General features: G+C 37.5%; 2 protein-coding genes and 1 long non-coding RNA gene across 3 annotated transcripts; 1 reads left to right on the forward strand and 2 right to left on the reverse strand.

Moving 5' to 3' along the window:
• Positions 1 to 12,979: 12,979 nt before the first annotated feature.
• Positions 12,980 to 15,709, forward strand: LOC114312544 (universal stress protein A-like protein). Its single transcript, XM_028258781.2, has 4 exons — positions 12,980 to 13,596; positions 14,128 to 14,240; positions 14,351 to 14,469; positions 15,296 to 15,709. The coding sequence occupies exons 1-4, from the start codon at positions 13,413 to 13,415 to the stop codon at positions 15,393 to 15,395; spliced, it is 516 nt and encodes a 171-aa protein (XP_028114582.1). The 5' UTR covers positions 12,980 to 13,412; the 3' UTR covers positions 15,396 to 15,709.
• A 4,321-nt stretch (positions 15,710 to 20,030) lies between these two features.
• LOC114312539 (uncharacterized) lies at positions 20,031 to 21,428 on the reverse strand. The gene is made up of 2 exons (XR_003646868.2): positions 20,522 to 21,428; positions 20,031 to 20,399 (listed from the first exon to the last, which is right to left on the reverse strand). It is a non-coding gene; the product is annotated as an uncharacterized LOC114312539 (long non-coding RNA).
• A 13,949-nt stretch (positions 21,429 to 35,377) lies between these two features.
• On the reverse strand, positions 35,378 to 36,927 carry LOC145791273 (uncharacterized). The gene is made up of 3 exons (XM_082871617.1): positions 36,199 to 36,927; positions 35,926 to 36,106; positions 35,378 to 35,748 (listed from the first exon to the last, which is right to left on the reverse strand). Exons 1-3 carry the CDS (start codon positions 36,925 to 36,927, stop codon positions 35,378 to 35,380), a joined length of 1,281 nt encoding a protein of 426 aa, XP_082727743.1.
• Between the last annotated feature and the right edge of the window lie 35,162 nt (positions 36,928 to 72,089).

Raw genomic sequence — 72,089 nt, forward strand, 5'->3', positions numbered from 1 at the left:
ACCAGATTGCCATGTACCCTCCAGACGAGGAGAAGACCGCGTTCATCACCCCTAAAGGCTTGTATTGTTACAAGGTAATGCCTTTTGGGTTGAAAAACGCAAGAGCAACTTACCAAAGGTTAGTAACAAAGATATTCAAGCACCTAATTGGCAAAACAGTAGAAGTCTACATCGATGACATGGTCGTGAAGACCAAGGAATCTAAGGGTCATCTTGCCGACCTAAAAGAAGTCTTTGATATACTTAAAACATACCGGCTCCGACTCAACGCATCAAAGTGCGTGTTTGGAGTTGGATCAGGTAAGTTTTTAGGGTATCTGGTAACAAGAAAGGGCATTGAGGCCAGCCCAGACCAAATCAAGGCCATCTTAGAGCTGAAGAGCCCAACATCGGCAAAACAGGTTCAGATACTTACTAGAAGGGCCGCAGCCCTAAACAGATTCATCAGCAGAAGCTCAGATAAATGCAGACCCTTCTTCAACTTGGTGAAAAAAACCACAGACTTTCTATGGACAGAAGAATGCGAAGCCGCTTTAGCCGACCTAAAGAAGTACTTGACCACCACTCCGGTTCTTTCCAACCCAGAACCAGGGGAAGAACTGTTTTTGTACTTGGCAGTTTCAGAACATGCAGTCAGTGCAGTACTAATCCGAGAAGAAAAAGGGGAGCAAAAGGCTGTTTATTATATAAGTAAAACCTTGGCCGATGCAGAAACAAGGTATCTACCACTGGAGAAATTAATGCTAGCCTTAGTAATGGCTTCAAAGAAGTTGAACCATTACTTTCAGGCACACAAGATTGTGGTCCTAACAGAGCACCCACTGAAGTCCTTATTGCAACAAGGAGACTTAACAGGAAGGATAGCAAGGTGAGTAGTAGCCCTGGGCCAGTATGACTTGGAGTTCAGGCCGAGAACAGCAATTAAAGGCCAAGTTTTGGCCGACTTCGTGGCAGAATTCACCCCCGAAACCATTGAACATTGGGCTCCGTTGAGCCAGGATGAGCATTGTCCCAGCAAGCAAGGAGAATCCCAGCCAAAGGCAAAAGAGCAAAGGAAGGAAAAACTCAGACCTTGCAGTATCTACATCGGCGATTCATTCAGACTATTCGTCGATGGAAGTTCGAACCGACAAGGAGCGGGGGCAGGAGTACTGCTGATATCTCCAGATGGAGAAATAATAGAACAGTCCATCCGTTTGGGGTTCAAGGCCTCAAACAATGAAGCGGAATACGAAGCATTAATTGCAGGGCTAAAACTGGCAGCAGCAGCAGAAACATATGAGGTAATAGTTTTTTGTGATTCACAACTTATTGTTAACTAGTCAACAGGTGAATTTGCAGCCAGGGATGAAAGGATGTTGGCATATGCAAAAGAGGTCATCAGATTGGCAGCCCTATTTCAGAACTGCCGACTACTCCAAGTCAGCCGAGATGACAACACCCACGCCGATGCGTTGGCTAACCTGGCAAGTTCAATGCAGACTGGAAAACAAGAACAATTATGATCGACTATATGTCGGGCCCGAGCATAGAACCAGAGAGCACAGAGCAGCAACCAATGTGTGTGGACATGGGGCCAAGCTGGATGGATGCAATTGTTGCATTCCTGAAAGAAGGAAAGCTGCCAGAAGATCGTAAGGAGGCACACAAAGTCAGATTGAAATCTGCAAGATTCAGTCTGACAGAAGATGGACGTCTTTACAGAAGGTCCTTCACTGGACCCCTTTTAAGGTGCGTACACCCTTTGCAGGTTGAAGATTTCCTATATGAAATTCATGAAGGAATTTGTGGAAGCCATGCTGGGGGCAGATCATTAGCCCACAGGGCCATTACCCAGGGGTATTGGTGGCCCTACATGCAAAATGATGCTGAAGCCTACGTAAAGAAGTGTGAACAATGCCAAAGGTTTGCACCTTTGATACATCAGCCAGCTGCTGACCTGAACCTAGTATCCAGCCCTTGGCCGTTTGCCCAATGGGGCATGAATCTTGTTGGGCAACTTCCCCAGGCAACTGGGCAGAGAAAATACTTGCTGGTAGCAACAGATTACTTTACAAAGTGGATAGAGGCAGAACCTCTTGCCAAAATCCGATATGTAGATGTCAAGAACTTTATATGGAGAAACATCATCACCAGATTTGGGATTCCAAGAGCAATAGTTGTCGACAACGGAACATAGTTTGACAGCAAACTCATCAAGAACTTTTGTGCAAAATTCAAGATCAAAAATTACTTTTCAACAACAAGTTTTCCCCAAAGTAATGGGCAAGCAGAAGCATTCAACAAAGTAATTTTGGATGGAATAAAGAAGAGGCTGCAGGCAGCAAAAGGAAAGTGGGTAGACGAGTTGCCCAACGTGCTTTGGGCATATCGGACTACGCCGAGAAGATCAACAGGGGAATCCCTCTTTGCCATGGCTTATGGCACAGAAGCTGTCATCCCATTGGAGATCGGCATCCCAGGGATCAGGACCCAGGGAGTAGAGAATGGCACCAATGACATACTCTTAGCCCGAGATCTGGATCTTTTGGAAAAACGAAGAGAAAAAACTGCAATTCAGCTAGCAGTATACCAGCAACAGCTTGCTAGAGCTTACAATAAGAAGGTCAATCCAAGAGATTTTCAAGTCGGCGACCTAGTCCTGAGAAAAGTCGTCGGCAACAAGAAGGATCCCAAAGAGGGCAAGCTTAGCCCAAACTGGGAAGGACCCTACAGAATTACTTCAGTATTAGGCAATGGAGCTTATCGGCTTGAAGATAACGAGGGCAAAGCACTGCCAAGACCTTGGAATACTTGTAATTTGAAATTCTTCTATCATTAGATGTGCAGTATTTTTGGCCGATGTCATCAATAAAATCCTTTTCCTTTTCTTAAAACACATATATTTGATAAAGTTACATATTGGTGTTTTTGAGACATGAATAATGAGAACCCGAGTAGAACTCAGGTTCACATTGGGGGCAGAGAGAAGACAGAGATACTTAATTCACTTGTTGAAATTTGTAGCAATTTACAAGTTGGAATTAAGCCGATTCCTTATCTTCACTTGTTGAAATTTGTAGCAATTTACAAGTCAAAGTTAAGCCGAGATTATTCCTTAATTCACTTGTTGAAATTTGTAGCAATTTACAAGTTGGAATTAAGCTGATTCCTTATCTTCACTTGTTGAAATTTGTAGCAATTTACAAGTCGGAGTTAAGCTGATTCCTTATCTTCACTTGTTGAAATTTGTAGCAATTTACAAGTCGAAGTTAAGACGAGATTATTCCTTAATTCACTTGTTGAAATTTGTAACAATTTACAAGTTGGAATTAAGCTGATTCCTTAATTCACTTGTTGGAATTTGTAGCAATTTACAAGTTAGAATTAAGCTGATTCCTTGATTCACTTGTTGAAATTTGTAGCAATTTACAAGTTGGAATTAAGCTGATTCCTTATCTTCACTTGTTGAAATTTGTAGCAATTTACAAGTTGGAATTAAGCTGATTCCTTATCTTCACTTGTTGAAATTTGTAGCAATTTACAAGTTGAAGTTAAGCTGAGATTACTGTTTATCTTCACTTGTTGAAATTTGTAGCAATTTACAAGTTAAAGTTAAGCCGAGATTACTGTTTCTCTTCACTTGTTGAAATTTGTAGCAATTTACAAGTCGAAGTGAAGCCGAGGTTATAGTTTCCACACTTATAGCAATCTACAGGTTGATCCAACCAAAGAAGATGCTTAACACTTGTTGAAATTTATAGCAATTTACAAGATAATGTTAAGCCGACATATGATCATCTGTTGCAATTTACAGCAATTTACATGTTGAGGTAAAAGCTAAGTATATTGTTTAAACACTTGTTGAAATTTGTAACAATTTACAAGTTGATCATTGTTATAACTTGAGAAAAATTTACAGTATATGTTAACACTTGTTGAAATTTGCAGCAATTTACAAGTAGGTTAGACCGAGATCACTGTTTAAATACTTGTTGAAACTTGGAAAAAAGTTTGCAAAATTGACATTGAATAGTATATGTTTTACACTTGTTGAAACTTATGAAAAGTTTGCAGGTCAGTATCTTGCCGAAGTAAAACTTGTAGTTATTAAACCCGAGATATGTAACCCCGAGAAGATTACACAAAAGTGGCAAGATATGAAGGGCATGCAAAGTATTCTAAGTATAGAACTATGCAGAAGCAATCAAGAGAAAATAGAGATTCAAGCATTCAGAAAAGGAAAGCTGAGTTAACATTTACAAAACTGGGAAGCACGTCGGCCATACGAAAGTTTATATTCTTCAGAAAAGATAAAGAAAAAACAAAATACAAGTAAGCAAAAGAAAAAAACCTAAAACTAAGGGTCTTCTCCTCCAGATTGTTGAATTTGGAGATCGGGCAAAACCTCGGCCTCCTTCTCTGCCGCTATTTCGGCATCGATTTCCTGAAGAGTTTGTTCAATAGTCTTAACCTCGGAAGGGATGTCAACTGGAACGGTGTCCGGAGCAGCTTCAGGGATAACCTTGTCACCTTCTTCATCTTGAGTCAAGTCAAGGACTTGCTCATTCTGAGGAGGGGACTTAGCCCCATCAGCATCCTTTGCTTTTCTGACCAAGGCCTCATCCTCTTCCTCAGCGGCATCTTCAGATTCAGATTCAGATCCTCCTTCAGGTTGACTTGATGGAGGAGGAGGGGGGAACGGCAGAGGAATAGCGTCGGCTTTGCGCAGTGGCGAGTCATCTGGGATGTTGAGCTTTTTGGCAAGGGCTATCCAATCGAGGGAGAAGCCCCTGTTGCATGCCTGCTTGACTTGCAGTTTGTATTCCTCAGAAACGTCAGCCATGCCCTGGGCGTAAGCCTTCTCATCAGCTTCTTTAATCTCAGCTTCTTTAGTGGCCAGAGCCTTCTGAAGCTCTTTCTCAGCTTGGACCTTTTTGACCTCGGCCTCTCTCTTCTCGGCCTCGACAACTTTTTTGATGGCCTCAGCAGACTCGGCCTTTTCTTCGGCTAGGGTTTGGGCCTTGGTGGCAGCCTCAGCCTGGTCTTCCAGTTTTTTCATTTTTAACTGAAGAGTTTTGCTCTCCTTTTTAAGATCAAAAACCTCCATCTTCATGTCGGCCAACCTCTCTCTTGTTTCGAAAGCTTGCATGGAGAGGGAGTGGGCATGTTGGATGGCCTGAAAGAACACAAGGCACAAATTGTTACAAAATTTTACAAATTAAGAGAAAAAATAAATTTCAACACAAAGGCACTTACTTGGACAGAGTGTTGCAGCATAAAGGCGTAATTCTCATACTCACTCATCTTGGCGTTTCGCTCAAGATCGCCTGGGAGGAGTAGAGCAGTACTTAGGGCCACGCCGACGTTTATGTCATCGGCACTGTCGCTGGCTAGGACTGGCTTATCTTCCAGAATAATTTCTGGTCTCCAAGGGACTTTTGGTATTTTGGAACCCGAGGTCGTCGCAGACGATGACCTCGGCTTCTTTGATTGGGTGGATTCCGAGGGCTGGGCCTCAGCAGACCTTTTTGCAGAAGTAGAAGCAGTTTTTTACTCTCAGCCAAGTGTGAGATGGGCAGAGCGTCCTCAGCCTCAACCTCTGTAGCTTTGGCCTTAGGCTGAGTCTTTTTAATTCTCTTCGGCTTTGGTGGGGGCATGGTTTGCGTCGGTTGAGCGTCAACATCCGTGGGAAGGTCGGCTAGGAGATCTTGGGCAACGGGCTTCGGGCGACCCATCTCAGCAGTTTTGACGAGTCTTCGCCGACGTTTTCTTTCTGGTATTGGGATTAGGTATGGGGCAGAAATTGATGGTTGGTCGGCTGGATCAGAGGTTGACCCTTGGTCAGCCCGAGATGTTGATGCTGTTTGTAGATTGGTAGCAGAGGGAGGAGATAGGCTCTTCTTCTTTCTTTTTGGGACGTCGGGCAGTGTGGACTTGTACGTCGGAATAAAATTCAATACCAGTGGGGCCTTGCGCTTTTGGATTGGCAGATCTAGGAGCTTCTTTAAGCCTCTGCTGGGAACGTAGGATTGGCGAAAGTCTTTTGGTAACTTACGAACGTCTGCAAGAAGAAACAAACATTAGAAACAGATAAAATATTGAAGACTTAAATAGAAACAACTAAAATATTGACATTGGGCTCGTACCCTTGCCCTCTTTAATAGATCGGGGAAGAGGGTAGAGATGGGCGTCCTCGTCTGGGCCAAATTCCCAATTTCCCGAAGCAATAACATAGTCATCTCCAGCCCCCTTGTTGGAGTCTGGGAGGTCAGCTACGATTTTGTATTCTGTCGACCTCGGCTTAAGATAATAAATGAAGCCTTTTTCCTTCAGGCTAAGGGGGCACATGGTATAACAGTACTGAATGTCGGCCAGGGTAATCCTAGTGTTCTCCTGCCTAGCTAAGGCTATGATGCCATTGATCACTCGATAAGAGTTTATGGCAAGTTGCATAGGGTTCAACTTGTAAAAGTAAAGAATTTCGCGAAAGAAAATGTTAAGGGGGAGTCGGAGTCCGCACTCAGTAAAAGTTACTATAGGAAAGGGCATTGAATCATCTGTGGGCATGATAGAGTCATTATCTTCAGCTAGCCTCAGATGGACATCGGCAGGAATAGAGAACTCCCGCCTAAAGTACTCAAGTTTGGTTGGGGAATCTACCCTATGCCTCCACATACCCATAACGTCGGCCTAAAGACAGAGGGCTAGGTTTCAGAAAGAAGGTGTTCTTAAGGGGTTATCGGGACCTCGGCGAAACCCTAGGTATATGCTGGTAAGGATTGTTTCAGTTTTCTCTAAAAATTGAAGGTTCTACAGACAAAACCCAAAACTAAATCTATGAAGGCAGAAATTGAAAGCAAGAATTAAAGGCAGAGATCTGGAAAACAACACAGGAAACAAGAAACAAAGAATGACATTTCAGAATCAAGAACAGAGGTATGGTTCTCAAAAGCATAAAAAACAAGAAATACAGGCTCAAGAACAAAGGCAAAAAAGTATTGAAACAGTACAAGTGTTCAAGACATGAGTGAAATCATGGAATAAACGCGTCCAGATGAACAGTTTAGCAAAATCAAAGGTTTGAAACAAAGCAATAATGGCAGCAAGTAAACGAAAGCACATAGAAGAAATTTGGAATAAGAGGAATAGAGGCTTACCAGAACAAATGAGGCCGGAATAAAAGGTCGCCGAAGTAAGGCAATGGTTGCAGACACGACGGAACGGTGAAAGCTTCAAAGGAAGAATGAAGACGGTTGCAGAGCTTAGAGCTAGAGCAATGGCGGATTTGAGAAGGTTTAAGAGAGAGAGAAAGCCAGAAAATCGAAAACAAAAGTAAAGAGACGAAAAGAAAGGGGGAAAAGTTTTGTAAAAAACTTGAAACGGCGGCAAAAGCAGGGCATTTATTACGCCTGGAGCAACGCATACGTCAGACGACGCAGATGGGTGAAATACAACTTTCAGGCGCGTCACAGACACGAGCCAATGAGGATAAAGCACGTAAGGGGAACGGTTGAGAAGTGATGCATGACAGCTCATGCGCGTGGGGGAGTTCGTTTGAATTCTTGTTCTCTGAAGAGAACACGTCGGCCATAAATAAATAATCTCGGCTAAACAGTTTTTGAGCCAATATGCGGAAAGAAATATCGATATAGGTTCCATCACCTCAGGATACCGAGGTAATAGAACCTAGGGGGCAGTTGTGGGGATATATTTTCTGAATACCAACACGTGGCATGGTGACGCCGACGTGTCAGCCGAGGTGCCACGTGTCGTGGTAGATATGCCGAGGTTATCTTGGAGAGGCCGAGGTTATCTCCGAAGATATCGGAATCCGAGATAAGTGGATAAGGGACAAGAGTCCTAGAGTAAAGAGGGAACTTTGCTAAAGATAAGGATAAAGCTCTTAGGGAGTTTATCTTTATCTCTTGAAGAGTCCAAAGTAAGTATTGAATTGGAATCCATAGAAGTCAAGCTTCTAGTGGGACTAGGATTGAGTAAACTATAAAAGAGAGGCACCCCCGTAGGTCTAAGGTACGCAGTTTTATACTTAAGCTTGTGAGTTTAGCACTTGATTATCTTTGAGAGATATACTGACTTGATCGTCGGAGTGCCCCCGGGTGGAAGAGCCACCGCCGGAGCCTTTTCTTTCTGTCACAGGTTTGCTGAAGCCATCTATTCTGCCGGTGCTCTCCAGCTGATTACTAGGCGGGCAGTGTGGACGGAAAATCACCCACACATGCACCTATGCACATATTAGAATTGTGTGTTTTTTTTTTAAAAGGCAAAGATTGGATTTGTGTGTTTTTTATTTCCTTTAAAAAAATTATTTTCATATGATTTTTTTTTGGAATGAAGATTGTTTTTGAGAATTTCAAAAATATGTGATTTTTGTGTGTTTATTTCATCAAATTAATTTTTATATTTAAAAAATAATAATTTCAAAACATAACTAAACATAGTAATTATTTTTTATTTATTTTAATTATTTATTAAATATATTTAATATTAGTCTCATTTTAAAGATATATTTTAATGATATATTTTAAAAAATATTATGAAAATAAAATTAAAAAGATTAAAATAATTTTTATTTTTTTATTAGAAGAGAGAGAGAGAGAGTGTGTGTGTGTGTGTGTATGTGTGTGAGAGAGTGAAAGTGAGAGTGAGTGTGTGTGTGAGTTGACGTGGGACAGAACCATTCAACGTTTTTATTTTTATTTTTTTTAAGTTAATCTGAGCCGTAGGTTTTGGCATAGATGACGTGCCAGAATCCTGTCCGTCGGCCGGAGGAAGAGCAGGAGAGAAGTGCTGGAGAGGATCCGAACTCAAATAAAATTGCACACTAGCTATAGCTTTTGAAAGCATTTGATCCTCCCATTGGTATTTGAGTAAAATCTCGTTTGGCAAGTGATTTTTTTAACTAAAAAATTAAAAAGTTACTAAAAAAATTAAAAAATTAATAACTTGTACCAAAAAGTCAAAGATTTTCTTTTCTCTCTACTTTTTACACATCTTTTCATAAAAAATAAAAAAATCATCACAAACATACTAACTTTTTTTGCATCATATTTTAACCAAAAAACTAAAAAGTTATTAAAAAAGTCGGTTCCCAAACGAGGCCTTGTCACAGGTTTTGCTACCTTGAAAGGCATTGTTTGTGTGGCATTGGTGCTGTGATAAGTTAGGGTGCTCAGTGGGTATTTTAATTTGTCTAAATCGATTAAATCAAGCTGTCTATCCCATTTTTGATGGATACGTGATGTTGAAAAGATGGTTATGGATTAATTTTTTTCAATCTATTTAGTTTTGGATAAATGGCGGATTTGAGGCCTTTGCCCACAATCGAACCTTCAAATCATGAGCACTCTTAGTAATTTGTAAGAATTTATATTTTCAATTTATTTAGCTATTTTGTTTATAGTTTAAATTAAAAAATAGTTTAAATGTTCTGTTGTGTTTTCAATTTAAAAATTCTTTTATCAAATGGCAAGTGTTGATATTTAATATTTTTGTGTGGAAAATATAAGGCTTAATTTTGTCATTTAAAAAAAAATCAAATTATATAATTTTTGAATAATAAAAAAAGTAATTAAATAGTTTTGATAATACATTATTTTCTTATGTGTATTTATTATTGGTATTTGTTAATTTACTTGATTATCTTTTGGTTATATTGAGTTTGATTGTTATAAAAAAAACTGTTGACAAGTTATTGTATTATGTTTAAAATTTGTAAAAGTTTAAACCGCCAAACCGATTCGCATCCATTCGTCAATTCGTCAATCTGCTCAATTCACATCTGCCAATTTGGCAGACAAATGCAGATTGATTTTTTTTAATCCGCCAATTCAACAGACGGATAGCGGATTGGAGGTTCCCTGGCCACAACCAAACCGCTATCAGCCCTAGTTTGAACTCACAAAATTGTTTTCTTTATTAAAATTTTACTCATTTATTTAAAAAAATAAACTTTTTTAATAATGACTTTTAAAAAAAAATTACAGGTAAGTGGTAAATTTCAAGCACATTAATAATTAAAGTTATAAATTTTTTTCATGATTTTGTAATAATTTTTTGTTAGTACAACTGTTAGGTAATTTTTCCTTTTTTTTATTATTATACTTTTGAGATTCACTTAAATACATTAAAAAGTGATTTTTTTTAAAAATTCCCTAAATATGAAAAAATGGTATTTTTTTTTTGGTATCTAGTCAATTCTTTTTGACTTCTTCACAAATATTTTTATTTTTAAAGTGCATGTAAATTAGGCGCATTTAAAAAGTAAAATTTTTTGTTAAATTTTGTTCTTTTACTAAGACAAACAAAATATAAAAAGCAAAAAGTTCAAAAATAATTTTAAAAAATTAAGCCAAAAATGCGGACTTTTAAATCTCGAAAAAAAAAAAAAAATCACCAGGATGGGCCTAAAACCAGGTAATCCTTAATATGAAGAAATTAAAATAAAACCAGGTATGGTGAAGGATTCTTTCCGGTTGGAAATTGCAGGGTGTTGCCTCTTCTGGAAACATTATGGGATCTATTTTAATAAATCAGATCAATTATTTTGTAGGATTATTTTTGAACATATCGTTTATTCTAAAAATCTAATTGATCTCATAATTGTAACCATAATTGTAACCATATAATTCGAACGCATTTATGTTAAAAAAAAATAAACAATAAATATTATTTTAAAAATAAATTATCTATTTTCTTTCGTAAAGAAAAACATGTTCTAATAAATGGCTTCTAATGAATTTAATTTTTTTTTATTGTTTGGAGTGTCCTAAATAAGTGTATTTTTTATTTTTTTGGACTAAAAAATTGAGAAAAAAAATATGGATGTTTGGGTTAATTTTTTGACTTTTTATGAAAAAACGTGTATTAAAAAATTGTATAAATTAGTGTGTAGGGAAAAATTAAGATCGGGAGTTGTGCAGCCGTAATTTTTGACTTTTGATGAATAGTGATAACTTTTTAACTTTTTGAATAATTTTTTGACTTTTTGACTTTTTTCCAACTTGCCAAACTTAGCCTTTATCTATTATTTGAATAGTTATGAGTTCCCCTCCATATCTCTCTATATCTCTCTTGTGGGTCCTAATTCGAGCATATATAAATGATCGGAACAGTCTATTTCATACATCTCGCAATAAAAGTTTCTACACAACCAAAAAAAAAAAAAAAATCAATTTCATTAGGTAACTATAAACAAAAAAATAAATCTCATTTTATTTTATAAAATAAATAGTTTAAAAAGTTTACAATTCATAGATTGCTCATTTTATAAAATAAATATGATTTGTTCATGTTTTTATACCATAAAACTTATTTTTTTTTGTTTGGATAACTTTTACTACAAGCCTTTTGAGATAGACGACTCAATTCATTGGTGTTTGCCAAAATTAAAACCCATAAAAGAAGTAAAAAAAAAAAAAAATTGAGGGAAGTTCATACCATTGGGGGAATCACCGTATAAAAATCTCAGTTTAAATTATCACCGTATAAAAATCTCAGTTTAAATTATCACCGTATAAATCACAGTAAATACCCCTTAATTATAACTCATTTACATAATTTTCTTTTCTGAATTTCAAAACTCAATAGTTAGCCTCTCAAATTATTATCTTATTATAGTTAATTATTTTTTTCAAAATTTTGTTAAGAATTTATAGAGAATTAGATCATGTGTAAAACACATGACAAATTTATTAAATTTTTAGGACAATAATATCCTTATTCGTGATCTCGTTTGCACTTTATCACTAAGATGAAAGAAACAAAGTGCAAATAAACTTACCAGATAAGAGTATTATTATCCAAAAATAATTAATAATGGCTATTATTATCCAAGCAACTAGGCATAGCCTAATTAGTTACCATGACTTTCTTAAGGGCTTAGAACATTACAGTTAAAAAAATGTGCTAAAATGTGTTATATGATAAAAAATAATAAAAGTAAAATTTAAAAATGTATGTTAAGATGTGTTAAGAGTTTATTACTATTAGAGAGTGAGTGGTTGGGAATGATTATGCAATGGATATGTAAGGTATATATTCAGATATTTATTATATATATATATATATATAATAGATAAAATATAAGATAATTAAAAAGTACCCAGCCCACTGCACTCATCAACGCCTCTCTTTCTCTCTTATCTCTTCTTTCTTCACAAAAATAATTAATTATAGGATTATAGTGTAAATTACATTGACACCCCCATGATATTTATATTTATTATAATTTTTTCCTCATAATTCAAAAATTATACTGATCCCTTATTAATTTAATTTTATGTATGATGATCATTACAGTAAGAGAGGAACTATTATGAAACTTTAAATCTCAGAAAGCAATCTGTAATGAAACTTTAAACTATAGGGAGGGGAATGTAATTTTTAAAATATAAAAAGAAAATAATAAACATAAACCTCTGAAGGTGTCAATATAATTTACCCTTAATTATAATAAAATAATACTTCAAAAAAGCTAACAGTTAAGTTTTGAAATTTAAAAAGATAAAATACAAATAAATTATAATTTAAACGAGTTACTATAATTAACATAGATTTTAGGGCAAATTACAAACACCCCTCAAAGTTTGGTAAAAATACAAATTCTCCCCTGAGGTTTGAGAAATTACAAATTGTCCCCTGAGAGTCAAATTTTCATAACAAATTAGGAAAAATTAGGGGGGAATCTGTATGAAAATAAAAACTTCAGGGGGCAATTTATTATGAAAATATAAACCTCAAGGGGTGAGATGTAATTTTTTAAACCTCAAGAGAAAATCTGTATTTTCGCCGAACCTCGAGAGGTATTTGTAATTTACCCTAGATTTTATAATAAAACTAGAAAGGGGATAACGTCCAACTAGACAAAATCTTAATCTGGATAACCATTGACTTTTCTGAGAAGGCCCACTGTTTCCAAAACCACCAAAGACACACACACACGTCAAGCTATAAAAACCTCCAACTATACCAACAAAGCAGAAACCAGAAACTGCCAACAGATTTTAATTCAAGTTTTTTTTGTTCTCCCCATTCGGCAAAAGCTAAATGTGATTTTCTTTTAGTTAAAAAAATAAAATAAATTATTTTAATCGTAACAAATAAAATATCACATTTAATATATAATTATTATATTTTTCTCTTAAAAAAAACTAAAAAATCTAAAAAAAAAATTTCAAATCAATTTTTTTAACCAAATTAAAATAACAAAAAAATTAAAAAATCAAACCCACTTTCCAAACGGAGGCGGAGATTTTAATGAAGTTAATCCTCAAAAATGTAGTGTTCCACTACAGTATATAAACCCACCTTCTTCAATCCAACTAAACACAATTGCTCTCTAAACAAAAACAAAACAACAGCAGAAGAATATACGTAAGCATTTCCAACCGTCCGATCAATTCTCACAAAACATGGGTGGGTGTGAAGCAAACGAAAGGAAAATATTGGTGGGCGTGGATGAAGGAGATGAGAGCATGTATGCTCTGTCATGGTGCCTGAAAAATGTAGTTGTCCCTCAAAATTCCAAAGATACCCTTGTCCTCCTCTATGCCAAAAAACCTCGCCCCATCTACCCTATCATCGACGGAGCAACAGGTAGGAGAGATAATTTTTTTAATTTCATTGCTTAATTTTTTAGTTCAATCAATATAGTCTTTATAATGGTATACTTGAAAATGAATAGACCATTTTGGTGAAAACGAGTGTGTTTGATATTAATTTTTTAATGATTTTTTTTTTTTTAAGTTTTAATTTTTTTTTTATAATTTTAGTTTCTGACGAAACAAAAATAAGTAAGAAAAAAAATTTAAAATTGTAAAATTTTTTTAAAAATTGAAAAAGAAATAACTTTTATTTTTGGGATTTTTTTACTTATTATGAAACTTTGCATATTAGATGCATCCGAATTTTTTTATATATATATAAATTAGAAAAAAAAAAAACCATTAAAGATTTTTTATTTATTTATATATATATGATTTTTTTAATGGTATCCCAAACTCACCCTAAATTAACACAATAGTCAAATAACAAACCTCATGTGTGTAATTTGTCTTTTTATTTTAATCTCTCTTCTTGAGGGGCAACTATTTGAGTGGTGTTTTGATAAATTATGATTATTTTCAGGGTACATATTGATGCCTGATGTAATGGAGACCATGGATAGGTACAACAACGAGCTTGCTGAGTCTAGGATGGAGAAAGCGAAGAGGCTTTGTAAGGAAGTTCATAATCTTGATGTGTGTACTCTTTTTTTCTGATTTATTTTTGTATTTTTGGTGTGTTGTGAAGGGTAAAATAGTCATGTTAAATAAGTATTTTTTGGATTGCGTGTGTGTTTGCATTATAGGTTAAGGTGGAGACGAGGATAGAGAGTGGTGATCCAAGAGATGTGATTTGTCAAGCTGCGGAGAAGTTGAGCGCCGATGTAGTGGTGTTGGGAAGCCATGGCTATGGTCTTATCAAGAGGTGAGTCTACTCTTATTTTTTAACCTCTGATTTATTTATTTTTTTGTTGAACCAATCACATTTTATGAAATTGGATTATTTTCAATTTGAAATAATGTTCATTCTGATTAATTTTGACATTTAAAATTTTGTTTTTGGGTTTTTATTTTTTAACTTTTAGTGATTTTTTAAAATATTTTGATCATTTTTTAAAACTTTTTAGATCTACTTGACCTGAATGCACTTCAAAAGTAACATTTGTGGAGAAAAAAAAATCACCTAATCTACATATTAATACTTTGTATTTTTCATTATTTTTTTTATATTTAGTAAAAACAATAACAATTTTCTTACCAATTTTAAATTATTTATTGATAAAATTATGTGATTATTATAATAGTTAAATTAATCTTTTTTTTTAGTAAATTACAAATACAAGATTTGCATAAAATAGAGATTTATAAATATTTTTTTCTATGAGTTAAAAAGAAAAAGGTAAAATTCCTTAACAAAGAGTTATTCGTATTTTAAGCATATTTTAAGAGATGTATTTGTAATTTACTCTCTTTTTATATTTTATTTAATGATTTACACATGAGTTTACAAAATAAACAAAATAAATGCATTGACTTAATGAAATTCATAATCTAAAAGCAAGATCATTTGGTATGGTGTTTTGACAATTGACTATTTTAGTAAAAACTTGAAAAATAAGCATGTCTTTTTTTAAAAAATTAAAAAAAAAATAAACTAAAATAATTACTTCTCAAAACAACCAACTAGCATACTATTTTGAAAAAATAATTGATTAACTTTTTATTTGTTTTGTGGTTATTTTAAATGACAGGGCTTTTCTAGGAAGTGTGAGCAATTATTGTGCACAGAATGCAAAATGCCCTGTTCTAATTGCGAAAAGGCCCGAATCAACCCCACCCAGCAAATATTAACGACTTCAATTTTCCCTTTTGTCAATTTTTTTTTTCTTTCTTGGTTGATGTTGTATAAATATTAAGGGTAAGTCCGGGAAGCGTAGTAACCCAGACTTACCCGCCTAAAATTTTCGAGGTGGTTGTGTAATAGAAATTAATTTGTATAGTGTGGGTTCATATAAGGGGGTGATTGTGTAATAGAAATTAATTTGTATAGTGTGGGTTCATATAAGGTGTGGTACAAGTTAATTTTTAAGTAATTTATGAATTAATAAGGATGAATTTGTAATATTACTTAAATTTTAATGAATGTCTCATATTTCTTTTCTTTCGCTTTTTTTTTTCTTCCCGGTAACTCTCTTCACATGATTTTTACAACTTTTTCACAATTGGTATATATTTTCGTGAATGTCTTATATTTTTTTCCCAATAACTCTTTGACATAATTTTTTGACAAAGTAAAATTTCATAATTTGTACCACTGGACATCGGACAGTGAGTGAAATTTCAAGAATTGCACTTTTAATTTGGGAAGAACTTTTTCAGCTTAAATTTTTGTTATTTTTCGGTTAATTTAGCTTGATTAAAATAGCTTTGTTCAGGAATAATTTTTTATTTTTTTAAATTTTTTTGTGAGAAAAAAAATAAAATAATTATGATTTGTGTATAATATTTTATCTTATTAATTTTTTTAATATATTTTATTTTTTTGTACTTTTTTTAGTCCTAACTCGCTTGCCAAATGACATCAAAAGCAACAAATTTCAACAAATTCAAATGTAAAGACAAAATCTAAATCAACAATAAAAACAACAAAATATTTTAGTTGAGTTTTAAATAAAACTCATTGAAACATTTCTATTACTTCAACACAGAGCAATTTCTCTAAAATATAGTATGCAAACAGAGTGCAATTTAACACTAACTCAATGAAATTTCTGTGTTTTGAGTCACTTAATTAATTCAATATAAATTCATTAAGTTTATTTATGTATTCATAACTCAGTAAAATTTCATTATCATGATGAATATTAATTTTGTGACAATGAAATCACAGTATTTTGGTTGGAAAAAAAAACATATGGCTCCGTTTGGGAAGAGTTAAATTGGGTTTTTTTAGCTATTTTAGTCACAAAAGACAAAATAGGCTATTTTAGCCAAAAAAAAAAAAACAAAATATCACATCCAATCCATAATCATTACACTCTTCTCTCACAAAAAAAGTCAAAAAACCAAAAATTTCTTCCCAAATTAAGCTTTTTAACCCAGGCTAAAATAGCCAAAAAAATCAAAAAACCAACCCACTTCCCAAACCAACCCAGAAAGAAAAAGAAAAGAGATGGAGAGAAATGGTGGTTGTTGAGGCCAAACAATGGTTTCAAGCAGTGAATAGAGAATAGCGATCCAGATCTGGACCGCACGAATTGCAAATAGTAGAACTACACCAGTGGACAATGGTAGAGCAACGTTAGTTGATGGCGATTAAGGTACTGCTAGTAAAACACACTAGCGAATGAATAGAGCAAAGAGGGAAATAGTAGAAAAATAGGGCTTTACATGTTTGTAAGGCCATATCGACCATTTACGTCCCAAAAAAAATTATTTTCTTAAAATTTAATTTCTTAAGAAACTTTTTTTTTTTTTTTTTTTGAAGTCAATTGATATGAAAGGAGTAATAATTATGAAAAATATCTACATAATGCTAACCCCCGATAGTTAGAAATCAACAGCGCCTAACGCAACCAAGCCTAAACCCAAGTTTAACAATCACTACTAACTACAAACAATCCCATTATAGAAGAGACATAAACTACCACCACAAAAGGTATCAAAGTACTCTCTAAGGAGTTGAACTCGAGGTCTCACACTACAAAGGATATTATACAACTAGTAAACAAACTTAGTTTTACAAAAATAAATAAATAAAATAAAAAATCTAAAGAGATGTATCCCTATTTTTCTCATAAGAAAATCAAAATAAAATTACACTATTAGTCTCTACATTTTGCCCTTTATATTTTTAGCTGGCTCAATTTTGACACTTAATTTAAATTTTACGTCAATTTTGTTAAATCGATAAAGTCATTAGGGTTTTTGACAAAAAAAGATCACTGAGTTGGTTGAGATTAACTCATTAAATTGAGCAAATTTATAATTTTGCTCCTAAAAACATAACACATGCCCCACTCATATGTATATTTTTTTATTTAAAAAAAACTAATATTTGTAATTAATTAAACCAAACTGAGTTAAAATTATAAATTCATATTCAAAATTGAGCCAATTAAAATTACAAAAAATCAAAATGATACAACATTTAAAATATAAAAATTACCAATATAATTTATCCAAAAATCAATATCCCATCATATTTATTCTAAATATAAATTAAACGATAGTTTAACGTCATCGATAAACCTGCTTTTTTCTAGTCCCCACATTGTTGAGGTGATGTTCCAAACCAATAACGTATCTTTTGCACTTGTTCAAAAAAAGGCAAAAAAAAAAAACAGAAGAAAAAAAAAAATTGTTATTTTCTGCTTACTGGATTTAAATGTCAATGAGTATTTTGCCTTAAATGATTTTCTTTTGAGTCCACAATAGTATTAAAAAATAATTGAGCAAATTAGGTTAAATTCTTTTGAGATTTAAAAATATATATATTAAAATCTATAAATTTAATATGATTATATTAGATTTTTTTTAAAAAAAATTTAATTCAGGTAACAATTAGTCTTTTTTCACCAATTAGTACATTTTAATTTTTTTTGTATTTAGTAAATTCTTTTTTGAATTTTTTCACAAATATTTTTATTTTTTAAATGCATGTATTAAGTACATCAAAAAAGTAATTTTTTTATTAAAATATGATTTTTTTTTTTAACTAAAGACAAAAAATATATATAAAAGCAAAAAATTAAAAAATAATTTCAAAAATTAAATTAAATATACCCACTTTCAAATCTCAAAGGATGATAAGTATAAGAAAAATATTTGATGGTCCGAATTTATATAACTTGAATAGTTCAAATGTATCAAAACGATATCGTTTTATTCTTAAAATGATATCATTTTAAACCATCCTAATCGTGAATTTTCGGATCACCGGACATTACTGTAAACGTAATTTATCAATAAAAAAAGAAACATGAAAACCCAAGATGGGTCTAAAAGTAGGTAATCTATTAGCCTCTTTCGTGGGGAGTTATTCCATAGGTCTGGCATATCATATCAGCAGTATGCTCTACCAATGACAACAATATGGAACCTCATTTGTTATGGTTGTTGATATCTTTGTTGGATCCTAAAAAATAAAAAACTTCTTGTCAATTTACAGAGGAATTCTGTATATTTCACAAGAAATAAAAAAGCACAAAGGAACTATTAAACAAACTGCTTGAATTCTGTATATTAAATAAACTGTTTAAACAAGAAGTAAAATGATTTTGTATATTAAACAATGTTTGTTTAATATATCAACATAAATTGTAACAACTGTTTATCTGTTTACTATACAGAATCATTATCAGTAAATTTAGACTCATATATACTGAGGAATTGCCAGTTCATTCTATATCAACATAAACGGCAAAAACTCCCTACTATAAAACCAATCAAACATGAATTTTATCAATATAGGCTCCAATCATACCCACATTGAAAACCAATTTCTATAATAATCTCTAGAGATTTAGAGCCACAAAGAGGAAAGAGGAAAGAGGAAAGAGGAAATAGGAAACGGGAAATGGGAAGTGAGAATACATAGAGAGAGATGTGTTACGGAAAATAGATGATTTCATATAAGTAAATAAATCAATAGAAATAAAAATTAATGTGAAAAAATTAAATCAATAACGACACATGAATTTTTACTTTGATTTCACTATCAACTAAAAAGTTTTCAAACGATTACAAACGAGACACGAATGGTCTCACAAAAAATAGATGAATTCTAAATAATCACAAATAATTAAGAGAAAAAACCTTACCAAATAAATGAATAAAATTTTTCAAAAACAAATCAAAAACTGAACTAAACGAAGCAGAGCAGCACTACTGCTCGTTCATCAGCACATGACACTACAAAAAAATTAATTTTTTGCGACGGTAAAATGCCGTCGCAAATACCTAAAACGCCGTCTCAAAAGGTTTTTTGCGACGGTAAGTGGCCTTTTGCGACGGCAAGTGGGGGGTCGCAACAGAGGGGGTTGCAAAAGGGCTTTAGCGACGGTATGACGCTGTCGCCTTTGGTTTGCGACGGCAAAGAAGCCTTTTGCGACGGAAAAATGCCGTCGCCATTAACGTGTGAAAATCTGAAATTTTTTTGAGACAGCACTGTTTTGCCGTCGCTAAAAGGGGTATTTGCGACGGCACAAGTACCGTCGCTAAAGGGTTATTTGAGACAGCACTTGGTGCCGTCGCTAAAGCACTATTGGCGACAGCAAATTACACCGTCGCTAAAAGTCCTCATTTTCAACCAAATGCCCTATCTTTTGCGACGCATTACTGCCGTCGCAAAAAACCCCTATTTGAGAAGGTGAGTGGACTGCCCTCTCAAAAAATAAATAAATAAATATATGAAAATAACCTGTATTAAATGAAAAATAACTAAAAAAAAACCAATAATTACATAATAATATAAAAAGTCCAGTATAAAAATAATAATTCATCCATAATTAAAATATTCTTCCATTCATAACAATACATCAACAAAATTATCCAATACATAATGTTGTTCACAAATCTAAATAACGTAAATCAAAAACAAAAATTTTCGTCATGCTTCTGCACTTCCCATTTGAAAAATAAATTCACAAAAGAGATCAAATACAAGTAAAGACGCTGACAGAATATAAATATTCAACAGCTCTCTCTGGGTTGTAAGCAGCACGAAGAGCTCGAACAACAGTATCCCTATCCCAAGTCCCTCCACCCATATCATGAATTTGCCGGACCGCTCCATCAAGGTTACTTCCAGTAACCAAATTCGATGCTGCTTGACCATAGACATTAGACTCTGGTCTGGTTGAACACACATTATTGGATTAACAAAGGTAACCAGTATTGTCCAAATTAAATAAACAGACAAAAAAAAATCATGCTCTTCAGTCTTCACAAGTTAACCAAAGAAGAAAAATACTCACATGGCAGTAACTGTAGAGGTAGGAGCAGCAGCAGGTGCAGGTGCAAACGCAGGCGCAGATACAGGTACAATATATATATATATATCATATTTTTTCAGCCATACTAAAACAAAAGATGCTAAGATAAAACAAATCCATAAAAGATAAGATATAACTAAGCACAGGCATACATGAACCTAATCATGTATAAAAAAAATAATAAGTAATAGACATGCATGTGTAAACAAAACAGAGAACTTAGTGTTTCATGATTGGAGAATAACAAATGACACGCAAAAATATGCAATAGGTTTTGAATTTTTGTCAACATGACAATACTTGAATTTTTAAATCTGAAAAATAAACAATGTATCATTTTCTATGTTTTAATTTATCCATATCATAGCTTTTGTCAAGTAATCTGTAACATTCTTTTTTTGTTTTTTTGGTAAGTAAGCTTTTATTACCACCAAAAGAGAAAAGACATATAACAAAGCTTAGACTTAACCAAGAGGAAACATTCAATCACTTGCCCAAGTTTTTCAATCTCTAAACAAGAGGATACAATGCAAGGTGTTTCTAATGTAAACAAATTAGTTCTCATGACATTATATATTAAACTTGAAGCCATCAACCAGAATTAACCAGAAAGCTTTGGCTCTGTGCAATCAAGACTGACAACCATGAGTTTAAAAAACGGCCACTACATTATGTAATAGCTGTTACATAAAGGGATTTTGGAGCTCCATAACAAAAAAAGTCAAAGCTGCACGCAACTGCAGATTACAAGCCATTACATCACTGTTATGGTACGATATTCAATTTTACCTCTGTTAAGACATTAAAAATGTTTAAAAGTAAAACTCTAAACTGAAAATCTCTTATTCTTCCTTAAACATTAACACTCAAATTATTCTTTTATTTTAAATTATTTTTCTCTTTTTAAATTCTTCATTTTCATATTCTTTAATTGAAAATCCTAATTTCATTAATCTATATTACTAACTTATTGATTTAAAATCAAAACTATGAATTTTAAATGGTAATCTACTAATTCAAAAAATTAAGAGTCATATACGTCATTTGTTTTACGTGTAAACTCATGAATCAATGAGGTAATACATATAGCATACCTTATATTAGCCACTAGTGTTGTCATATTACTTGTATTACCATTGTAACAACAAATATTGACTTACAATTACTATATTTTTATGAATTATCTAATCTATTCTACTAGCATTTCTAAATACTCTAGATAGTGCAATTCCCTACTACACGAAATTCTCCACTTTTTAAGCCTTAAAACCAACCTAAAATTCAATAACATCTAGAAAACATGTTCTTAGGTGCACAACATTGATTAAAACCATTACAAACATTCAAATTTTGATAAATTGGATCATAACATACTTATCAATAAGTTTTTTGGTGTTAAAAATGCGCTTAAAAAAATCTCATGCATTTAGTTTCTGATTCCCCTCACACATTGACTGATGCTCCCAATATCATTGCACAATGACCACAACCATTAAGCAAAGCCAATTCCATAACTTGAAGCCTTGCTGACAACTGCTCCAAAGAAGGCAGCTAATGGTAGGGAAGAAGAACAAAATTAACAATAATTGAAATAGATAGAAAATTTTACTAGGTGCAGTTTGACTGAAGTTATCGTCCTGGGTAGAGCTGGATGGGGAACCAATATATTTATGACTGACCCCAAATAGTTTAAATAACGAATTATTTTAATCCAACTTGGTGCACAATTGTATAAATATTTGTTATGTAAGCATGACTTGTAGCATAATACATAGTATTCCACTATATGCAGTGAATTTCTATTTACTGATTTGTACATCTCAAACAAATTCAAAGATCATTACCTGGTGTGGCAACATAGTATCATCAATTGGAATACCACAAATTCCTATCAGAAATTAAACTGACAAAAATAACTACTTACCAGATAATCAGGTTCCTTGATGTGAGGGAATACACCACCACCTATACGAACCATCCATAGGAACTTATTGATATCGTCACTCGGATAGCCAATAAGACCTGTAAAGTCAAACTTCAGAATATTGTTTTGTTTCCCCAAAGTAAGATAATCTTAGCAACATTAGAAAACCAACCTCCAAATACAACCAGAACATATTTCACATCCAAGGAGTTGAAAATCTCCCAAGCCGCCTTTTCAGGAGATGACATCGCAGTACCAACAATAGCAATATGCGTGTTATTCCAAGTATTATTGTCAACAATGACAGTACGGTAAGCCATAGCAGTTGTTTGATAACCATAGTCCCACCAAGATGCAACCTGAAGGTGTATAATGGGTAAGAATTGGTTCACTAAAAAATGGTAAGGTTAACACAAAAAATTGTGTTTGCACAGCAATATGTTCCATTAGAGGGAAATAACAGAGAGAGAATAGTATCATGGGCACTTCCCAATTTTGCTATTGATAAGGCAAAAAATAATATCACAATCCCAATTTTCACCCCCAAAGAGCAGTAAAATAAAACATAAATAAAAAAGAGAGTCAAAAATTTATTTATCATATTCTCAGATTAAGAAACCTTAGTCTATTAACTGATTTTGTTAAAAAAAAAAAAATCACCTAGTTCGAATTACCTTAGATCATATGAGATGTTATTCAAGGAGATCAACGCCGAAGAGGAGATCGACACTGAAGAGCTGAGACGCCAGAGAGTGATTCACGCCATTGTCTTCTTTATGCCGGAGGCTGATTCATGCCGAAAGTGAGAGATTGAGGATCAATCAATTAAGAGAACACAAGGTCTTGAAATCGATCGTGATTGCGTGACAGATTGAGATTGAAATCAAGAGACAAAAGATGAAAGAAGATTGACATAGAGAGAGAGAGAGAGAGAGAGAGAGAGAGAGAGAGAGAGAGGGATCGAACTTCGTTTGCTGGTAATGGCTATCGATAGAGAAGCTAAGGACTCCGACTATGGTCGTCGATGTCTGGATTCCTTCATTCATAGTCGCGAGAGAGAGAAATATTTGGTAGAAATTAGGGATTTTGGTTCTAAGAGATTAGGGATTTGGGGGGTCCTTCATTCACAGTCGCGAGAGAGAGAAATATTTGGTAGAAATTAGGGATTTTGGTTCTAAGAGATTGGGGATTTGGGAGGGGGCGCGGGAATGGAAAAAAAGGGGGGAACGAGCGGGCGGGATTGGGAAAAATAATAATAATAATAATAATAATTTTCATCATAAATTAATATTTAAATAATAAAAAAATAAATAATAATTTTTATTTTCATCATAAATGAATATTTAATGAATGAAAAATTATTATTATTATTTTTTATTTGGTAGAAGTAAGGATAATATTTTAATGAAAAATATTTTTTATTAAGAGTGATGAGTGAGAGAGAGAGACAGAGAGAGAGAGAGAAAGAGAAACAAACAGACAAAGAGAGAAAGAGATAGAGAGAGAGAGAGAGACAGAAAAAGAGAGAGAAACAAGAGATGAGCGATACAAAAAAAGAGAGAAAGAGAGTGAAAAAAGATGAACGAGAGAGAGAATAGAAAACTAGAGAGATAGAGAGAAGAAAGATGAGCGAGAGAGACAGAGAGAGCAAAGAGATGAGAGAAGAGAGATGAGCGAGAAAGACAGAGAGAGAAGACAATTGAGAGAGATAGAGAGAAGAAAGATGAACGAAAGACACACAGACAGATAGACAAACAGACAGAGAAAGAAGAGTGATGAGTGAAAGAGAGAAAGAAAAGAATTGGGGTAGTTGAATGGCATTTACAGTAGTGGTAAATGTGGTAGAGAATATGGGTGGTGAGAGAGAGAGATGAGTGAGAGACGAATAGAGAAAAGAGATAGAGAGACAGAGAAAGAGATACAGAGATAGAGAAAGAGACAGAGTGGTCGCTAAAAGTGCATTTTCTTGTAGTGGATCAATAAATCGAAAGGGAGCTCAATAAATAAAGAAGATATGAGGGAGAGAACGAGCAAGGCGAACATAGTGGGGGAGAGAGACAGACAGACAGTCAGACAGAGAAAGAGAAGAGTGATGAGTGAGAGTGAGAGTGAGAGAGAGAGAGACGAAAAGAGAAAGAGATAGACAGAGAGAGATAGACAGAAAAAGAGAGAGAAACAAGATATGAGCAAGCGATAAACTAAAAGATAGAGAAAGAAAGTAAAAAGAGATTAACGAGAAAGAGATAGAAAAAAAAAAAAGAGACAGAGGGAGTGGTAGTGGTAGTGGTCATAGTTCCACCCATTGATTTAAGTATGGTGTTTGTTTTGAGCTTTTAAATCATAATTCTACATCCATTTTTCAAAACTCAATTCAAAATATAATCATTACTTTTCGAAACTCATAACCAAACACATAATTCAAAACTCTTTTCAAAACTTAATTCAAATCAATTTTTTAAATATTTTAAATATTTTAATATTTAAAAAATATTTTAATTTTGTGAGAGACAGATGAAGAAGAGAGATAGAAAGAGAGACAGAGATAGAGCGATGAGCAAGAGAGAGAGAGAGAGAGACAAAGCGGTTGCTAAAAGTGTATTTTCTTGTAGTGGATCGATAAATCGAGAAAGAGCTCGATAAATAGAGAAGATGGGCATAAGAGAGTGAGCAAAGCGAACACAGTGAGGGATAAATAGACAAATAGACAAGTAGACACAGAGAGAGAGAGAGAAGAGTGATGAGTGAGAGAGAGACAATAAGAGAGAGAGATAGACAAAAAAAGAGATAGAGAGAGAGAGAGATAGAAAATTGAGAGAAACAAGAGATAAGCGAGAGATAAAAAAAAAAGAGAGAAATAGAGCGAAAAGAGATGAGCGAGAGAGAGACACAGAAAAAGAAAGAGACAGAGAGAAAAGAGAAATGGGCGAGAGAGATAGAGAGAGGTAGAAAGATAAGAGAGAGAGAGAAAAGAAATGAGAGAGATAGAGAGAAGAGAGATGAGCGAGAAAGACAGAGAGAGAAAACAGATAAGAGAGATAGAGAGAAGAGAGGTAGGCGAGAGACACAGAGAGAAAATGAGAGAGAGAAATAGATAGACAGAGAAAGAAAAGTGATGAGTGAAAGAGATAAAGAGAAGAGAGAGATATAGAGACAGAGAGACAGGAAAATGAAAAAATGAATGAAAAGAGAAATGTTATATCAAAAGAGTAAGACGACATTATTTTTTTTAATTTTTTTTTGCGACAGAAAATACCGTTGAATTTATTCAAACCATTTTGTAACTGTATATATATGAAGCTATCTCAAAACCACAATCACTATGCTAGATTAGAGTTTTCAAAAAACTCTTTTGAAAAAATGATACTTTCTTGTTTTCCGTGTTATATTATTTTTACTGAATTTTTTTAATATTTTAAGTATTTTTTTTAATTTTTAGACACATCTAACATAAATACACCTAAAAATTAAAAAAGTTATAAAAAAAAATCTTTTAAAAATTCACTAAACACCAAAAATACAAAAAAAAATACAATAATTCAATACATTTTTTTTTTGTATTTTTATGTATTTATTAATTTTAAAAAATATTTTTTCATAATTTTTTATTTTTTAGATACATCTAAGTAAGGTGCGTCTTAAAAAAATATTTAAAATTTTAAAAATATTCACTAAAAAAAAACACGAAAGTCACTTTTTGCGACGGCAAAAAATGCCATCTCAAAAAAGCAGAGTATTTGCGACGGCACCATTTACCGTCTCAAAAAAGCAGAACATTTGCGACAGCACTATTTGCCGTCTCAAAAAATGAGAGTATTTGCGACGGTATTTTCTGCCGTCGCAAATACTCTCATTTTTTGAGACGGCAAATGGTGCCGTCGCAAATAATCTGCTTTTTTGAGACGGCATTTTCTGCCGTCGCAAAAAGTGACTTTTTGAGACGGCAAGTGTGCCGTCGCAAATAGTTCCGTCTCATATACCCACTTTTCTTGTAGTGTGAACACCACCGAATTTGATCAAAAGTTGCTCTTGCTCCACCAAGCAAACGGCTACACCTTTTTCAAGATAAAATAATACTAATAAACTATTGCTTTTTTTTGGGACTTTTTTATCAAAATCTTAGTTGTTACCAAATAAATTTTTAAATACTTATTTGGCCTCCAAAAGTCAGATATAATATATTAACCAACACCAAATCAACTTAAATATTTTTAATAAACCAACTGGGTCTCATACTCCAATAAAGAGGTATACCTAACAATTCTCTCCCTACTGATTTAGGTGGAGACATCAATTATACCCACCAAAGTTTGACACTTTAAAAGTTTGTTCCTCAACAAAGTCATTGTTAACATGTCTGAAATATTATGATCCGTGTGAACCTCTTTGAGCTGTAACAATTTCGAATCTAACACATCAAGAATCCAATGTTATCTCACATTAATGTGCTTCGATCTCGAATGAAAAGTATAATTTTTATTCAAATGAAGAGCAGTTTGATTGACTATCACAATAAATCACATACATTTCTTGCTTCAAACCCAATTCTTGCAAAAATTTCTTCAACCATAACTCTTCCTTGCAAGCTTCCGTAATGGCAATAAATTCAGTTTCGATAGTTAAGAGAGCAACACATTTTTGTAAATTAGATTGTCATGCGACAGCTCCCCCTGCAAAAGTCATTAAATACCCCGAAGTAGATTTCCTAGAATCAACATCACCGACTATATCGGAATTTGTGAACACATCAAGTATCGGCTTACCATTCTCAAAATACGAACACACCTTCAAAATCCCTCGAAGATGCCTTAGGATTCATTTTACCATTACCCAATGTTCTTTACTCGAATTAGAGAGAAATCGACTCACCACACTAATGGAGTGAGCAATATCTGGCATTGTCCAAACCATGACATACATCAAGGAACCAACCACGGAAGCATAAAGAATTTTCAGCATCTCTTCATTGTCTTTCTCATTTGTAGGACATTGAGTCGAACTAAGCTTGAAATGACTCACAAGTGGACAACCAACGGGCTTTGCTTTATCCGTATTGAACCTCTTAAGAACTTTCTCAATGTAGCTTTCTTGAGGCAACAAAATTAGTCCCTTTTTGCGATCACGAACAATTTTCATACCAAATATTTGCTTTGCTGGTCCCAAATCTTTCATAGCAAAAGACTTATTCAACTCTAACTTCAACTTGTTAATTATAGTAGAATCTTGACCCACAATTAACAAGTCATCAACATAAAACAAAAGAATAATAAATTTGACATCTAAATTTTTTTTTTCACAAACACATAATGGTCCGAAATGGTTTTAAAAAAATCATTATTCATCATAAAAGAGTCAAATTTTTTGTGCCATTGCTGCAGTGCTTACTTGAGGCCATACAAACTTTTCTTCAATTTACAAATCAATTTCTCTTTCCTCTTTTCCACAAAACCTTCCGGTTGCTCTATGTAAATTTCTTCTTCAAGATCACCATGAAGAAATGCAATCTTTACATCAAATTGTTCAATTTTAAGGTTCATACATGCAGCCATGCCAAGTACAACTCGAATAGAAGACATCTTCATAATCAACGAGAAAATTTCATCAAAGTCAACACATTTTTTTTGCCCAAAGCCTTTCATAACAAGGCCCGCTTTGCACCTTATATCCTTGTCATCATTCTTTAATTTGAAAGCCCACTTATTTTTTAGAATTTTCCTCCCCTTAGGCAACTTCACTAAATCATAAGTGTGATTTTCAATCAAAGAATTCATTTCCTCTTCCATAGCCTTTTTCCAATCACCTTTCTTTGCATGCTCAATTGTTTCTTGGTAGCTCTCAGGCTCCCCTTGATCAGAAATCAACACAAATTCATTGAGAGGATACTTTTTCAAAGGTTGCCGATCTCTTGTAGATTTTCTCAACTTTGGTGGCGGTTCTTGAGTTTGATGCTCTTCTTCAATTTCAAGCTCAAATTCATTTGAAATAGCATCGTCATCTACATTTTCAAGAGGTGGCTGCACATCTCCTCCATTTTCATCATCGACTGAAGATGAAAGAGATAGATCCATGTCAATAAGATTACTAGTTTTGGTTTCGGTTGATCACCTTTGCCAAATTTGGTCTTCAAGAAATACAACATCACGGCTTTAAATAATTTTCTTGCCAACCAGATCCCACAATCTATAACCAAATTCATCACACTCATAGCCAAGAAAAATGCATTGTCTTGACTTGCTATCAAGTTTGGACCTCTCATCTTTTGGAATGTGAACAAAGGCTTGGCAACCAAACACTCTCAAGTGCTCATAAGACACATCTTTGTAGGTCCAAACTCTTTCTAGGACATCACCATTCAAAGGATAAGAAAGAGATAAATTTATCACGTCAACCGCTATCCTCATTGCCTCATGGGATAAGGATCTTGGCAATTGAGCATGTGAAAGCAAAAACCTTTTTTCTTTCCACAATGGTATGATTTATCCTCTGGGCAACGCCATTTTGTTGAGGAGTCTTCTTAACTGTCTTCTGGTGCCGAATACCTTGACTGCAACAATGCTCATCAAATGACCCAATGTATTCACCACTATTATCTGTTCAGATGCCCTTCAATTTTCGTCCTATATCTCTTTCAACCATGGCCTGAAATTGCTTAAACACATCTAGAACTTGATTGTTAGTTTTTAGTGCAAAAGCCCAAACTTTTCTTGAATAATCATCAATGAAAGTAACAAAATAAAGTGCACCACTATGTGTTCTAACCTTCAAAAGACCATAAAAATCCGAATGAATCAACTCCAACACATTTTCTTTTCTAGAAGCAACATTTTTATGAAAAGAAACTCTATATTGTTTGCTTGCCAAGCAATGAACACAAGTTTTAAGATGCGTACCTTTCAAACTGGGTAGAAGTTCTTTCTTAAACAAAACTGGCAGCCCTTTTTCACTGATATTCCCAAACCACTTGTGCCACAATTCGGTAGAAGTATCATCTTCAAGTGCATTGACAGCACTGTAGACACCTTATTTTTTACGGTTATTACGACTTAGATACCAGCTCTTGCACACCCAATGATGAGTCTACATGCTTGTCAAGTGCTCGAAGTCCTTAGGGAAATGCCACAACTTTGAGCCCTTCAAACCTTACACCCCTGTTGCCTCATTCTTGGACCAAACCTTGGTTCTTCAAGCTTGCAACCCTTGGTGGCTTGCTGGCCACCTTTTTGGGTTGCCGACCATCACTCTTGGTAGTCGACCACTGATGTGGCCTGCCGGCCACCAGTGTCTTTTGTAGATATTTTGTGACAACTGTGTCAGCTGTTTGCACAGATGCTTGTATTTGCTCCCACGTGTAGGGCTAGATGTTCTTGAGGGTAATTCATGTTTTCTATATATAGAGAACCTCCATCTCATGTTTTAAGGTTAGAAAAATTTTAGAGCAAAATTTTTCCTCTTTGTCTACAATTCTCTCTCTCTCTCTCTTCTAAATTTCTACACTCTTGCCTACATATCCTTAACCTTTGCCTATACACTCTTAACCAAATCTCTCCATACTTGAGTTGAGGTCTCTTTGAGCTTTGTTTGAGCTCTTGAGGGTGTGTGTTTGTCACGCCCCTAACTTGCCCCTAAAAGTTTGGGCATGACCTAAACAGAAAAGGACACTTAACCTGGTTCCATAGAGGGGCCTGCCCGGAAGCTGTAAAACATAATTGATAAAAATCAGAAAATATGACATCCATTGAGCTACTAAGTCATGCCAGGATCAAAAACATTTCACAGGACAAGTACATCAAAAGCCAAAATACATTTAAGAGTTAGTTATTTATAGGCATATACAAAACCAACCCCGAGGTGGGGTATATAACAAAACCATTAAGTACGTAACAACTTAAGCCAATAGCAAAAGTGTGAGCCATCATCTAACAACTCCACAAAAGTAGGGTCCCGACCCCAAGCCTGGTTGTGCCTAGGCTGACAAAAGTATGACGATGCCGAGCTAAGATCGACCTCCTGGTTGATTACCTACAGAAACAGACATAACATAGGGTGAGCCAAGCTCAGTGAACAATAGTACTAGTATGCTTGTAAACATATTTAATGCTGAAATCATGTAATTAGTCTGTCTCTGTACGGCTTGTTGGAACAACATAATCGGTTTATAATTGTCATAATGTGGCCCCTGGCCTAAGAACTTCACACATTCAGAAAAGAGTCCTTGGGTTCATAATTTACAATTCATCACATAGACCTCTGGTTCTTTTTGATTCACAAGCTTACAATAGTATAAGTTCATATTTCACACATCGGTCCTTGGCCTCATTGATTCATCATTCACAAACGGCCCTTGGCCACATTGGTTCACAATTCACAAATGACCCTTGGTCACGTAGTTTCACATTAGGCTCGTAGCCACATTGACTCACAAACGGCTCTAAGCCACATTGGTTCACAAATGGCTCTAAGCCACATTGGTTCACAAATTCACAATTGCCTTGATACATTCTACTAGTCACAAGCTTCCACATAAGATGTGTACAACTTCACAACCCTTTTCAATGCTTCTACAATTTCGTATTGAATCACTTATAGCAAATATATCATTTTATACCAACACAAGTTTGATAGTGAAATTTGTAACGACAAGATATAACGTCAATACATAATATGATAAAACTTTCAACAAGGGTCACAACGTCAATAAACATAAATACTAAGTAGAGATACATTGAAGTACTATCACTCACTGTGTTGTGTCGGTGCACTTCCTTTTGAGGCGTTTCCTACACACATGAAAAATCACATTAGTCCCTTTTATCCTTGTTAAATCAACATTCAGTTCACTTACTTTGATTGAATTAACGAACATTCAAACAATATAAATTGCAGGTTTTGACAACATTAGAGGACCCAACACGCAAAACGGAGCATCCCAACTTTTCTGGCTTGAGCCGCACGTGCGGCTAGGATCTCCCGCACGTGCGGCACACCTCCCGCACGTGCGGCATTGAGGCCCCGCACGTGCCTTTTTTGCAGTGCTGAAGTCCAAAATTTTGCCATTTTCCCGCACGTGCAGCAGTGACTCCCGCACGTGCGGCTGGGGTTCCCGCACGTGCGGCGATTCTGCACCAAAAGTCCGAAATTTCTGCATAATTTCTTCCCCTAGTAGGCATGTTTAGGGCTTCAAAATCCAGCTTTAAATTACCAATATATAAGCTCAAAACATGTGAATACATGTGAACAAGGATCAAATTACATATTTCATTTGAATAAAAATCAAATCATGAATCCACAACTTAACTTCACTCCCATTCGCAAGGTTCCTACTTGCTCTCACATCTCAACTCATAAACATAAAATCATGCCACATACTTGAATTCAAACAAGTCAATTGAAGAAATAGAGTAAGGTTTCTCATAGATACTTCAAATTGAGTCAAAACATGCAAGGTAAGATCATCTTGCTAATTTACTACTTCTCATACTCACATCACTACAATTCCAACTCTTAGGAACAAGATTATAGAAACATCTTCACATAAATTATGACAAGAAGGGTTGTGGATGGAAATTAGACAAACATTTACATACCTTAAGCCCAAATCTCAACCTTCTTGAGGACCTTCTTTCTCTATCCCTTCACTTCTCAAGTCTAGAGTTATGAGTTTTTTTTTTTTTTTTTTTTTGTCAAATGACCAAGATCACATATATATATTTCCATAATGAGAGAATAAGACGAAAATCTATCGTTTACACATCCGAAAATTGAAATTTCACAGAAGTGCTTAATATTACCTAAAAATTATGCTGGTTCCAAATATATGATCAATTTTAACTTATTAAGCCGCTAAGGCCCTCAATTTCTACTTTATCGTTCGAGTAGTAATAGATACATTTCTTTCCTAACAGATACAATTCATTCCACAAGGCATTACAACATAGTTACTTGAACTTATTCTCTTGTACAGCTTCATCTTAGTCATTTAACAGCACAGGATAAAGGACGAACATATATCACAAGCATATATGAGGGTCGGGTTGTTACACTCTTCCCCCCTTAAAAAAATTTGGTCCCTCAAACTTACTTTTACCTTAAAACGGAAACAGATATGGATACTGTTGCTGTATATCCTCCTCCTTTTCCCAAGTAGCTTCAGTGCCATAATGTTCTTGCCACTTTACCTTTACCATTGGAATTTCCCGATTGCGCAATTGCTTTACTTGTCGCTCCAAAATTCAAAGTGGTCTTTCTTCATAGCTTAACTTATCATCTAGCACAAGTTGGTGATAGTCTATGACATGAGATGGATCTGATAGGTATCCTCGAAGCATAGAAACATGAAACACATTATGTATTTGACTCATACTCGGCGGAAGAGCCACCCGGTAAGCTACCAAACCCACTCTTTCTAGAATTTGGAAAGGGCCAACATACCGGGGCGTTAATTTACCTTTTTTCCCAAATCTCGGATGTCCCTTTAACGGGGTGACTTTCACGAACACATAATTACCCACTTCAAATTCCAAATCCCTTCGTCTGTTATCTGCATAGCTCTTCTGCTTGCTTTGTGTCGTTTTTAACCTCTCCCGGATAATTTTAACCTTTTCAGTTGTTTATTGCACAATTTCAGGACCCAACAATGCCCTATCCCCGACTTCAGCCCAACATACAGGGGAACGACATGGTCTTCCATACAGAGCTTCATAAGGTGCCATATCAATGCTCGAATGGTAACTGTTATTGTAGGCGAACTCTATCAACGGTAGATGGGTTTCCCAGCTTTCTTGAAAATCCAATACACACGGTCGGAGCATATCTTCTAAAGTTTGTATGGTTCTCTCAGATTGACCATCAGTTTGAGGGTGAAAAGCGGTGCTGAACGTAAGTTCGGTACCCATAGCCTCCTGTAAACTTTGCCAAAATCTTGAAACAAATTTGGGGTCCCTATCTGACACAATTGACACTGGAACACCGTGAAGCCTTACAATTTCATTTATATACAGTACTGCCAGCTTATCCGCATTATATTGAGTCTTCACAGGCAAGACGTGAGCAGACTTGGTTAATCGGTCCACAATGACCCAAATTGAATTCATACCTCGAGGAGTTCTCGGTAACCCCACCACGAAATCCATGGTCAAATGCTCCCATTTCCATTCCGGGATTGGAAGGGGTTGTAATAATCCTGCTGGTCTTTGATGTTCCGCTTTGACTTGTTGACATTGTAGACACTTAGAAACAAATTCCGCGATCTCCTTTTTCATATTTGGCCACCAAAAATTTTGTTTTAAGTCTCGGTACATTTTAGTACTTCCCGGGTGTATTGATAATCTCGAGGCATGTGCTTCCCCTAGCAATTTCCGTTTAAGCTCCAACACATTGGGGACACATATTCGACCTTGAAACTTTAATACCGAATCTACGTAACTGAATCCCGATTTTGGTTTTGCCTCTAACTCTTCATAGATTTTCCTTAAGGTTTCATCTTCTAGTTGATGTAACTTAATCTCTTCCAGCAAGGTGGGTTGAGCTCTTACTGCTGCTAGTATGGCCTCCTGTTCACGTACCACCAGGTCCATATTCATTTTATCCAGTTCGTTCCTCAACTCCTTTCTTTCTATCAACAGATTTGCCAAATCCCCCGTATTCTTCCGACTAAGTGCATCTACCACCAAGTTAGCTTTACCAGGATGATATTAGATCTGCAAGTCATAATCCTTAATCAACTCAAGCCACCGCCATTGTCGCATGTTCAACTCTTTCTGGGTAAACAGGTACTTGAGGCTTTTATGATCAGTGTAAACTTCGCAGGTTGTACCATAAAGATAGTGCCGCCATATTTTTAAAGCAAAAACTACTGCCGCTAATTCGAGATCATGTGTGGGATAATTTTTCTCGTGGGGTTTCAGTTGCCGAGAAGCATAGGCAATAACCCTTCCATTTTGCATCAGCACACAACCAAGCCCCTTGTGCGAAGCATCACTGTAAATTACGAATCCTTCGGTACCAGATGGCAAAGCCAGAACTGGTGCTGTCGTCAATCTTGTTTTTAATTCTTGGAAGGCGGATTCCCGTTCCTCTGACCATTCGAATGCAACTCCTTTTCGTGTCAATTGGGTAAGTGGCACAGCGATTTTGGAGAAATTTTGAAAAAACCTCCTGTAATATCCAGCTAGTCCCATGAAACTTCGTATCTCAGTTACATTAGTGGGAGTTGGCCAGTTCACAATTGCTTCAACTTTGTGTGGATCAACAGAGACTCCTTCCTTTGTCACCACGTGCCCCAAAAATGCCACTTCTTGTAGCCAGAATTCACATTTCTTTAACTTTGCATACAGTTTCTTCTCCCGGAGTGTTTGAAGGATTAAACGAAGATGATCCTCATGAGCTTCTGCACTCTTCGAGTATATAAGAATATCATCAATAAAAACCACCACAAATTCGTCTAGATAGGGCTTGAAGACGCGATTCATTAGATCCATAAATGCTGTTGGTGCGTTTGTAACCCCGAAGGGCATAACCAAAAATTCATAATGGCCGTACCGGGTTCGGAAAGCTGTCTTGTCCACATCATCGGCTTTAACTTTCAATTGATGGTAGCCAGACCGTAAATCAATTTTTGAGAAAACTTGTGCCCCTTGTAACTGATCAAATAAGTCATCTATCCGTGGTAAGGGGTACTTATTTTTAATTGTCACCTTATTCAGTTCCCTATAGTCGATACATAACCGAAGTGTTCCATCCTTCTTTTTCACAAACAATACTGGCGCACCCCAAGGAGATACACTCGGGCGGATAAATCCCTTGTCAAGAGGATCCTGTAATTGAATCTTCAACTCTTTCATTTCAGCTGGTGACATCCTATAGGGTGTCTTCGAAATGGGTTGGGTTCCAGGCGCCACTTCAATTATAAACTCGATTTCTCAGTCTATTAGTTGGCCCGGCAATTCTTCGGGAAAAACATCCGAAAATTCACAGACCACTGGGATCACATCAATATTCCCATTCATCCCTTGCCCTTCTAAAACGCTACATAGATACCCCTGATAGCCTTTTCGTATTAAGTTGCAAGCCTTCACGGCAGATATCAAATAAGGTGGCGAAATCACTTCCTGCCCTTGAACTATAGACTCCGATTGCCCCGGAGGATAGAAATTAATTTGCTTAGTCACACAGTTTATAGTTGCACCATAAACACTTAGCCAATCCATTCCCAAAATAACATCAAAATAGGTCATATCGAGAGGCACTAAATTAGCATACACCCGAATATCCCCAAGTTGAAGTTCACAAGCTGAGTATATAGTAGCACAAATCATAGACTCTCCCAAGGGAGAGGACACACACAACATGCAAGATAAGTTTTCTTCAATTTTATCTAAATTAGGAGCGAAGAATTTCGACACAAAAGAGTGAGTGGAGCCAGAATCAAACAATACATGCGCAGATTGACCACAAATAGTAAATGTACCTGACACCACTGTTGCTGTATTTTGTACATCACCTGGAATCAAAGCGAACACCCTACCTTGTCTTGCAATGTCTTTGTTATTACTCGGTTTGGCAGCCGCCTTCGCATTGGGGTTAGTGTAGACCCCGCGGAACTTGTAGCGGGTCGATTGCCTTTTTGTTGAGCCAATTGTGGGCAATCCCTTACCAAATGTCCCGTTTTCCCACATTTAAAACATGCTCCAGTCTTCCAGTGACAAGTTCCTCGATGTTGCCTTCCACAGTCTGGACACACCGGAGTGGAATTTTGAGTCGTAGCAGTGGTGCTGAAGTTCCCTGAATTGTGCTTCTTAGCGGGTGGAGTAATGGATCTCTTTGACCATGGGTTGTTTTGTCTCTTCCCTTTCCACTCGGAAATCCGATTCTGGGCCGCAAGGTTTCCTTCTGCGATAATAGCCCTTTCTAGCACCTCAACATATGTGGGTAATTTTAGCATATTGACCCGGTCCAAAATGGCACCTCGTAATCCCCCTTCAAATTTTCGTGCCTTCTTATAGTTTGTATCTACCATATGAGGGGCAAACCGAGCTAATTCAGCAAATTGGGCCTCATATTCTGCAACAGTCTTATTTCCTTGTCTAAGAGTCTCAAATTCCGTCACCTTCTTATCTCGCATGCTTTGAGGAAAATACTTATCATAGAACAGCTCCAGAAATCTACCCCACGTTAAGTCCCGATGCACTGTTCTTGTAAGCATCCACCATCTTCGCGCCTCATCTTCAAGAGTAAAGGCGGCAAGTTGCACTTTTTGGGCTTCAGTACATGGAAATACTTCGAACAATTTCTCTATTCCCAACACCCATGCTTCAGCTTTCATAGGTTCTATCCCCCCCTTAAATGATGGTGGTTTCATCTTTTTAAACTCCATTGTGAGTGTGATGGTTCGGTCCTCAACATGAACATCTTGTACTGCAGGTGGAGGTACTGGTGGTGGTGGCAGTTGTTGTCTTAGGGTCTCCGCCATGTCCATAATCATTCTTTCCATTCGGTCCAACCGTGCCGAGGTAGCCTCGTCCGAATCTTCCACCCTTGTTCTCACCATAACCTACATAACATTCAATTATATCCGGCAAACAAAGTTCAAATTGTTAGCGTTAGCAGAGTACATTCTACGTTGCCATCGATCTTTCATACATTTTTAGGATGCCATGCATGATGCTTAAGTCTTTTCTAGACATCCTAAGGTTCAATGGATCTGTGTGTGGGATAGCAACTCGTGCTTTGATACCACTTGTCACACCCCTAACTTGCCCCTAAAAGTTTGGGCATGACCTAAACAGAAAAAGACACTTAACCTGGTTCCATAAAGGGGCCTGCCCGGAAGCTGTAAAACATAATTGATAAAAATCAGAAAATAGGACATCCATTGAGCTACTAAGTCATGCCAGGATCAAAAACATTTCACAGGACAAGTACATCAAAAGCCAAAATACATTTAAGAGTTAGTTATTTACAGGCATATACAAAACCAACCCCGAGGTGGGGTATATAACAAAACCATTAAGTACGTAACAACTTAAGCCAATAGCAAAAATGTGAGCCATCATCTAACAACTCCACAAAAGTAGGGTCCCGACCCCAAGCCTGGCTGTGCCTAGGCTGACAAAAGTATGACGATGCCGAGCTAAGATTGACCTCCTGGTTGATTACCTACAGAAACAGACATAACATAGGGTGAGCCAAGCTCAGTGAACAATAGTACTAGTATGCTTGTAAACATATTTAATGCTGAAATCATGTAATTAGTCTGTCTCTGTATGGCTTGTTGGAACAACATAATCGGTTTATAATTTTCATAATGTGGCCCCTGGCCTAAGAACTTCACACATTCAGAAAAGAGTCCTTGGGTTCATAATTTACAATTCATCACATAGACCTCTGGTTCTTTTTGATTCACAAGCTTACAATAGTATAAGTTCATATTTCACACATCGGTCCTTGGCCTCATTGATTCATCATTCACAAACGGCCCTTGGCCACATTGGTTCACAATTCACAAATGACCCTTGGTCACGTAGTTTCACATTAGGCTCGTAGCCACATTGACTCACAAACGGCTCTAAGCCACATTGGTTCACAAATGGCTCTAAGCCACATTGGTTCACAAATGGCTCTAAGCCACATTGGTTCACAAATTCACAATTGCCTTGATACATTCTACTAGTCACAAGCTTCCACATAAGATGTGTACAACTTCACAACCCTTTTCAATGTTTCTACAATTTCGTATTGAATCACTTATAGCAAATATATCATTTTATACCAACACAAGTTTGATAGTGAAATTTGTAACGACAAGATATAACGTCAATACATAATATGATAAAACTTTCAACAAGGGTCACAACGTCAATAAACATAAATACTAAGTAGAGATACATTGAAGTACTATCACTCACTGTGTTGTGTCGGTGCACTTCCTTTTGAGGCGTTTCCTACACACATGAAAAATCACATTAGTCCCTTTTATCCTTGTTAAATCAACATTCAGTTCACTTACTTTGATTGAATTAACGAACATTCAAACAATATAAATTGCAGGTTTTGACAACATTAGAGGACCCAACACGCAAAACGGAGCATCCCAACTTTTCTGGCTTGAGCCGCACGTGCGGCTAGGATCTCCCGCACGTGCGGCACACCTCCCGCACGTGCGGCATTGAGGCCCCGCACGTGCCTTTTTTGCAGTGCTGAAGTCCAAAATTTTGCCATTTTCCCGCACGTGCAGCAGTGACTCCCGCACGTGCGGCTGGGGTTCCCGCACGTGCGGCCTTAGGCCCCGCACGTGTGGCGATTCTGCACCAAAAGTCCGAAATTTCTGCATAATTTCTTCCCCTAGTAGACATGTTTAGGGCTTCAAAATCCAGCTTTAAATTACCAATATATAAGCTCAAAACATGTGAATACATGTGAACAAGGATCAAATTACATATTTCATTTGAATAAAAATCAAATCATGAATCCACAACTTAACTTCACTCCCATTCGCAAGGTTCCTACTTGCTCTCACATCTCAACTCATAAACATAAAATCATGCCACATACTTGAATTCAAACAAGTCAATTGAAGAAATAGAGTAAGGTTTCTCATAGATACTTCAAATTGAGTCAAAACATGCAAGGTAAGATCATCTTGCTAATTTACTACTTCTCATACTCACATCACTACAATTCCAACTCTTAGGAACAAGATTATAGAAACATCTTCACATAAATTATGACAAGAAGGGTTGTGGATGGAAATTAGACAAACATTTACATACCTTAAGCCCAAATCTCAACCTTCTTGAGGACCTTCTTTCTCTATCCCTTCACTTCTCAAGTCTAGAGTTATGAGTTTTTTTTTTTTTGTTTGTCAAATGACCAAGATCACATATATATATTTCCATAAGGAGAGAATAAGACGAAAATCTATCGTTTACACATCTGAAAATTGAAATTTCACAGAAGTGCTTAATATTACCTAAAAATTATGCTGGTTCCAAATATATGATCAATTTTGACTTATTAAGCCGCTAAGGCCCTCAATTTCTACTTTATCGTTCGAGTAGTAACAGATACATTTCTTTCCTAACAGATACAATTCATTCCACAAGGCATTACAACATAGTTACTTGAACTTATTCTCTTGTATAGCTTCATCTTAGTCATTTAACAGCACAGGATAAAGGACAAACATATATCACAAGCATATATGAGGGTCGTGTTGTTACAGTGTTCTTGGTTTTATTACTTGGAACTGATTTCCTCTTCAAGAGGTATAAGCTTTTGCCTCTTTACTTGCTTTATCTACTCTTTTTCTTGCAATTTTCCAACTGCTTTTGGGATGTAAAAACTCTATATTTTTTGGCTGAAACTTGGATTTTAAGGCCATTAAAGGTTGAGGGGTGGTTCACCCTTCTTTGCACCTTGTTTTGAAGGCCTTTTCCCTTATGTTTCTCATCCTTTTACTATCTATTTTTGAGCTTTTAAACACTATTTTTCAGAGCTATTTTAATGGCCAAAATCATGTTTTAAAGTCCAAATTTGGAGGGGTTAGCCTCCCCTCATTGTGTCTTGCTCACTAGCCTAGCTTGTGCTATGTTTTAGCTTATTAATCTAGCTATTTTTGTTTTAATTCCAGCATGTTTTAGGACTATTTTTAGACTGTTTTAGCACTATTTTTGATTGATAGTTACATTTGAGCTTTGTTTTGCATGCTTGTAGTGTAATTGTCCTCATGAGTTTGGTGTTCTAGGCCTTAGATACCATCTTATTTGAGTTGATTGCATTTATTTATGACTTTCCATACTTGTGATCACTCTTTATCACCTCTGCAACCTCCCTCCTTTCTTGGCTTTTGTTTTGTATTGAAAGTGGTTCAAACTACTTGTTTGTTTAAACATGAGATTGAGATGTCATGCTTAATGGTTTAATCCCTTTGGGGTTCATTACCAACGGTATGATGTCTCTTTCATGCCCAAGACAACACTTAGTTTGAGCCCTCTTTCCATTAGAGGACTCAAACTCACCTTTGGACTCAATGAATTAAAGGATGGTTGATAATTAAAATGAAGTAATTAATATGGGACTAAAATGGTGCAAGATAATAATTGATTTCGCGTTCAATCGGACGTTAATTGAACACATGGAAGTTTGAGGCATTTCATACTCATTAAGTGATGAAATGATTCAAGTTCCCAAGGTCACCACTTTCCTTGATCAATTCATGAAAGGGAGGAGGTTTGAGTCTTATTTTGTTGCATTTATTGAACTTGCACATTTTGGTTCATGTGCCATCATGCAATGAAATTGCTTGAGTTGATGGTTTATGGACCAAGTTTTGTCTCTTCTTTGATTTGTTCATGATAAGGAAGGGTGAGTTGTGCAAACAACCCTTGAGAATACCTTGTGCATGCTCTGTTTGTTCTCTGTTGCAACAAGATAAACCCTGCAATAGTGGCCGATAGGCCATTTTCTATGGCAGGCAGGCCACCTTGATGGCCGGCCGACTATCACTAGTGGCTGGCAGGCCCTCACTCTTGGTTAACCAGCCGGCCGACCACTAATGCAAACTTCAGCAGTGTGTTTTTTGAGCAAAGCAAAGTTATTCTGGAAATAGACAAAGGTGTTAGTGTTCTACTGTGCAACATAGACCTTCTAGAAGCAAAACAGTGGCTTTTCGGGTGAAAACCGAGCACGTGCATGAGCATTCCTCGCCTATCGAGCATGTTTAATTTTAAATATTTAGCTTAGATATTTGTTGTAATTAATTAGTTGTAGCTAGTTAATTTTGTAAAGTGTTGTAATTAATTAGTTAGTTAACTAGTTGGTCAATTTTGCCTTGTAATTATTTTAGTTAACTAGAATAGTTAGTTAATTAATTTGTTATAATAATTAGTTAAGTAGTTTAGCTAATTTCATTTGTTTTGTAATAATTAGCTTAGCTTTAATTAGTTAGTTAGTTAGTTAGTTAGTTCATTCGGACTCTCCTTCATTGGAGTGCAATGTTGTAATAATGTATGTTTTCCAACCCCACATCTTTCTCTCTTTTATTTAACTGCTTATGATAGTTAGCTTAAGCACATCATGTTTTGTTTAGCATATTTCATGATTTGCATCCACTTGTATCGCATGCACCGAGGCTCGGTTCATCATTCTAACTTGCATTGTTAGTTTAAATACTTCTTTGAATACGTGCTTAGACCGTATGCTATTTTAATGATTCATATGTCATATAAGTAGTCGAGCCTAGTATTTGTATATCGCATGTGTTGCATTAGTCATATTGCCTAGTTAGGATCATGCACTTTTCTAACTTTATCAATTTTTTGGCTTAGAGTACTAGGTGAGCTTTTACTCACTTTAGCATAATTGCATGAGTGCGATTTTTGCCATGTTTAGCATGTTTTCCATGAGGCTAAATGCTCATTTGATAAATTGCTTGAATGCCTGTGGACGGAGGCTAATTGTTTGAATTGGAATAATTTGAGTAATGTTTATATGCGATCACTTTTTCAAATGGTACATATTCGAAACAATTTAAAAAAAAAACAAACAAACAAACAAATATGAACAAGTGTTCCAATTCTTGCAAAGTTAGTCTATACTCGTGTGTGTGTGCGCATCACATAGCAATGCTAGCCTAATAAATCGGAACAAGAGCATATAATGTAAATAAGATTCCCATCATGATTAGTAGAGGCCGATATCGGGCGAGCGGGGGTGCTCAATTCATGACCTTCCTCTCTCGTACCTAAGTTCCTGAGCCGAGACAATCTTGGTGATGACGGACATGTGGCCTTTGGCACGAGTCATGGGTTTTCTAAATTTTCCAAAAATAAAATATTTAGGTGGCGACTCTGTATTTGGCAAAGCAGTTCATTTTTGGCAATTTGATTCAAAATTGATTTTCTAAATGATTTGCCAGATTAGGACTCTTTGGTGATTATCTATTTCACATTGCACTTGTGAGATCAGATTCAGAGCCGCGGGAGTCCGATATTGTAGGGCTTATTCAACTTCCGAAAGGGCGCTCGAAAAAGTCGAGCTACAATTTCTGGTGACTCTGCTGGGGAAATTAGAGAACTTGACTTGAAACTCATGATGTGAAATTTTATCTACACTTATATATTTCTTTGCATTTCATTTGCATTGGTGCGTTTAAGTCACTGTGTTTTCTATATGCTATTCCTAGACGGTTTGCCGAAGGCTTGCCTAAAATTTTGCCAAAAGGCTAACCGGTCACGGCTTCTGCCATGATGGGAACACAACCCTTGGATTTGGACTACCGCTGTACCGTTTGATCCTCCTTTCACTTCGCGGTGTTAGGTGTGACAGGTATATTAGGTAGTCTTGTTGAGGTACCCTTTTGACCATTTGGCCAAGTTGCATATCGAAAGCCGTAGAGATTGTCCCAAACTAGGACATGATGTTCACCCGAATACAGGATTGCGTGAAACCACTTTGTTTGAATAGTGAATCCTAGTTCCTGACGAAACTAGGACAGGGTAACCTTACCCCCCTCATAGGGGTGTTTTGGCTCTCACTTAACTGGTATGTGCTTTATAGTGAAACTGTACAGGAATATGTGTATCAACTGCAAGTTGGGTATCAATTTTGGGGGCAGAATTCAGTGTTGAGTGTAGTCCTACAACTTTGATTACATCTGTGTGTTGTTAACATCTTAGCTGAGGTGTTATGCGGTTTCTGATTACTGCTTTCTTTTTGCTTTATTTCTTTTTGCTAGGTAGTTTAACACTATAGCTTTGAAAAGTTCAGATATCCCCCAAGTGCTCTGGACCCTTGTCAGAAAGCTTTGCAAAGCCGGAGATCTTGTTAGGGGACAGCCTGTGTTTACTTCGTTCTCGCCAGTTACTAGACGAAGGAGAGTTAGGCAGAGTTTGCCGGTCTAATTTCTATAACAGCCACCCCTCAATTCACCTGTATCTAGTCAGGCTCAGGGACAGTCTTCTACATCTAGTCCAGTACGAGATCACTCGCCATGCCCGATGGCATAATATCCCCTAGTCAGCATGGAGGAACTAATCCATCACCTTTAGTAAATAGTTAAAACCATGCAGCAAGACGCTGCTCATCAAGCCGAGGTCACAGCACGTCAGGCTGAGGTAATAAACAGGCTGCAACAATAACAACCACAGCCGGTAGAAACTTCTGCATCTCATGCACCTCCTACGGGTATCCCAGCACCCGAAGCCACTGTCTATGTTGAAAATTAGGGCAATATGGCAGAGCCGATCCCACCACAAGCCTCCAAAGCACTTGTGTACCGAACCAAGGCCCCATTTGAGTTTGAGGTTGATCCGACCGTGCTTAAGGTCAACAAACTGGAGAAGCTCCTCAAGAGAGCACAAGGTGTTAATTATATCCCCAACATAGAAGAAAGGTATACCGACTCTACAGTGACATTACCAGATCGGTTCAAAATGCCACACATCAATCGATTCGATGGCTCCGAAGATCCCATGGTTCTTCTCTGGCTATTTTCTGACATCCTGCGGCTGATAGGCCTGACCAGACTGCAAAAGCTCTCACTCTTTGGCTAGACTATGTCGGGAATAACAGTTATCTGGTATGCGAAGCTAGAAGATTCTGTGAAGCAGAGTTGGGAGGAAATGACTGAGGCCTTTGTTACATAGTACTCATACAACACACAAATCGAGGTCACAACTCGTGATCTCGAGATAACGCGCTAGGAGCCGAAGGAGGGCTTCTCAGAATTCGTGATGAGTTGGAGGGCTAAGGCTTTAATGATGACCACACGACCTTGAGATAAAGATCAAATAAGGATAGTGGTCCGTAATCTGCACAGGAAATTGCTGCAGAAAATGATCGTCCTACCTCTGTTCACATTCACCGAGCTCCATGAAATGGGGGTTCAGATTGAAAACGTCATGAAACAAGGGTTGATTACTGATGAGAAAGAGTAGGCCAAAAGGCCTTTTGTGCACAGTTCCAATGCAACCACTAGTGGTAGCACAGTTACGCGGCCATCGGATGTGAGCGTTGTCACCACCACAACCAAGACCACTAATCCCTTTGCCAATACAGCTCCACAAACTTCAAACAACTCTGCTCGATCCCAGAGGACCTTTACCCAACTCTACATGCCCTTATCTTAAGCCATAAAGGTGCTGATCAAAAAAGGGCACCTCAAACCATTAGAGCCATGCCCACTACCCAATCATCTTCCACCCAAACACAACCCAACGAAATACTGTGCTTCTCACCAGCAGCATGGTCACGACACCAACCAATGCTTCAGACTGCGTCATGAGATTCAAGATCTCATTGACAATAAGGTGAATGCACCACCCCAAAAAGCAAATGTGACCACAAACCCTCTTCCGGTCTACAATCAAGTTGCCCCACCTCGAAATCTAAACCTAATCCATACACTGGCCGTCCCCTATGATCCCAACATATATTACCCCTTCCCACCTACCCAGACCGACGGTGTTCATTCCTGAAATCACAAATTTGTGCATGATGGACACGTTCGCACTTCAACCTAAGCTTGTGGTGGTGACAGTTGCAGTACAAGGGAGGTCGACCTTAGAGGAAAGTGTGAGTTCGTTGCCTAAGTGCTATGAGGACTTGCCTAAGGGGGTGTATAATCCAAGCTACTACATTGTGCCGATTGATTAGTCCAAGTCGGAAGTGGTATTGCCAACTATAGTGGAGGTCAATGTGGTTAGGGAGGATGGCCTGAGCCAAGGTTTGGATGATTTAGTAGAACTTAATGAGGACTTAGACAACCTGCAGTTCTTCGATGAACAAGATTAAGGAGATGTTCAAATTGATTGGTTCGATTTGAATGGATCAGCGGACAACTCTGGGTGGTTGAGTGATGAACTAGACAGAGAGGAAGGAACTGAAACAAAATTAGAGGAAAAGAAATCAAGAATTGCTGTAGTGGCTGAAATGGCCGATGAAAAGGGAAAACTGTCGGAGAACACTGGTGTACAAAATTCAGCTCAGGAACTGGACACTGTGAGTACTGTGGACACAGAATAGGAAACTGCGTTGAAGCAGTTTGCACAAGAAATGGTTGAAAATAACCAGAAAGTTGTAATGGCCCAACACCCTGCGGGGGAAACTTGTGAGGTGAAAGTGATTCGAATGGAGCCAGACAACTGTTTGTCGGCTGCCGGAGGTATATGGTGGGAGAATGACGATCTATATTTAGCTCACACCGATGAGGACTGGGGTGAGTGCCTCCCAGACAACACGTGGTACATGACAAGAAGTGGGTAGGATTTCAAGCCACCGCACTTAGATCAAGCTAAGGCATCTGGGAAAGATAGAGAGGTTAAGAAACAGAAAGAGAAGCAATTGGAAGAAGAGGCAGTGTTGAAGCAACTGAAGAAAATCCAAGCTGATATCTCAATTTGGGGTATTCTTATGGCCTCTCGGGTGCATCGACAAGCAGTACTGCTAGCAATGGACAAAGCTAAATTGTCTATTGACACTACCCCTGAACAACTTATGGGACTGGTCTTCCCAGGTGGTGCTGGGCCAACCCTAACCTTTTCTGACAAAGAACTGCTGCCAGAAGGTTCAACTTACAACAAATCCCTGTACATATCTGTTGAGTGCAAAGAAAAATAGGTATCGGTGGTGTTGATAGACACCGATTTAGCTATCAATGTCTGTCTTTCTACCACAGCTTATGCCATCGGCCCTAGACCGGTAGACTTTGTGCCCACAGCACAAGTAATTCAGGCATATGATAATACAAGTAGGGAGGTTATGGGTACGGTGCAAATCAGAGTCCAAGTAGGTCCGACTCAGTAGGATGTCGAGTTCCATGTCCTGGATGTCTCGGTCACCTTCAACTTACTACTAGGGAGACCCTGGTTGCATCTAGTAAAAGTAGTTTCCTCTACCCTTCATCAAATGCTGAAATACCCTCACGGAAAAGAAGTGGCGATTGTTTTTGGGAATTCATCCATTCATCCCCCGCCAGAGGTAACTACACTAGTACTGGAAATCATTCATGGCAAGGAGGACGTATTCCTCTCAGGGTTCACTTTGGCCGAGGCCCGAGTAGTGTAGAACATCTTGGCAGCAGATGAGGGCATGTATGTCAGTGCCTAATCAATCTATTTCATGAACAAACTGCAACATGTGCCAGGAATAAGACTCTTAAGAAGTGACTAGAAAGGCGTCACAGCATCGACAGACGTGCCGTACAATCCATATGTCTTTGGTTTGGGTTATATACCCACCAAAGAGGACTAGATCAAGAAAAAAGAAAAGATGACAAGCAGATCCAGAGCCAAGCAGATCGGGAAACACTATGAGCTCATTCACAGGCCAATCCAGGGAATGCTGAATGGCCACTTTGTTCAGGAGGGAGAAGATTTCCCTTTTTGCGGCTTTTTCGAGCCCTAGATGAATTCCATGAAGCAACGTGTTCCCAGGTTCGAAATCTTCTTCAACCTGCAGTTGCAAGATAGTGATGTCGAGGAAACGGCTGAGCCAAGTACTGAAGCTGAATAGAGCATGGAAAGTGACTCGGACAACAACGAGCTTAGAGTAGGGTTAGCACTAGCATGTCTCTCTAGAGACCCTTCGGCTGACTCGGAGAACTTGTGGGATAACCTTACCATCTCCATGATCAGCGACCAACCGGGTGTGAACCCATCCAGTAGCATTTTGGGTGCATCGGAGGCACCATCTCTTTTCTGGTAGCTAGAGGAGGGCCACATATCTAGTTCTGAGTCAGAACCAGATTCCGGTTCTTCTAATTCTGAGTCTAGTATTCTTGGGGGTGATAATCCGAATGCCAAGGTCTTGTCCAGGTCCTCTTTTTCTTTTGCTTTTGAGTCGGTTGTAACTGAAGAGCTGGACCTTATGAATGATAACGCTGCTGATTCTAAGTGTTTCTCTGTACCGCTTGTTTATTGTATTGACCAAGATTTTCAGAATTTTAATGAAAATGAAGATGAAGGAATTCCTCTGGTTTTGAAAAACTTGATTAATCGAGAGGAGGAGAGGTTTGCAAAACCCTATGCTGATGAAATCATTGCTATTAATGTGGGTACTGAGAAGGATCCGCGCTTGTTCCAGATCGGGTCCACGTTGTCTTCGGAGGAGCGCGAGCGCTTAGTCGCTTTATTAAAATATTTCAAAGATGTTTTTGCGTGGTCCTACGAAGATATGCCTGGAATCGATCCTGAGACTGTACAACATCAGATCCCTTTTGACCCCAAGGCCCGATCTGTCAAACAGAAGTTGCGAAGAATCCGTCTGGATTGGGCGATGAAAATCAAAGAGGAGGTCACCAAGAAGATTGAGGTAGGTTTCTTGTTAGTATTTGAATATCCGACTTGGTTGGCCAACATCATCGCGGTGCTGAAAAAGGATGGTAGAATCCAGGTGTGTGTGGACTTTCAGGATTTGAACAGAGCCAGTCCGAAGGACGATTTCCTTCTACTGCACATTGATGAATTAGTGGACTTCACTGTGGGTCATTCATTGTTATTTTTCATGGACAGGTTTACCGGGTATAACCAGATTTTGATGGTGCCTGAGGGTGGAGAGAAAACTGCATTTACTACACCGTGGGGTACCTACTGTTATCGGGTTATGTCATTTGGGCTAAAGAATACAGGGGCTACCTTTCAAAGGGCTACAACCACTATTTTGCATGATATGATCCACAAAGAGGTCGAGGTGTATGTAAATGACATGATTGTCAAGTCCAAAGAAAGAGAGGGCCACTATACCGCCTTGAAGAAATTCTTTCAACAGATTAGAGAATATAGACTGAGGTTGAATCCGCAGAAATATATTGTTAGAATAATAGCAGGGAAAATGCTGGGCTTTTTTTTTCACACAACGGGGTATCGAAGTAGATCCTTCCAAAATCAACGCTATCCTAGAAATGTGTAACAACCCTCATACTGTTTACCGATTTATGACTGATTGATTACCGATAAACATTGATTACCGTTAAACTGAACTGATTATGACTAATAATTGGACTGGTTAAAGTACTGAACTGATTGACTGAAAACTGGAACCGAATTGACTGAATGTGCATGTTAATTTGTATTCTATCTGTTTGATTGATTATTTGATCTGTTCGTGTTTTCCGTTTAAACTGCTAATTGAAGGCCTTATCGGCGGCCGAACTGGGAATTGGTTAGTGTTTTATGATCATCATAATTAATGTGATTTTATGGTATATTTATCTGAAAACTGATTAGGTATGAGTAAATTAGATTAAATCTTGATCAATTGCTTAAGTTGGCCTTATTTACCAAACTAGCCTTAAGTGCCCACTAACTCATACACCTTTGAACTCATTGCACTTGAATAACATAACTTCATCAGCCATTTCCCTTGTCATTGCCGACTAGAGAGAGAGAGTAAGAGGAAAAGAGTGATTCAACTTGATTCATCTTTAGAATTGCTTGGAATTTGAGGAATTGAAAGCTTAAGTGCATAATTGGGCCTCTAGACTTGCATTCAAGGAACCTAGGTAAGGATTTCATCTTCTCATTCTTGTGTTTGAACTAATTCTTGCATGGTCCATGTTAATTGTAGAGCTAAGTTATGTTTTAGTTCATACATGTAGGATTAGAACATAATTCATGCATGCATGTTTGAATTGATGAGTTGAGAGTTGGTTTCATGGTAAAATTGTACATGCATGTTCATAATTTTGTAATGGTCCATGTTTTCAACTTGATTTTGGATCAATTGGCTCCTTAGAGCATCAAATTGGGACTTCAAAGTGATTTGAATTCATGCATGTTTGCATGTTCATATTGTTCTTGAAATTGGTTTGAAATTGGGTTTCAATTAAACACCCTTGGGCTTTGATTTCTCAAAATTGAGCTTTGAACCATGATATTCTATATGTTTATAAATGTTTTCTGGAAATTTAGCCCAAGAGGTCGAGTTTTGAATTGTGAAAACTTGGTTTTGAGCTTGGCGGTGCAATCTGGAATTTCCAGATTTTGCACTTCCGCTCGAGCGGGGAAAGTGGCGCTCGAGCGGGGAATCCGAGCATCCAGTATCTCTGCACTGTTTTACAGTCCGCTCGAGTGGAGGATTGGGCGCTCGAGCGGAGTCATGTGTCTCAAGCTCGAGTGGGCGTCGAGCGTCCGTCGAGCGGAGATTTCACCCATCCAGTACTTTTACAGTATGCTCGAGCGGGAAAGTTGACGCTCGAGCGTGTACCTTTGTTACATGTCTGCTCGAGCGGGGAAACCTGCGCTCGAGCGGGACTCTGTTTTTCTGAAACTGCTTTTCGAGTACATCTTTGCATCCTCATCCCATCCTAGGCATTCTTAGGCCTAGTTTAAGACTTTTTATTGAGGATATAGATGTAGAACACATCGAGGCAACTTAGGGATTAAGTTAAGTGTGTTCAATCTGTTAACTGTGTAGGGTTGGCGACTAGGGAGGCACGCTCTAGCATACTGTAGCCCGAACTCTGTGAGTAACGACTGTGTAAAGATATGTTCAAAAATGATTATCTTCTGAACAATTGAACTGCACTGTTTTCTGAACTGATTACTGTTAATTGAATGAATGTATGTCCTATATTCTGAACTGTATTGTGGCATCCTTAGCACCTACTGTTTACTGTTACTGTGACAGAAATATCTGTCGGTTCCCTTGTTGGAACCACTACTGTTTACTGACTGATGGCCATCATTACTGTTCGGTCTTCTAGACCTACTGTTTATTGTTATGCTAACGGATGTACCACATATGACTGTTTACTGTACTGAACAACTGAAATACTGATTGAAATGAACTATTTTCATACTGTAAGGACATTCATTCTTAACCTCTTTACGCACTATGTTATTCACTGGGCTTTAGCTCACTGCTCATATATATATGTAGGTGTACAGGCACCAGACCGTGGCTAGGAGCGTCAGGGTTACTCCAGTTTTGTCAAGCCAGCCTATGTGCCTCACTGCGAGGTTCCGAGCCTATCTGATAAGGCTTAGGGGTGTTTTAGATTTTCTCCTTCTGTACTGTCTTACTGTTCTGTATAGACTGAATGTTTACCGTACTATTATGCAGGGATTGAGTCCCTAGTCTGAATGATTGTAAATATTGTGCATACTGTTCTGTACCGTTATGTATGAATGTATGAAAAATCTTTTTGGCATACAGATTGTCACAGCTCATTGGGCATTGTTTCTTTACTGTATTGGCTTCCGCCAGGCCTTGTACTCTGTTTTACTGTACTACTGTCCTGTAGGCCTTCGGTAATCTCGGATTACTGGCCGGTTACGGTGCTAAACCCATAGGGCCGGGTTTGGGTCGTGACAAAATGCCACCGCCAAGGACTGAAAAAGAGGTGCAAGGCTTTCTGGGTAAAGTACAATTCATAAGATGGTTTATTTCTAAATTAATCTTGACTTGTGAACCACTATTTGGTCTCCTGAAGAAAGGAAATAAATTCTAATGGGATGATCGATGTCAATTCGCCTTTGAGCAGATTAAACAGTACCTTCAGAATCTACCTGTGTTATCGCCCCTAGAGTCGGGGAAGCCTTTGATTCTGTATTTGTCAGTAACAGACACGACTATGGGATGCATGCTCACTCAAGAATCTGAGGATAGGGTGGAGAAAGACATCTACTATTTGAGCAAGAAAATGCTAGATTATGAGACTCGCTATACTCCGTTGGAGAAAACTTTTCTAGCCTTGGTATGGGCTACCAGGAAGTTGAGGCACTACTTGTTACCTCACTCTATAATCCTGGTTTCGAGATTAGATCCCATCAAATATCTCTTTGAGAAACCAGCACTTACGGGTAGGCTAGCCCGTTGGTTGCTTCTTCTTTTCGAATTTGATCTCAAGTATGTTACCCGCAAGTCGATCAAGGAGAGAGCTGTAACGGAGTTCCTAGCAGACCACCCAGTAGAAGGAGATAAAGCGGTGGAATACCTGTTCCTAGATGAAGCCATTCTGCAAATTGAAGAGGAGACTTGGACGATGTACTTTGACGAAGCATCCAATCAATACAGTTATGGGATAGGTATGTTGCTGATAACACCCGACGACTCCGATATACCTTTAGCTTTCAAACTCCGGTTAAAGGTGTCCAACAATGAAGCAGAATATGAAACGCGTATCGTTGGTTTAGAAGCTGCCCTGGAACTAGGGGCAAAAAGGTTGGATATTATCGGGGACTCGAACTTAGTTGTTTCTCAAAAAAATGGAGACTGGAAAGTCAAAGAAGAAAAGATGAAGGTTTATCACCAGACCCTGGATGTTCAGATTCCTAGGTTTGAAAAGCTGACTTTCATGCATCTATTGAGAGAGAACAACAGGTTCACTGATGCTTTAGCAACTTTATCTTCTATGATAGACATCCCACTTGGAGTCCGGATACGTCCGATTATCATTGAGCAGAGATACACGCCAAACTATTGTCGCAATCGATGAAGCGCAAGACAAAAACCCTTGGTACTACGATATTTGGAACTTCTTGGAAAATGAGATTTATCCATCAGGGGCAAATGCCAGGGGCAAATGCCAAGGACAAAAAGGGAATACGGAGAATTGAAGTCCAATTTATCATCTGCGGAGGTAAACTGTATAAAAGAGGTCATCTGGAAATGCATAAGTTGTGTGTCGAAGAAGAGGAATCAAAGTGCCTGATGGAGGCCATCCATGGAGAAGAGTGCGGAGCGCACATGAACGAAGTGATGCTAGGCTGAAAGATTATCAGGCAAGGTTACTATTGGTCCACTATGGAGGAGGATTGTATTAGTTTTGTTCGGCGATGACACAAATGCCAAATTCATGCTACTCGCATGCTTATCCTGCCGTCAAAACTGTACAATATGACTTCACGATAGCCTTTCTCGATTTGGGAAATCGACGTTAATGGGCATGAATATTTCTTGGTGGCAATTGATTACTTTACAAAGTGGATCGAAACTCAGTCCTATACAGTGTTGAAAGCATCGCAGGTGGCAGTTCATCAGAAACAATATTATTTGCCGATATGGAGTCCCAAACGAGATCATATCAGATAATGGCTCCTACTTCAAAAAAGAGGTGATAGACTTGTTGGAGAAATACAATGTGGCTTCCCTTAAGTCATCTACATATAGGCCGCAAACTAACGGAGCTGTTGAAGCTGCCAACAAGAACATCAAGAATATCTTACAGAAGATGGTTAAGACCTACAGGGACTGGCCAGATAAATTGCCATTCGTACTCTGGGGCTATAGAACTTCAATTCGGACGCCTACAAGGCAACTCCTTATTTTTTTGTCTACAGGATGGAAGCTGTTTTGCCAATTGAATAGAAGTTCCGTCACTGCGAGTTATGGCTGAGTGTTAGATAACAGAAGCGGACTGGCAATAGAGCAGATTTGAGGAGCTGATACTCTTTGATGAGAGAAGGCTAAAAGCATTGTATCACGTTCAGGGCTACCAGCGCATAATTACTAAGGCTTTTAACAAGAAAGTTAAGTCCCGGAATCTCAAAGAGGGAGAAATGGTGCTGAAAGACAATCGAGCTCCCATTCATGACCCTAGGGGCAAGTTCAGACCTCATTGGACTGGTCCTTATATCATCAAAACTATCTGGTCAGATGGAGCTGTTATTCTCATGGACCTAGATGGCTTGAAATTCTCACAACCGATCATCATGAACAAGTTAAAGAAATGCTATTTGTGAAAGGCTCGCTAGGCCGAAAACCTGAAAGGGCGACCTAGGCAAAAATTAGAGCATAAAAAATTAAAAATAAAGAAAAACTGAGCTCACAAGGTTGAAAACCCTAAGGGAGACTTTGGCAAAAGTTAGAGCGCAAAAGGAGAGAGTTAATACTCAAGTGAACCTGAACCGAATTACGTAAGGCCTGATTCCAATCTTGGGGATACGTAGGCAACTTCATCCTGAAGTTCGGCCATAATCACTTCCAACTCACCTGTCTTGTCCATGTGATCGATCAAGTCATCTTTGTCTATCATTTACCTAAGAGTTCGGTTGTGATCTTTATTCTGAGAGAAGGGATGGTTACAATGCTGAGCAGTGGTGTTCAATCAAAGGGTAGTTATGATCTTTTGATTCAGAGTTGTACATCTTGAGGTTTGATTCCGTGCGTGTCAGGTTGTGATCGTTTTCGAAAATGGTTTTGGAAAGTTTTAATAAAAGTTGGTTTTTTTCAAATTTTAGCTTTTACAACTTAGACCATTTTTGGACCAAAAGGAAAATTTTCAGTGCTCACAACTTTAATTTCATTGATTTCAACATAAAAGTTCTCCAACTCTCTGATACAAATCAAAGTTTGCTTTTATTACATCGAAAAAACTTGAAAAGAAAGGTCAAAACAATAAACTAGGAGCATAGGTGAGTCAGGTACTCTTGTGTCCCCTGCTCGTGCTTGTGGAAGCTTCCGAAGCTAAAGTGGGCCCCATTTATGCCTCATTCTCTAGCCAAGCCAAGCATTCACTAGAAATGGCACAACTGAAACTAGGGGCAGGGGCCAGAAGCTTTCTCGTCCTCCAAGCAGTGAGGTACCTAGCCAAGTATGAACCACAGATAGGAAATGAAACCGGGTACTCTACCCCCTCCTGTGGGCAGGTCTGATCATACCCAAACTGATGTCTGAACCGAAAAGGGAAATAAAACACACAGTGTGTAAGGCCGATCAACTGTATACTAGGTTGCCGAGCCATGCTATAACTCATCTTGGTTAGATTAAGCCAGGGGCAGTGTCAGGCTATATCAGCAACAGACCTATTGCACATTCAGTTACATCACCATCCCTCATCCAGGAAATCCACTAGTCGATGGCGGAAGAAATAACCTCGAGCTGAGTACTCAGAGCAAGAGTCCACTATTTTCAGCTTATCCATAAGCCACACCTAGGGAGGGATGAAAGAAAAGAGAGATTAAAGAATAGAAAGATGTATGTTGAGAGAAAAGTGAGAAAAGGGCTTTAAGAGAAAAATAGAGCATGAGTGCCGAGTGATGTGAGAAACACATATAAGGAAGGGTAGGAAACAATACCTGAAAAAGTAGTGGACTCCCTTCAAATCTGGTAGTCTCTCGCCAATAAAAGGCGTCTAAGCCCATCAAGGTCTCGGCCAACACCAAGCTAATGTAACTCTTGCCTTGCTTCAAACCTTGGGCCACTTCGATCAACCGAATGTTGGACCCGCCAAAACTAGGGGCAAAAAGGAAGTGAGCAATCATACACAAACTGAGGGCATGTTGTCGAAAACCTCGCCAGAAAAGGTCGCTTCTGTCACCGACATCAAAAAATTGATGAACCAAGCTAGCTATGTCTAGCTCTCCGTTGTGGGCCAAAGATCAAGCCTTATGCAGAGTAAGACCACATATCTGTCCTAAAGCTTGGGCGTGGCCAAAACGAGGCTGAGGCATGATTTCTTCATCGCATCAGGATTCTATTAATGCCTGAAATTCATCAATTGTCAGGCATATTTCTTGTCCCCCGAAGCTAAAGACGTGTGTAATTAGGTCCCAGCATCGGGCCGCAGCAAGGAGGAACGGAAAACAAAGTGAAATTTGGCTCAATGGAAAAAGTGCATTTATGCCAAAATCCCATAAATTTACCTTTTCTCTGCCGTCTAAAGTCGCTATCTAATCCGAGAGCTTTTCGGAAAAAAATGGTTCCATTTGTGGAAGAAATTACAACTGAAATGAAGTTCTGAAGAAGAATTCATGAAGCTAAACCTTTTGTAGAAGATAAGGCTTTGAGTGAAAGCCAGCTGTCAACAATCTAGCGATTCTCACATTGGTGGCTGGTAGGTTACTCTTGTGGCCAGCAGGCCACTCTCTATGGCCAGCAAGCTCTATCTCTGGCTGACAGCCTTTTTCTAAGGCCTGTCGTCCACCTATGTGCTGAGCAGTGCTGGAAGCCTGTGTTTTGTCTTGGTCTTTTAGTATTTCAAGGTCTTGTTTTGAGTCTTTTTGGTTTTAGCAAGTTTGTTTATTTGTATTTAAGTTATTTTTGCTTTGTTTATCGAGTTGTATTTTGTATTTTATATTTTGGTTGTTGGTTGGCTCATTACCCGATTAAGAACATTGTTTCAATCAAGTGCTCTTGGCCAATTTAATTCCATGTCCATTTCACGCAAATATGGTGCTCATGATGTAAAAACAACAACACTTTTTATAAAAACTGTGAGGTTTTATTCCGATCATGATTTTTACAAAAGAGAAGCACAAGTTTCAAAGAAAATAAACCTATTTGAAGCTATACATCTGCTAATGCTACCAAACAAAAGGAAACTAAGGAAAAGTACAAAAAAAAATAGTACCAATCGCCTTAGGCCCGAGAGGCCCTTTTCGTCCTCTCCCTCGGAGGAGAGGACCCAGGGATACTATCTCTATCAGCGCCGCTGTCGACATCAGGCGCTGAATGAGAGTCGGTATCGTCTCCGCTCTTTGCCCCAAAACCCTCCTCGGTATTATTACCTCCGCTCTCGAAACTCGAGCTAGTATCATCGTCTTCACTCTCGGATGACTCAGAATGCCGACTCGCTGCCTCGTTAGAGTCACTGGTCTCAGCATCGTCATCGCTCAAGATGGGCTCTGAAGGACTGTTCTGGCCTTGGGTGCCCCTATCCTTCTCTCTCTTCCCTGTTGCTAGAGGAGGTATTGCCGGTGCTGGTGCTGCTACCGTCGCCGGAGCCATTGGTATAGATGGGATCTGAAAAAGACAGTTGTCAGTTACAGTGTGTATATCAGATACAAGCATAGTAGGCAGAATAAGTGGTATGCAGAAATCAAATACAGTATGAGTACAGTGTGTGAGTAAAGTGTGCCAATGCAGTGTATCAGTGCGGTTTGGGAAAGACTACAGTTGAATTGCCAGTGTATCAGTAGAAATTTGATAGCATGAAGTGCAAACTGAAGAAAATTACCTAGATACCGTGGAGACCGAGCAGCATCTCCCTCCTCTATACCATGCCCATCAAGGAAGCTATCAGCTCGAGACATCTCTTTGTGTACTTTATGGATTCCTGCAAATGCATTTGAATGATTAGTGTCTGCAATAAACATATCTGAAATGAAATGCGGAGTGCAAATTGTAAAGTATGGTCCATACTTGAGACGAACCCCGAACTCCGACAAGCTTGTGACCAGCCACTGCAGGCTCAATCAGGATCTAGTAAGCCGCCCCAGTATGCTGCCAGCGTATGAGTGTGGTAGGAAGCTCTGGCCAATGGGTGCTCTGCTCCATAGGGGGAGCCACTCTAGCATTGGTTCTGGTCGCCCTAGTCACCTCTCTCGCTGCAAGAGCCCTTGCCCCCTCGCCTGCGCGAACGCCTGTCAGAGATAGCATGAGGTGGGTCTGAATAAAGGTCACGTAGTTGCCCTCTGCGCTGAATTAATCAGCATCCAAGCCCACCATAAACTGTGTAACTGCATCAACGGATAGGCTGTCTACTGATCTCATAGATGTAGACACCCCATTTTTCACCGCCTTAAGACTTGGGTGCTTTATTCCAAACACCCGATGATGAAAGTTATACTGTGTAATCTTTTGAATTCCTAGCGAAGAAATTTGGATTCAAGTTCTAATCCCAAACCTTGCACCCTATTTTGGCCAAAATATTTTAGTCCTTAAAACCCTCATTTCAAAATATTTTTTTTTTCCAAATACTTCTACAATGTTCCGAGGCTCGTATTTTGTATAAAACATTGCACTTTCGGTAAATTGAGTAAGGACAAAGTGGAGATATATGGAAGGGAGGTGAACTCTTTGAAAAATATTTAAACCATCTTATTTGTAGGTTTGGAGTTGAAGAAAATAGGAGAGGAGGGAAGAAAACAATTGGGGAAGAAGTTGGGTATCAATCTGTTAGGATAAAAATGAGCAATCTTTACTAAAATAGGAATATCTCTTTGCACACTTAGAATTTAGATATGAGTCCACCACCATTGGAATGTAGATTTTCAGAGCTTCAATTTGGAATCAAGAATGACCTAAAACCAAGTCCAGATAAGGGAGATATGCTCATTCGAAATCGAGCCTAAAGTGCAGTCTTTTAGACCCGGACGGGTGTATTTAGAACATGCCGTTCCTTAATGAAAACTTTTCCTGGGTTGATTTTTAGGCCTAGCCGTGGGTCTTGAGGCCCGGCCGGGTCTTAATGGCGCCAGATAGACAGTTGGCGAGAATTGAACAAATATCTTTGTTTGAAGATATTCTTGACCTTTTTGACTCAAATTCTATAAATAGGATCTCTTCCTTAGAATTCAAGGTTAGCAAAATTTCCAAAAGCTTCGAAGAGCTAAATAGACATCCTTCCATCTTCCTTCCTCCTTTGACCCTCAAACGTTCTTTAGCTATACATACACAATACATGCACCATTAGAGTTGGTTCTTGAAGCTTTTTACTAAAGTTTCAAACCATATTTCATAAACTTCGAGGGTGATTGGAATCAAGTTTGATCAACAACCAAAGCTTGCTCTCTTCAAGAGGTATAAGCTTGTCACTTTTTTTCCTTGCTTTCAATTCAATCTTTTCCTATCTTTTGCTTGAGTTTCCTTACTGTTTTAGACCTATTTCAAGTGTTGGAACTTGGGGTTGAAGAGCTACCAAAAGTAAAGTGGCTTAACACCCTTTCTTGCACCTTATCCCATAGCTCATACCCTTTGTTTTTGCACTCTTTTATTTGGTTTCATACTAATTTTCAGAGCTTAAAAAGGCTGGAAAACATGGTTTAAAACTCTCAAAGTGGAGGGGTTAGCCACCTCTCCTTGATTTTACTTACCATCTTTATATCTCTTGCTTTTATCTATCTTTTTGTGCTCTTTAAACAGACTTTTAGCCACTAGTTTTGGGCTGTTTTGGGATTGTCCTTAGACTGTTTTGGGGCTAAAACATGTGATTCAAAATTACAAAAAGTGGAGGGGTTAACCACCCCTCCTTAGGCTTTGTTCCATAATTTTTTCTCTACTCTTTTTTACTTACCTTCTCTTGATTTTAGCCACTGTTTTTAGCATATTAGGGGCTGTTTTAGGGTTGTCCTAATTTTTTTAATTAGTGTATGCTTTGAATATATAGCTTGTTATGTTGTAAGTCCTCATATCTAGCTTGTTCTGTTGTGTTGTGTTACCCATGCTTTGATAGCTTTTCTTTGGTTAATTTTCATATCAAGAGTCTCATTCTAATAATCAAATTCATGTGTTCATTTCTACAACCTCCCTCTTTTCTTCTTTTCTTTTGTTTGAGAGTTATTTCAACCGATTGATGGTTATTCAAAGCATGAAAATAATGCCTATGCTCAATGGCTTAATCTCTATGGAGGTTCATCGTCAACGGCATGTTCTCTTTTTCATGTTTAGGATCACCTCTCGTTTGACGTTTCTTCTCGTTTAGTGCACATAATTATCACTTTGGACAAATGGACTAAAGAATGGAATGGACAAAGAATATTGCCAAAATGAACCAACCCACATAAAGAAAATAAAGTATCATGCTTGGGTTCGGCTGGACGTTATGCCGAGTCCATTGTATCAAGGGTTGTCTTACATCAATTCATGATGTTTTGATGAACCTTGAAGCGTCTCTACCTCCCTCTTTGAGTTCACTCTATGATAGGAGGGAGGGGTGGTTATTGATTCATTACATTTATTAATTTTTGTCCAAAATCATGCCCTAACTTATCAAGCAATCAATTTGCTCATTGATGATTTTAGAAATGACTCCAACCTCCTTTCAAGACATTTCCATGACAGAGAAGTGTGAGAGCAACAAACAGAGTTCAGAACACTCTATCTGCACTATTTTCACTTCAGAACACAAAACATAATTTTGCATGACATTGAGGCACAGCCGGCCTTCTTTAGGCCCGGCCAGACATCATTGAGGACCGGTCGGTCATCAATGTTTGGTCAGCAGTGTATCTTTGCAGAAAACAGAGGGCAGTGGCTGAAGGTGAAACAAAGCAAAACCTGGGACAGACAGAGCTATTCTTGGACATTGTGTATACAACCCTTGCGCATCCTTGCTTGTATCTTGATCGTTGTTGTAATTAATTTATTTATTTAACATTGTTTGTTGTAATTAGTCTGGTTAATTATTAATGTTGTAATTAATTAAATATTATTATTGTTTATTTATAATTGTATAATTAATTAGCTTAAATAGTTAGTCTACTTATCATGGTTACCCTTGTTGTAATAGCCTAGTTAGCTAGTTAATGCTTTAATTTATTCATTCGGTTGTGTAATAATTAGTTTAATTTAGACTTTCAGACTTTGATTCACACCCTCTTACACGAGGGCAATGTTGTAATAAGTTGTATGTCGTCCAACCCCACGTCTTTCTCCTTTTTATTTACTTGCTTACGATGGTTAGTGTAGGAATATCATTTTTCAAATTAGCATTCTTATGCGTTGTATCCATTGTCTTGCATGCATCCAAGGTTCGGCTCATCATACTAACCTAATATCAATGTTCAAATTCATTACTTGAATACGTGCTTTATCGCATGTCTTGAATGAAATCATATGCCATGCTCATAGACGAGCCTATCAAATACATAATGTGTGCGTCACATTAGTCATATTGCATTGATTAGGAGCATGCATATTTTTTTCTAATTGTTTTGCTTTGTTTTGGCTCAGAGTACTAGGTGAGCTATTTTGAGCTTTAGCATCTTGCATCGAATGTTCGTGTTGCCATGTTTAGTATACTTCCATGAGGGTAATTGCTTAAATGATATAACTGTTTGAATGCCTGTGGATGAAGGCTAGTTGCTTGAACTGGGATGGTTCGATCAAATGTTTATTTTAGCCTACTTTTTCAAATGGCAAATTCACAAAACAATTTCGAAACAAAACGTGAGATCAAGTGTTCCAATTCTTACAAATTAATCTATACCTTGTGTGCGCATCACATAGTAATATAGCTAATAACTGGAACAAGAGCATATAATGTAGATAAAAATCACATCATGATTAGTAGAGGCCGATCTTTGATTGGGCGAGTGGGGTGCTCAATTCATGACATTTCCCTCTCATACCTAAGTTTCCGAGCCGAGACACTTTGGTGATGACGGATAAGTGGCCTTTGGCACGAGTCTCGAGTTTCTTAAATTTCTCAAAAAAATTTTAGGTGGCGACTCTATAATCTGTCAAAGTAGTCCATTTTTGGCATTTGATTCAAACATTGATTCTTCAAAAAAAATTGTTGGATTTGGACTCTTTTTTGTGTTTTCACTATTTCACATTGCACTTGTGAAATCAAATTCAGAATCACAAGTGGAGTCTAAAATGTAGGGTTATTCGCCTTCCGAAATGAGCGCGGAAAGTCGAGCTACAGTTTCTTGCGACTCTGCTAGGGATTTAGAGAACTTGACTTCAACTTCATGATATGAAATTTTATCTACACTTATATGTTCTTTGCATTAGTGCGCTTAAGTCACTGTGTTTGCCATCTGTTATTCCTGGACGGTTTGTCGGAGGCTTGCCCAAAAACTTGCCAGAATGATGACTGGTCTCGGGCTCTGCCATGTTGGAAACACAACCCTTGGATCTGGATTACCATTGTACCGCTTGATCCTCTTTTCCCTTCTCGGTGTTAGGTGTGAGAGGTGTATTAAGTAGTCTTGCTGAGGTACCCTTTTTGACCATTTGGCCTAGGTGCATATAGTCAGCCTTAGTGACTTTTCAAACATGGGACAGGATGCCCTCCTATTTACTAGGCTATTGTGATACTACTTGTTTGAATAGTAAAGCTGTAGATCACTCCAAAACTAAGACAGGGAAACCCTAACCTCTTATACGGGTGTTTTGAGTGCTTTTGTGCAAAATGTGAAATCTTTAGAAATGTATGATGCAATCCTAGGAGAGTCTTAATCTTGAGGCTATTCCTTTCAAATTTAAGGGTCATATCAGAATCAGAATTTGAGTCAAAATCTAGGGATTTGTGTTTGATATGGTGGAAACATACCAGAACCAGAATCAGGGCCAAGAATTATATCTTGATTTGTTTTGACCAGCACACCCGGTATCCTGATCTGATGGGGCATTTGTTTTTAATGCTAGGTTTGTCTGAGCAAAAAAAAAAAAGCAATACCCAACTCAGTAAAGGCCAAGCCCAATCCGACTCGGAAAGCATTAATTCATCCCAGTCTATCCAATCCCAGAAAAACCTACCCAGCAAAGGTCCAGTCCATTTGATCCCTAAAGGCCAACTCAGTAAAGATCCAGCCAATGCTAAAAGACCCACTCTAAAAAATCCCAATTCAGTCGAGCCCATCTAGACTAATCCGGTTCAGATACATCAAGTATAACCGAGTTGAAATCCTTATTAGTCAGCTCTCAAACTCACAACCATCCATTTCCTCAATTGCCAACTCAGTAGACTCATGATGGCTCAGAGTCCAGAAGAAGTTGTGTCTATGACAAAACAGGGAATTGCCATGCAAGATGAGACCATTACTGAAATGCAACACCCATTCGGAGCATCTACCACACATCCAGTCCTAGGCCTCCAGTCAAAACTTTGACCCACCTCCGTTAGCTGAAGATTTGCAAGGCCCAAATCCTCGAGAAGGGTTGGCTCAAGCTTGAGTTTTCAAACCCCTGGTGAAGCCTAATGAGGGGCTTTTTTTCCCTTGATATTAATGATCTCGACCCGACCTTGTTAAAAATTGTTAACCTTGAGAAGCAATTCAAAAAGGCACAATGACTTAACTCCATTCCCAGCATTGAGGATGGGTACACTGAGGTTGCCGTAAGGCTTCCAAACAGGTTCAAAATGCCACACATTGACCATTTTGACGGGTTTAGAGATCCTATGGTACATATCCATCTTTTTTTGGACGTATTGAAACCGATGGGCCTGACTAAGCCTCAGAAACTCTCTTTGTATGAAAGAACCCTGTCAGGCATAGCAGCCACTTGGTACGCCAAGTTGGAGGATAAAGTAAAGCAAAACTGGGAAGAGTTGGCTAGGGCATTTGTCAATCAATATTCTTACAATACCCAAATTGAAATAACCACCCAAGAGCTTGAAGCAACCCACTAGAATCTTGAAGAACCTTTTGTGAAATTTGTTGCAAGGTGGCGAGCAAAGGTAGCACAAATGACCGATCGGCCTTCTGAGAGGGACTAAGTGCGAATAGTGGTGCAAAACCTTGAGCCAGATAAAATTAATAGTCGCTCTACCATTCACTTTCAAAAATTTGCATGAATTAGGGATTCAGATTGAGAGTGCATTCAACAAAGGGATTATTCCCAGAACAAGCGAACCAACAACGAGGGTGTTTTTCAGGAGTACCAATGCTAGCAGTAGCACTATTCTTCAATCTACTGAAATCAATACTGTCGCCACTCCACAAACTGCCCACTCTTTTGCCAAATCTAACCCACAAACAACTAGCCCAACCAGAGCTCAAGGCAGAACATTCACACCCTCCATATGAGCCTAACTAGTGCACTAAAAGTCTTGGTGGAAAGAGGGCATCTCAGACCGCTTGATCCCCAACCTTTTCCTGACCCACTCCCTGCTAGACATAACCCCACTAAATACTATGCGTACAATCAACAGCGCGATCATGGCACCGATCGTTGACTAGATGATAGCTTCACCTAAAGAACCTAATGTTACCGCCAACCCACTCCTCATCCATGACCAAGTACCTCATCCTCACCTTAACCTCATCCATACACTACCACCTACCTTCAACCACAACATATATATCATCCCAACCCATTTACCTAAGTCTGAGGTGTTCATTCCAAAAAGCACGGACTTGTGCATGATAGATGCACTTGAACCTCAATCATCTCAAAACCCAAAACTTAAACTTGAACCAGTCCAACTTACTCCAAAGAGTCTAACCCAACCAATTCATCAAGACCAAGTCAGATCAAATACACTGCAGCCACCAATGGCCGAACCCACTGCTGCTAAGATGTTGAGAATGATTGAAGACCTTCAAGGAACGGTGGCAGATTTGACCTTTGGGGTTTCAACCCCATCAAAGGATTCTCCAATCTTGGAACAAGCTAAAGGTGGAATCGGCCAATTAAAAGCAAACAGGCCTTGCCTAGAAATAGCTGTCCGACTCTTTGGCAAGACTGAAACAAGTAGCAAGAATGAGTCTGGAGCAAGTATTGATCCCTATGCACATCTTCGGTGGGCTGTTGAGACTTTGAAGGTCAAAAGGTTGAACAAACAACAAGTGCTTGCAGTTGTTGCAAAGATTGTCGATAACACTTTTATCACTCAGATTGGAAGCATTTTGAATCAGGGGGCAAGCCATGAAAAGGGATATAGAAACACCCATCCTGAGTCCAGTCCCAAGCCCATAAATACCCAGCTAACACCCGCCAACCCAATTTCTATTGTTTCTAAACCTAATGCTTCTTCCTCTAAAAAACAAACCTTCACTCATCTCTATATGAGCCCAACCCTCGCCTTAAAGGTACTGATGGAGAAAAGGTATCTCAAACCACTCAATCATCGACCTCTCCCTAATCCTCTCCCACCTATACATGACCCTACCCAATATTGCAAATTCCATTAGCAGTACGGTCACCATACTGATCATTGCTTTCACCTTCGCCATGAAATTCAAGACCTGATTGACAATAAGGTCATCACCCCACCTGAAAATTCCAAAGCTGTCAATAAACCTCTCCCTAACTGCAATAGATTGCCATCCCATAACATAAATCCCATCCATGGTTTGCCAACAACCAACCTTGACCCTAGCCAACACGATCAAGGAGATGTGTGGGGACAACTAGTGTAATTATGAAGCTCAATCTGTGAAACTCAGTATGGAAGCCTGAAATCAATCCTACTAGGTATGGATGTTAATGCTGACTTGAAAGCAAGTTTGGACCCTCACGTGGCCTACTTGAAGTTGTTTTTGAATTATGCCAATGGACATGGAGAGTGAAAACCCCATTTTGTCTCAAAGATGCTGATTTTGTTTTGAATCGTGTCCTGCAAATAGTTGTGTTGTGAGTTTTATTTTCTTTATCTTTTCTTGCGTTGTTGCATCAGTTAAGTATTTTCCTTTTAGTCGCTCTCGTGTACCCTCAGGTCTTCATCTTTATAAGAAAGTGGGAGTCAAATTTCTGATCATTTTGTTCTGCCTACAGTAATGCATGTGTTACCTTTTTGAAAATGGAAAAAGCTTTGAATTTTTGTTTTTGAATGAGATTCTGTTACTAAGCTCGAGTGTTAAAAAGGATCCCCTGAATGGTTTGAGTGAATTCTGACTTATCGACGCAAAGTCCTTCATGATTTCAAAAATTTTAAGATGCTTCTTTTGCAATACTTGTGAAGATAGATTCAGAATTGTGCGTGGTATTCTACATTGTCTTGGGGATTCTCTTCGCTGTGAGACGATCATTTTGGCAAGCACAAGGTGACTTTCAGACCTCATAATCGTAGAATCTCTTCCCTTGGTGTTTTCATTACTTCAAAAGGAAATGGATAAAAGAAACCAAACAAGAAAAAAAAAAAAGCAGAAGAAGAAAAAGAAGAATGAAAGAAAAAGAATATATGAAAAAAGAAGGAAAAAAAAACGAAAAAGGAAAAGAAAAAAGCCATCAAGCAAAGGCCATCCATTGGAATGAAATCCAATCAACTATGAGGAAGGGAACTTCTGTCTGAATTCGGGGAAGCCAATGCAAGAAGGTACCACATTGCAAGAAGAACCAACTTTGAAAATGGAGCAAAAAGAAAGGAAGAAGGCATGCATAAAAGAATGGAGAACCAAACTCAAATCAAGGCGAAGCTAGTTTTAGTATCAAGGCAAGGATGGCTGTTGATCAAATGTTGTAATGCTATCCTTGAGAGGCTCGCTAGGCCGAAAATCCGAAAGGGTGACCTAGGAAAAAGTTAAAGCATGAGAAAATGAGAAACTAAAAAATATAGCTCGCAAGGTTGAAAACCCCATAGGAGAGACTTTGGTAAAAGTTAGAGCGCAAAAGGAGAGTGTCAACACCCGAGTGAACCTTAGCCATGAACTACATTGACCTGATTCCCATTATTGGGATGTGGCCTACTGACCACCTTTTTGGGTTACCGGCCATCACACTTGGTTACCAGCCATTGATGTGGCCTGCCGGCCACCAGTGTCTTTTGTAGATATTTTGTGACAGTTGTGCCAGCTGTTTGCACTGATGCTTGCATCTGCTCCCACGTGTAGAACTGGATGTTCTTAAGGGGAATTCATGTTTTCTTAAGGGGAATTCATGTTTTATGGGTAGAAAAATTTTAGAGCAAAATTTTTCCTCTCTATCTACAATTCTCTCTCTCTCTCTCTCTCTCTCTTCCAAATTTCTACACTCTTGCCTACATATCCTTAACATTTGCCTATACACTCTTAACCAAACCTCTCCATACTTGAGCTGAGGTCTCTTTGAGCTTTGTTTGAGCTCTTGAGGGTGTGTGTGCTTGGTTTTATTGCTTGGAATTGATTTCCTCTTCAAGAGGTATAAGGCTTTGCCTCTTTACTTGCTTTATCTACTCTTTTTCTTGCAATTTTCCAACTACTTTTGGGCTATAAAAACTCTATATTTTTGGGTTGAAACTTGGGTTTTAAGGCCATTAAAGGTTAAGGGATGGTTCACCTTTCTTTACACCTTGTTTTGAAGGCCTTTTCCCTTGTGTTTCCCATCCTTTTACTATCTATTTTTGAGCTTTTAAATACTGTTTTTCAGAGTTATTTCAGTGACCAAAATCATGTTTTGAAATCCAAATTTGGAAGGGTTAGCCTCCTCTCCTTGCTCACTAGCCTAGCTTGTGCTATGTTTTAGCTTATTAATCTAGCTATTTTTGTCTTAATTCCAACATGTTTTGGGACTGTTTTTGGTTGATAGTTGCATTTAAGCTTTGTTTTGCATGCTTGTAGTGTAATTGTCCTCATGAGTTTGGTGTTCTAGGCCTTAGACACCATCTTATTTGAGTTGATTGCATTTATTTATTGTTTTCCATACTTGTGATCACACTTAATCACCTCTGCAACCTCCCTCCTTTCTTGGCTTTTGTTTTTCTTTGAAAGTGGTTTAAACTACTTTTTTGTTTAAACATGAGATTGAGATGTCATGCTTAATGGTTTAATCCCTTTGGGAGTTCATTATCAATGGTATGATGTCTCTTTCATGCCCAAGACAATACTTAGTTTGAGCCCTCTTTCCATTAGAGTACTCAAACTCACCTTTGAACTCAATGAATTAAAGGATGGTTGGTAATTAAAATGAAGTAATTTAAATGGGACTAAAATGGTGCAAGATAATAACTGGTTTTGTGTTCAATTGGACGTTAATGAACACATGGAAGTTTAAGGCATTTCATACTCATTAAATGATTAAATGATTCAAGTTTCTAAGGTCATCACTTCCCTTGATCAATTCATGAAAGGGAGGAGGTTTGAGTCTTATTTTGTTGCATTTATTGAACTTGCACATTTTGGTTTATGAGCCATCATGCAATGAAATTGCTTGAGTTGATGGTTTGTGGACCAAGTTTTATCTCTCCTTTGATTTATTCATGATAAGGAGGGGTGAGTTGTGTAGACAACCCTTGAGAATACCCTGAACATGCTCTATTTGTTCTCTGTTGCAGCAAGATGAACCCTGCAGCAATGGCCGACAGGCTATTTTCTATGGCCAGCCGGCTATCACTGGTGGCCGGTAGGCCCTCACTCCTGGCCGGCCGGCCACTAATGCAAAATCAGCAGTGTGTTTTTTGAGCAGAGTAAAGTTATTTTGGAAGTGGTCAAAGGTGTTAGTATTCTACTGTTCAATAGAGACCTTCTAGAAGCAAAATAATCGCTTTTCGGGTGGAAACCAAGCACGTGCATGATCATTCCTTGTGTATTGAGCATGTTTAATGTTACCCAAAAAGCAACCTAAGAGAGGGGGGTGAATTAGGTTTCTACAAATTAAAATTAATAATACCCCAATAAAATTAACTACCAGTACAACAAATTAATAATAAGCACAATGATGAACTTAGCAGTAAATGATCAAGCAAAATAACAATGAAGTATAACTAACATACAGGGTAAATCAAATGATTAATACATGAATATTAGATAGCTATAGCAGTAGTAGGAAAGTAAAGAGATTAGGGAAGATGAGACAAACAGATTTATAGTGGTTCGGCTTCAACCAAGCCTACATCCACTCCTCAAGCTTCACTTGAGATTTTTCACTATCTTCTAGCTTCACAAGAGTGCTAGCAACCTCTTTACAAATGGAGCAATCCTTCACGGATTTTACATAGGCTTTACAAGCCCAAACCCTTGTAAGTCTTAGGTGATTCACAATCACTCTCAAGATTTCAAGAACACAGTGTTTGCAACACTTTTACAAGATGAATGGTATTTTTACTTTCAAAGATAGCTTACAATAAATATCTCTCAAAGATAAATATATAAAATGGAACTTTGATTTTTCTGTAAATCTTACACAGGAAAGATGAGCTTAATGCTATAAGGCTCAGTGTTTAATTTTTGAGAATAGATGTGAGTGATTATAGATCAAAGAAAATTTTCAAGTTTTTTGTAACTTGTTTACATTAGAGGCTTTGGTAAATAATAGCCGTTTACAGCGTTGTAGTCATTTGAATTTATAGTCGTTTATAACCGTTGTACTTCCATCATTACCAATTTGAATATTTTTCACTCCATCACTACAAATTTGAATATCTTCCACTTGAACCTTTTGAACCTTTATAGTCGTTTATAGCCGTTGTACTTCTATCATTACTAATTTGAATATCTTCTACTTTAACCTTTTGAACCTTTTGGCCTGCTGCTATGTTGGGCTGTTTGAACCTTTATTTTGGGCTGTTTGAACTTCTGATTTAATCAAACATTAAATATATTCTAACAACATTTAGGATAAAGGTTTAGGTGAAAAATAATGAGACAATAAATTTTGATTCTATTTTTCTCTTTCAAATAAATCATCAAAATAAATAAGTCTAACAATCTCCCCCTTTTTGATGATGGCACACAATGATGTTTTAATTTGATTTGGGAGTGATTTGATTTAGGAGTAAAACATAATTAAATAAATCATCAAAATAAATAAGTCTAACAATAATTAAATAAATCATCAAAATAAATAAGTCTAACATTTAAGTTTAAATATTTAGCGTAGATATTTGTTGTAATTAATTAGTTGTAGCTAGTTAATTTTGTAAAGTGTTGTAATTAATTAGTTAGTTAAATAGTTGGTCGATTTTGCCGTGTAACTATTTTAGTTAACTAGAATAGTTAGTTAGTTAATTTGTTGCAATAATTAGTTAAGTAGTTTAGCTAATTTCATTTGTTTTGTAATAATTAGCTTAGCTTTAATTAGTTAGTTAGTTAGTTAGTTCATTCGGATTCTCCTTCGTGAGAGCGCAATTTTGTAATAATGTGTATGTCTTCCAACCTTACGTCTTTCTCACTTTTATTTAACTGCTTATGATGGTTAGTTTAAGGACATCGTGTTTTGTTTAGCATATTTCTTGATTTGCATTCACTTGTATCGCATGTACCGAGACTCGGTTCATCATTCTAACTTGCATTATTAGTTTAAATACTTCTTTGAATACATGCTTAGACCGCATGCTATTTAAATGATTCATATGTCATATTAGTAGCCAAGCCTAGTATTTGCATATCGCATGTGTTACATTAGTCATATTGCCTAGTTAGGATCATGCACCTTTCTAACTTTATCATCTTTTTGGCTTGGAGTACTAGGTGAGCCTTTAATCGCTTTAGCATAATTGCATAAGTGTGATTTTTGCCATGTCTAGCATGCTTTCCATGAGGCTAAATGTTTATTTGATAAACTGTTTGAATGCTTGTGGATGGAGGCTAATTGATTGAATTGGAATAATTTGAGTAATGTTTATATGGGATCACTTTTTCAAGTGGTACATATTCGAAACAATTTAAAAAAAAAAAAACAAACATGAATCAAGTGTTTCAATTCTTGCAAAGTTAGTCTATACTCGTGTGTGTGCTCATCACATAGTAATGCTAGCCTAATAAATCGGAACAACAACATATAATGTAAATAAGATTCACATCATGATTAGTAGAGGTCGATCTTTGATCGAGCGAGCGGGGGTGCTAAATTCATGACTTTCCTCTCTCGTACCTAAGTTTCCGAGCCGAGACAATCTTAGTGATGACAGACACGTGGCCTTTGGCACGAGTCATGGGTTTCCTAAATTTTTCAAAAATAAAATATTTAGGTGGCGACTCTGTATCTGGCAAAACAGTTCATTTTTGGCAATTTGATTCAAAATCAATTTTCTAAAAGATTTGCCGGATTGGGACTCTTTGGTGATTATCTATTTCACATTGCACTTGTGAGATCAGATTCAGAACCATAGGAATCCGATACTGTAGGGGTTATTCGACTTCCGAAAGGGAGCGCAAAAAAGTCGAGCTACAAGCACCTTTATAAATTTGTTCTTGCATTGAATAAAGTGTATGAGTCTTTTTGCACTTAGCCATCACCAAAGAACCCTTTGTGAGATTCCATTTTCTATCATCAAATTTGTTATTATAGCCTTCATCATCTAGCCTACCGGTAGAGATTAAATTGAAGTGAATGTTTAGAACATGCCTTACATCTTTAAGCAACAACTTGCAGCCCAAATTTATTTCCAAGCAAACATCACCCATACCAACAATCTTGGACAAACCTTCATTACCCATTTGAGCACACCCATAATCTCCTTTGGTGTAGGTAGTGAAGAAATCAACTCGAGAAGTCACATAAAAAGAAGCATCAAAATCAATCACCCAATTGCTCTCTTGGCTCACAAAATTGACACAATCAGCTTTACAAACAACCATGAGATCTCCATCGGTAGTAATCTCCGTTGTGTCTTCTTGCTTCTTATCCACACTTTTGTCACACATTTTCCCATTTTTCTTGAGCTTTCGGCATTCCCGCTTCATGTGCCATTTCTCGTGGCAATAATGACACTCAATGTCTTTCTTTGAAAAAAAACCATTTCTTGATTGGTCATGGCTTTGATCACGACCATGAGGAGTCTTACTCATTTCCCTTGTTTTGTTTCGACCTCTCATAACAAATGCCTCTGAGTGAGTGAAACCCGCTGATTTTCTTTTAATTTCTTCATTCAACAAGCTACAAGTGACTTGGCTCATTGTGACAATTCCATCGAGTGCCGAATTACTAATCGTCGCAACCAAAGTCTCCTAACTTTTGGGCAAAGAACAAAGTAGCATCAAAGCTTACAACTCATCATCAAAAATAATTTTCATAGAAGCAAGTTGGTTAACAATACTCTTTATTTCATTCAAATGTTCCAGAATGGGGTTGTCATCTTTATATTTTAAATTAATCAACTTACGAAATAGAAAAAAACTTTATTTGTGATTGATTTTCTATCATAAAGACCTTCTAACTTTTTTCTCATAAATCGTGTGCCGAAGTTTCAGTAACAACATGATGAAACACGTTGTCATCAATCCATTGACGGATAACACCAACGGTTTTTCGATTAATTCTTTTCCATTCATCATCTTTCATATCCTCGGGTTTGCTACTATCACCCTCAATAGATCCATACAAATCTTTACAAAATAATAGGTCCTCCATTTTTTTTCCCAAGTTACCCAATTGCTTCCATTGAAGTTAGACAGATGACCCACATTTTCCTCCATTGATTTACACAAATAAATTAACCCAAATAAACCGTAAGCTTTGTTACTAGTTGTTAGGGAAAATAAATAATTTCCCACAAGTAAATCAATCAATGGAAATAAAAACTAATGCGGAAAAATTAAATCAACGATGACACAAGAATTTTTACGTGGTTCCCTCAATGTGAGGTACGTCAACGGGATCGAAATTTGATTCCACCATCAACTAAAAAGTTTCCAAATGATTACAAACGAGACATGAATGGTCTCACTGTGATAACCCAACCTGTATTATGCTTAATTATACATGTGTTTATGTGTTTAATATGAATTTACAAGTTAAGTATGTGAATTATGTGATTTTGGATTTATATCTGTTGAATGTAGGAAAATCTGTTGCAATTAGAACTTTGAACTAAAAATTGAAAGCCTTAGAGGCTCGATAAATAAAAACTGACTTCATATCTGTGTTCATCATGATTTTTAGAGCTTACAGTGAAATTTTGTAAAATTACGATTCGTAATGTTTTAATTAGCCCAAATCATATATATCTCTCTAGTTCTTGAGTTTATCATTTTAGAGAGCTTTGCTAGAGAGTGAGTTAGAAGAGAAGAAGAGGAGAAGCTAGAGATTTGGTGGAGATTCAAGGGGAAAACCCTAGATTGAAGCTAAGGTATGGAAATTTACTTGAATCTTTGTCTTTAACTCATCTTTGGTATAAAATCAAAAAGAAGTTGAAAAGTTTGAGCTAGGGTTTTGGGTTATGTAATGGGTTGAACTAAATGCAAGAAATAGAACCTTAATATCTTCATTTTTGTTTGATGTGAGTTCAATCTTATGATTAATCCATGAAATAAACTCTAGTTGGTTCATACAACTAAGATTTGTTGGAAGATTCGCCATGTTCATTTATGTTTTGAGCGTGAAGATGTAAATTATGAATATATGAAATAGATGAGACCATGAATCTAATGGTGAGGCCAGATTGATGTG

This window comes from Camellia sinensis, chromosome 5 (assembly GCF_055761805.1).
Source record: "Camellia sinensis isolate YWXY chromosome 5, ASM5576180v1, whole genome shotgun sequence".
Classification (NCBI taxonomy): domain Eukaryota; kingdom Viridiplantae; phylum Streptophyta; class Magnoliopsida; order Ericales; family Theaceae; genus Camellia; species Camellia sinensis.

Bases quoted from the DNA above. Each gene is read 5' to 3' on its own strand.
- LOC145791273 (XM_082871617.1), bottom strand. From the start codon at position 36,927: ATGGCGGAGACCCTAAGACAACAACTGCCACCACCACCAGTACCTCCA. The intron at 36,107-36,198 runs GTGTGTCCAGAC...ACATTTGGTAAG, and splicing joins CGACTCAAAATTCCACTCCG to GGATTGCCCACAATTGGCTC. The intron at 35,749-35,925 runs GTACATTTACTA...CTATATACTCAG, and splicing joins TACAGCAACAGTGGTGTCAG to CTTGTGAACTTCAACTTGGG.
- LOC114312544 (XM_028258781.2), top strand. From the start codon at position 13,413: ATGGGTGGGTGTGAAGCAAACGAAAGGAAAATATTGGTGGGCGTGGAT. The intron at 14,241-14,350 runs GTGTGTACTCTT...TTTGCATTATAG, and splicing joins AGGAAGTTCATAATCTTGAT to GTTAAGGTGGAGACGAGGAT. The intron at 14,470-15,295 runs GTGAGTCTACTC...TTTAAATGACAG, and splicing joins GGCTATGGTCTTATCAAGAG to GGCTTTTCTAGGAAGTGTGA.